Below are 70,416 nucleotides of genomic sequence, written 5' to 3' on the forward strand. Positions count from 1 at the left end.
CTCCAATTAGCTCTACAAGTCTTGAAGACTTGAAGAAAATTATGGGAGAGATATGTCTGCTTAGGACATTCTGCATTTTCATGAGCTCCATGGTGTATTTTGGTGCTCAGCCTATGAAGCTCAGGTACTGAGAGGAGAATGATGTAACCGCTTGAGAAGGTAAAGTCAAAGGGAAAAGTTGAAGTGACTTGGAGTATTAATGGGCCCCACTGAGGGCTGTTCCTAACAAAGCCTCCCCAGGGACTTGTTAGGGCACATAATTGGAGGCCATGATTGCAGGCAGGCAAAGCGCTGTGCTGAGAAAAGTCTTGGTTGGTTTCGGTGAAGCAGAAGGGCCAAGGCCTGACCCCAGCCACTGGGAGGGGAGATCCTGCACCCCCCCGTCTGGCTCAGGGCTCTTCTTGGGGTCTGTATGATGTGGTGGGCAGTGTGATGTCACGAGAAGAACTTCATTAGGACACCTCCCCACCCCTGCACAGGGTATCAAGGAAGCAGTGAGGCCCCATTGCAATGACTCTATCTCGTCTCCTCAGAAGCTCTAGCCAAAGGGACAAAAACGTCAGGGCTGTTGGGGCCTTCCCTTCTTGCCAGCACCCTCTGCCTTCTCCTCTGCAGCCTTTCCTATGCTGTTCCACACTTTGCCCTATTTCCTTGAAGTCTGCAGACACCCATCTCTGTCCACAACCTTGCTCTCATCCCGGCATTTCCATCATTTCACCAATGTCTAATCAACCCTCACCAGCTGTTCCTTGAAACACAAAGCTAGGGTCTGATCATAGATACTCACCAGCATCTCCCAAGCCCTGGGCCTGCTGCTGGCCTTGCAGCTTCTTGGCTAGACACAGCCAAGCCTTGTGCCTCCTGCTGTCCAGTCCTGGACTCAAGCAGAAGGGACAGGACAACCCCTCTGCGGGCCTTCTTTCTGTCTGGGTCGTCCTGGGGATGGAGGCAGAGGGGATCCCACAGGCAGCATGCCAAGCAGGGGCCTTCTGCTGGCCTGGCAGGGCCACTGGCAGATGTCAGCCCCAACGTGCACATCCCAGGGAGAAGCCAAGGCTGACCTGCCACCTCCAGACACAAGGGACCTCACAGTCCCTTTGCGTGACACGTTCCTGCTGCTGCCCTATCAGCTGCAGAGACAGAAGTGACCTCCCAGTCACTGCTACAGCCACATTCTTCCTGCTGGGGCAGGAGATCCTGAGGTAGATCTGAGCTCTCTCTAGACCTCTCGGTACCTGTTTTTTCTCTCTGGGGTAGACATTAAGCAAAGTTTTAGTGGGAGTGTTTGCTGATCTGCTTGTGGTGTCAGGTCTGCGTTTAAAGTATGGACAAGCTCTATGCTTTAGGTTTTTGTTTAGGTCTCCCAAAAAGTCTAGGTTTAAATAGAACATTTTAATGCTAGTTTTAAGGGAAGGCATTAGGATTAGCAAGAGAGAAAACTGATTCCTGTCAGAGTGTTGGAGTAGCATTTAGGTTTAGGGATTAAAATTCCTGGTTCAAGTAAGGTAAGGGCCATACGTGACTGTTTTAAGTCAGTGTTACCGCAGCATCAACATTATATGACCCCTCTTACCTCCATGAAATCATTAATTTCTGCTGGCCATGCTCTTCTTCCCACCCCAAAATCTCACATCTCTCTCGTCCAGGCTGCTCCTGACCTCCCCATATCTTATTGGGATCAGCTTTCTGATGACATTCTTGATCCCAGAGTATCTGTCTCACCTCTCTTGGCTACTCTAGTCTTGAGACAGAAGTGGCATTGTTGTCAGGAGGGAAAGGGCACAAAGGTCTTTAGGAACATCCTCCACAATGTGCCCATCGGCTCTGCACCTCCACAAAACTGCGCTTCCTACCTACAAGTTTTGTTTCCAGAATGGCTTCGATGGTCCAGGGTTCCTTTTTCCCAGGCCCTTACGCATGGTTTTGTTTCGGATGAGCAGGGATGGGATAAGAAAATCCAAGGCACGGATGGAACTGAGCTTATCAAGTGAAGCAAAGAATAACAGGAAGCGATTCTACAGATACATGGCTCAGAAAAGAAAGGCCAAGGAGAGTGTTCCCCCTCTGGTGGATGAGAAGGGTGAACTCGTAATGACAGACATGGAGAAGGCTGAGGGACTCAGCAACGTCTTTGCCTCAGTTTTCACTGCCAGTCAGGCTTCCAGGGTCTTTCATTTCCCTGAACCCAGAGATGGAGACTGGGGGGCAAAGTCCCACCTGCTGTAAGTGAAGAGCAGGTTTGGGAACACCTTGTGAAACTAAACACGTACAAGTCTATGGGGCCTTATGACATGCACCCCAGGTCCTGAGGGAACTGGCTGATGTAGTTGCCAAGCCTCTCTCCATCATATCTGAAGAGTCCTGGCAGTCGGGTGAAGTCTCTGGTGACTGGAAAAAAGGGAAACATCACTCCCCTTTTGATGAACGGTAGAAAAGAGGACCCAGGGAGCTACAGAATGGTGAACCTCACCTCTGTGTCTGGCAAACCATGGAAAAGATCCTCCTGGAATCAGTGTCAGGCACATGCAAGACAAAGAAGTGATCCGAGACACCCAGCATGGCTTCACCAAAAAGTAAATTGTGCCATATCGAATTGGTGGCTTTCTACAATGGAGTGACCACATCAGATGATAAAGGAAGATTGACCAATGTCATCTACTGAGACTTCTGTAAGACCTTTGACACGGTCCCACATGACATCCTGGTCTCCAAATTGGAGAGAGACGCATTTGATGAGTGCACCATTCAGTGGCTAAGGTCAAAACCGCAGAGTCGCAATCAATGGATCTATATCCAAGTGGAGGGTCGTGACAAGTGCTTTACCTCAGGGGTCTGTCCTGGGACCAGTACTGTTTAATGTCTTCATCAATGACATAGACAGCGACATTGAGTGCAGATGACACCAAGCTGAGTGGTGGATACTCTAGATACTATAGTGATATACTAGTGATACTATAGAAGGAAGGGATGGCATCCAAGGGGTCCTGGACAGGCTTGAGCACTGGGCCCATGTGATCCTTATGACGTTTAGGAAGTCCAAGTGCAAGGTGCTGCACCTGGGCCAGGGAAATCCCAGACATGGGGATAGGCTGGGAGAAGAACTCATTGAGAGCAGCCCTGCAGAGAAGGACTTGGGGGTTCTGCTGCATGAAATGCTCAACATGAGCCAGCAGGGAGCACATGCAGGCCAGAAGGCCAAGTGCATCCTGGGCTGCATCAAGAGAGGGGTGGCCAGCAGGTGGAGGCAGGTGATTGTCCCCCTCTGCTCTGCCCTTGTGAGGCCCCACTTGGAGTCCTGCATCCAGGTCTGGGGCCCCCAGCACAAGAAGGCTGTGGGCTGTTAGAGCGGGTCCAAAGGGAGGCCACAAAGATGATCAAGGGGCTGGAGCACCTCTCCTATGAAGAAAGGCTGAGAGAGCTGGGGCTGTTCAGCCTGGAGAAGAGAAGGCTCCGGGGTGATGTCATTGCAGATTTTCAATACTTAGAGTGGTCTTATAAAGTGGATGGAGAAGGACTCTTTACTCAGGTAGATAATGATAGGACAAGGGGAAGTGGTTTTAAATTAAAAGGGGAGATTCCTATTAGAGGTTAGAAAGAAAGTTTTCACTCAGAGGATAGTGGGGCACTGGAACAGGTTTTCCACAGAGGTATTGGATGCCCCATCCCTGCAGGTCTTCAAGAGCAAGGTAGATGAAGTCTTGAGCAACCACGATCTCTTGGGAGGTGTCACTGCCCATGGTAGGGGGATTGGAACTAGATGATCTTTGAGGTCCTTTCCAGCCCAGGCCATTCTGTGATTCCATGATTCTATGACCGGATGAAAATAATTTTATAACTTCTTATGTAAAAGGATAAAAATAACATTATTTCTATCAATATAAAATGTTGTTAAAATATTAATAAAAATAGACTTAACGAAATCATTCTCTCATTTTCCCAAATAACCAGGTAGTCCTGTTAGGATTATTTCTAATATTATATTTTGATAATAAGTATAATGACAAAAATGATATGATAATGATCACAATAATGAAGTCATTATTGATGATGAAGAAGCATGTATAGAAATATTTTCCTCACTGCATCTTTGAGCTCCTTGTTCCTCATGCTGTAGATGAGGGGGTTCAGTGCTGGAGGCACCACCGAGTACAGAAATGACAGCACCAGGTCCAGGGATGGGGAGGAGATGGAGGGGGGCTTCAGGTAGGCAAACATGCCAGTGCTAACAGTCATAGAGACCACGGCCAGGTGAGGGAGGCACATGGAAAAGGCTTTGTGCCGGCCCTGCTCAGAGGGCATCCTCAGCACTGCCCTGAAGATCTGCACATAGGACAGCACAATGAAAACAAAACAACCAACACCTATACAGAAGCTGACAGCAGTAAGCCCAACCTCCCTGAGGTAGGAATCTGAGCAGGAGAGCTTGAGGATCTGGGGGATCTCACAGAAGAACTGGTCCACAGCATTGCCTTGGCAGAGGGGCAGGGAAAATGTAGTGGCCATGTGCAGGACAGCATTGAGAAAGCCACTGCCCCAGGCAGCTGCTGCCATCTGGGCACAAGCTCTGCTGCCCACGAGGCTCCCGTAGTGCAGGGGCTTGCAGATGGCAACGTAGCGGTCATAGGACATGATGGTGAGAACATAAAATTCTGACAAAATCAAGACAAACAGAAAGACCTGTGCAGCACACCCTTGATAGGAGATGGCCCTGGTGTCCCAGAGGGCATTGGCCATGGCTTTGGGCAGAGTGGTGGAGATGGATCCCAGGTCGAGGAGGGCGAGGTTGAGGAGGAAGAAGTCCATGGGGGTGTGGAGGCGGTGGTCACAGGCTACGGCGGTGAGGATGAGGCCGTTGCCCAGGAGGGCAGCCAGGTAGATGCCCAGGAAGAGCCCGAAGTGCAGGAGCTGCAGCTCCCGCGTGTCTGTGAATGCCAGCAGGAGGAACTCGCTCACAGAGCTGCTGTTGGACATCTGCTGTTTAGAGGCATTGGGTTCTGCTCAAAGAATAGAAAGACATTCATAATGTACAACCGACTTAGCAGAGGACAACTCCTACCATTTCTCATTTAAACCTCCCCAAATGATTCTCCACATCCAGGCAGGCATATGGCAGGTCCCTTTCCTGAGTTGTACTTGGTCCTGCCTTAGGGTGTCCCTTGGAGCAGGAGACTTTGCTCTGGGCAATGAAAGAGACAGTCCTGTCCTACAGCCAGACATAAAGAGGAATTTGGTGTTATCTCAGCTTTACTTTACTCCTAATACCAAAGACTTTTGCCGCAGTTTGTCTCACATTCAAACCAACTGATGAGGAGTGCTGTTGGGATTTTTTATTTTTATTTTGTATTTTTTATTCTAGCTGCCCCAAGACACCTGAAGGCTGCTTCTAAGTCCGAGTTAAGGCCCGAAGTCCATCAGTCCTGCTATCAGCTGCCCTCTGCGGGCATTTCTTTGATCTACAAGACAGTTGCACTCAGAAGGACATCTCAAAAAAAACATGGACGCTGCTCAGAGCAGAGGAAACCAGGCTCCAAGTGCCCATCTCCAGACCCCTCACCCTGACCCCGTACTCCCCTTCCCCCAAGCACTCCGAGGGCTCACTCCATGGGCAGGTGAAACCCCCATCCCCAGGCAGCCTGGGAACAAGAGCAGCAGCAGCACGGCCAGGTGGAGAAGCCAGGAGGAATGGCAGCGTGCTGCTGCCAGGGGAGGCAAGGCCAGGGAGGGACAGATGGACACTCAGCACACCCTCCTGTGCTGCAGCTCTGCCTGCAGAGGAGGCAGCTCCTGCTGGGGACAGCGGGGGCTTGAGGGCAGAGGCTGTGCTGGTGGCAGAGGAGAGCAGGGGGTGTCCCAGGGAAGGCGCCTGCCCTGCAGGGGATGGCAGGGAGGTGCCTGAGCCCTCCCTCGCACAGCATTTCTGGCAGCAGCTCCCTCTCACCGCCTGCCCATGTCCCTGCTGCCTGCCCGTGTCCCTGCTGGGAGCCGCTTCTGTGTCCCCACATCTCCTCCCTGTCCATGCTCACAGACCCATCCCACAAGCTGTGTGCTCAGATTCACTCAGATTCCCCTCCACTGCAGGAATCTGAAAGTACAGAATTCAAAAAAAGCTCAGATAAACTGATGCTCAGTCTTCCTCTTGAAATGCCCCCTTATAAATGACATTCTCTACAGCATCTTCTACACTTTTCTGGAAAAACAGAGATACAACTATCCCGACAGATGCTGTCAGGCATCGGATTTGCCAGCTGTAGACCCCTCTGGCAACCCCACCTGCATGGCCCTGCTGCCAGAGACTCACGGTGCCAAGAGCCTGCAGATCTGTCCTGCCACACGCTGCCCTCTGTTGCTGCGCTCCTCACTGCCTCCAAGCCCTCTCTCCTTCTCTCCTCTCCCCGTGCCACCTGCGGTCAGAGCCCCCAGCCCTGCTGCGCTGTGCACAGGAGCTGCTCCTGGGCACAGCTGTCTCTCTGCACCAGGGCCCTCTTGCCACGAGCTCTCTCTGTCCCACAAGCCCGGCCCAGCTCAGCACCAGACGCCCAGCCCAAGGCATTGGAATCCCCCCTCTGGGGGCTTTGCTGAGGAGCCCACGAACCTCAGGCACTGAGAGACAATTGAAGCCATCTCTCAACAAGTCCAAGTCAGAGGCAAGTTTCCTGCCGTGTCCCCCTGAGGGCCAGCACTGACACAGCCTCCCTTGGAGCTCGTTAGAGCAGAGCATTGGAGGCAGGGAGGACAAGCAGACAAAGGCAATGTGAAGGTGGCACTGATATGTAGGAAAACTGGATGTGTTTCACCAAGCACAAGGGCCAGGCCTTGACCGCCAGCCCCTGGGAAGGGAGATCCTTTCTCTTCACACAGTGCTCAGGGCTCTTCGTGGGGCAGTAGGAGATGGGGATGTGCATGGCTAAGTGCAGGAGAATGGTACGAGCCCTGCCTGGTTCATGGGTGGGGGCGAGGATGCAATGAGGCCCTGGTGCTTTACCGATAAGCTGTCTCCTCCTAGGCCTCAGTGGCAGAGACAACAGCCAGAGCCATGGACACAAAGCCCTGGGTCCTGTTGGGACTCTCAGCCTTGTCACAGCCCTCTGTCCTGTCTACACCAGACTGTCCTAGGGACTCCCAGACCTGCACATCTTTTCCTGCTGGCTCTAAGCCCTTGTCCGTGTGGTGTCACACCGGATCTGAGCTGAGTCTGATACCTCAGATCTTCTTGGTGGCCATGCTCGTCGTAAGGCAGCTCTGTAGGAAGCTGGCCTGTTCCTGGGGAGCAGCAGCACTGCTCGTATGGCATCCCTCGTGGTGCCCAGGCCCTCCTCCTCCTGGGCACAGCTCACTCAGCAGGGTCCCCGTTTGCCCTGATGTGGGGGGTTCCTCTTCCTCCGGTGCAGGACTGGGCTCTTCTTCTTGTAAAGATCAAGTGGTTCATTTAGGCCAAATCCTGCAGTTTCTCAAGGTTCCCCTGGACAGATGCTCCATTCTGTCAGCTGTTAATGTCTGCAGGCAGATGGCTCACCCTGATTATGCCATCTCCCACAAGGTAACAGCAGCAGGAATTTGCAGGACAGTTTGGACAATACGGCAGCAACCAGTTGAATGGTATTACAGCACAGAATCATTTAAGGGTATGGGATAGAAGGCTGCCCAATTCCACTTTTTCTCTTCTTCCTTCTCATGCATGCTGTTATTTTGTCTGGAGCTGTGTCCTATATACAAACACTGCACCATACCAGCTAATAGGAAGAAAATTGAGTCTATCCCAGCCCCAACGAGGACAATATCCACCCCATATTCCACACCATCTGCATCGTGCTCAGCTCCAGTACTTTCTAATTAATCTCCAGCACCTTTTCTCTTTTGATATACACACAGAGATATCATGCCCTTGGTCTGTGGGTGTCCTGGTGTTGTCTAGAATCAAGTTAATTTTCCTCCTAGTAGCTGGTATGATGCTGTGTTTTGCATTTAGCATGAGAAGAATGATTATCACACACTGATGACTTAGTTGCTGCCCAGCAGTGGAGGGCTGGGGGTGCCTGAGGAGCTGGGGGGGACAGAAGCAGGACAGCTGACCCCAAGTGGCCAAAGGGATGTTCCATACCGCAGCCGTCATGCTGAACAATCAGTATGGGGTGGCTGGCCAGGGTAGGGGGTACCACTGCTGCGGGACAGGCAATCACCATCACGGTCATCATCATCATTCTTCGTATTATTTGTCTTCCCTTTCTGTCCCATTAAACTGTCTTTATCTCAACCCATGACTTTTTTTTTTTAGTTTATTTTATTTTTTCCCCCTCCTCATTCTGTCCTGCATTCGCTGGGGGTGTAGCAGGGTGTGTGTGTGAGGGAATGGCTGTGTGGTGCTGAGCTGCCTGCTGGGTTAAAACACGCTCTTTTTGGTGCCCGACATGGAGCACAAAGTTTGAGCCAATGACAGATCTCACCACAGCATGTTAAAAGTAAACCTTTATAAGCATGAGTTGATTTTAATGGTTGCTGATCACAAACTTGATTTTCTTTCTTTTTTTATTTTTTTTTTTAATCTCAGGTCTGTTGTGCTCAATTTCAGAACTGTGTTGTATAGCACATTACTTACTGTATGTCTCCCCTGTCATGCTCTTTATCTTTTCTGATGGCTGCTTCAAGTTTATTCTTTTCTTGTATCGTGTAACACTGGCTTATGATATGACTCAGAAACTATTAAGAATTACACTCTTGACCTTTTCTCCTCAGGAAACCAAGCCATGGGGGAGACAAGGGGAGGACACTTTTCCCCGCTGGTTCACTCTCCCTTTCTCCTTCACCTCCCCCTTCTCCTCCAGCCTAATTACAGTAGCTCTTCAAAGCTCTGAATATCCTTGGGATGGTCAAACCAGCATGTTCCTATTGTTATGTCTCCTGCATATTTTTCAGCTTTTGTTTATGTTTAAGCAACTACTTAATGCATGCCATCCAGAGATCTGTCCAGAGGCAGGAGAGTGAGGAGTGGCAGGGACTGTGGGAGGATCTGGGCAGGCACCTAGAGCAGGGGGCACCTCCAAAGCTTTGGAACTTCATCCCTGAGACAGTACAGAATCCTAAAAAACTGCGAAATGCTTGAAAAAGTTGTGTTATCACCCTGGCATTTCCAAAGAGACACATAGCACTGCAGTGTGCTGGGTCTCGGCCTATGCTTACAGAGCCACAATCAATGATCAATGCCACTCCAACCTCTGTGACAAGCCCTGCAGCCACTCCAACCCCTCTGACAGACCCTGCAGCCACTACAGCATCTGCAAAATGCTCTGCAGCAACTCCAGCTCCTTTTATGGGCCCTGTGTCTGGGCCAGAAAACCAATCTTTTGTCTGTATCAGTTGCTCGTATATGGAAGAAAAAAGCAGTGGATATGGAAGTCAGTTTTTCTTTATTTATTTTTATTTATTTAATTTTTTTTAAGAAAGGAAAGGAACTCCTACCCAGACAAGAAAGGAGGAGAAAGAAGATGAGGCAGGCTTCAGAAAAGCTGGGCCATCATGTGAGTAGGAGGACCAAGAGGAAGAGGTCCTAAGGGCATCAGTAATCACGCGATCCCTATCCCTGTGCTGCTCTGGTGCTGGGAAAAACGGGGCCCCTCCCTGGACTCAGAGGGCAGGAAAGGAGAGATGGTGGGTACACATTGTGTGTCACCCTGTGGTTTCACCTGTGTGACCATGGAGAGGACATGAGAAAGTGGGATGGAAAATCTGCCTCAACCCTAGAGGCACGGGTACGTGAGTGGCAAGGAAAAACAACCCCTAAAAGGGGTTCTTAGAGAACTGCTGCTCCACTTTCCAGCGGGCAGTCCTGCAGACACAGTAAGGAATACTATGAGCAGGACTAGAGGGGCCCTGCCTCCAGCCAGGGGGAGGAAGGGGACCATCGGCTGTATTGGACTGTGTGGATTCGATGGCCTTCCACATCAGGCCCCCAGAAGTCTCAGGCTCCAGTGGACACCACTGCACAGCGTACCCTAGTGCCATCAAGCTGTGGAGGGGTGAACCCATTTGTATGTCTGGAGTGACAGGGGGATGCCAACACTGACCTGTACTGGAGGCTGAAGTGAGTCTAAGTGGGAAGGAGTGGCAAAAGCACCCCACTGGGACTGGCCCCGGACTCTGTGCATCCTTGGAAGAGACTGCTTCAGGAGAGGAGAGATATTTCAGGGACCCAAAAGGGTATGGGTGGGCTTTTGGCACAGCTGCCTTGGAGACGGAGGACATGATGCTGTTGTCTGCCTTGCCTTGGTCTCTCACAGGACCCTTCTGTTGTGGGGTTGATGAGGGCTGAAGGACAGCTGGTGCCAATCACTGCCACAGCCGTGCACCTCAGTCAGTAGAGCACCAACCGAGTCCGCTGACAGAGGATCGTCGTGGCCTGAAGGAAGTCATGCAGTGCTGAGTGCTGCCATGCCGGACACGGTAGAGCTTCCATGCACACTGGGATCAAAGGCACCCAAGCGTTTTGCCACAACTGATATCACTAATGCATTTTTCTCCATCCGTTTGCCAGCAGATTGAAGGCCACAGCTTGCTTTCAACCTGGCATCGACTGCCCCAGGGCAGGAAACTCAGCCCTACCATTTGCCATGGACTGATCCAGAGTGCCCTGGAAGAGGAGGAAGCTCCTGAACACCTGCAGTACATCGATGGCATCGTTGTGTGGGGTGACAGAGCACAGGAAGTGTTTGAGAAAGGGAAGAAAATACTCCAAATTCCTCTGAAAGCTGATTTTGCACTGAAAGAAATGAAGGTGAAGGGACGTGCACAAGAGATCCTGCTGCAGGCTGGCCAGGGTCAGGGGGACCAATGCTCAGGGACAGGTTGAGCATCGGTGAGGGGCTTCTCAGGGATTGCATGGTGCATCACTTACTTTGTACATATTATTCTTATTAATGTTATTATTATTATTGTTATTATTACTATTTTAACTTCCTTTTCTCTCTTCTCAAATTTGAAATCATTCACTATTGTCTGGGCCCTTGTGCTAGTTGAAACAAATACACTGTCTACACATCAGGGTCACCTTCACATTGCCTTTGTCTCCTTGTCCTCACTGCCTCCAATGCTCTGCTCTAACGAGCTCCAAGGGAGGCTGTGTCAGTGCTGGCCCTCAGGGGGACACTGCAGGAAACTTGCCTCTGACTTGGACTTGTTGAGAGATGGCTTCAATTGTCTCCCAGTGCCTGAGGTTCCTGGGCGCTTCACCAGAACCCCCCCAGGGGGGATTCCAATGCCTTGGGCTGGGCGTCTGGTGCTGAGCTGGGCCGGGCTCGTGGGACAGAGAGAGCTCGTGGCAAGAGGGCCCTGGTGCAGAGAGACAGCTCTGCCCAGGAGCAGCTCCTGTGCACAGCGCAGCAGGGCTGGGGGCTCTGACCGCAGCTGGCACGGGGACAGGAGAGAAGGAGAGAGGGCTTGGAGGCAGTGAGGAGCGCAGCAACAGAGGGCAGCGTGTGGCAGGACAGATCTGCAGGCTCTTGGCCCCGAGAGGCTCTGGCAGCAGGGCCATGCAGGTGGGGTTGCCAGAGGGGTCTTTTGCAGCTGGCACATCCGATTCCTGATAGCATCTGTCGGGATAGTAGTCTCTCTGTTTCTCCAGCAAAGGGTAGAAGATGCTGTAGAGAATGGCATTTATATGAGGAAATTTCCAGAAGAAGACTGAGGCTTGGTTTATCTTTTGGGAAAGGCTTTTTTTTTTGGATTCTGTGCTTTCAGATTCCTGCAGTGGAGGGGAATCTGAGTGAATCAGAGCACACAGCTTGTGGGATAAGTCTGTGAGCATGGACAGGGAGGAGACGTGGGGACACAGAAGCGGCTCCCAGCAGGGACACGGGCAGGCAGCAGGGACATGGGCAGGCGGTGAGAGGGAGCTGCTGCCAGAAATGCTGTGCGAGGGAGGGCTCAGGCACCTCCCTGCCAGCCCCTGCAGGGCAGGCGCCTTCCCTGGGACACCCCCTGCTCTCCTCTGCCACCAGCACAGCCTCTGCCCTCAAGCCCCCGCTGTCCCCAGCAGGAGCTGCCTCCTCTGCAGCCAGAGCTGCAGCACAGGAGGGTGTGCTGAGTGTCCGTCTGTCCCTCCCTGGCCTTGCCTCCCCTGGCAGCAGCACGCTGCCATTCCTCCTGGCTTCTCCACCTGGCCGTGCTGCTGCTGCTCTTGTTCCCAGGCTGCCTGGGGATGGGGGTTTCACCTACCCATGGAGTGAGCCCTCGGGGTGCTTGGGGGAAGGGGAGTACGGGCACAGGGTGAGGGGTCTGGAGATGGGCACTTGGAGCCTGGCTTCTGCTCTCAGCAGTGTTCAAGCTCTTCTCAGGAGAACCTCCTTAGTGCAATTGTCCTGCAGTCAAAGAGATGCCAGCACAGAGCAGCTGAATCCAATGCAGGAAAGGGATCTGCCAACTACCTGTGTGCAATTGGGCAAGTGCTATGAGGGACTTAACTGTGAAATGGGAATGGTTTTCTCAGGTCACTCTGCCATATTATTAGTGTATTTCTGTTCCTTGGGCAGGACACCATGCCCGGAGGCAGGAAATGCCCAATAGCAGCTCTGTGAGCGAGTTCCTCCTGCTGGCATTCGCAGACACGCGGGAGCTGCAGCTCCTGCACTTCGCGCTCTTCCTGGGCATCTACCTGGCTGCCCTCCTGGGCAACGGCCTCATCCTCACCGCCGTAGCCTGCAACCACCGCCTCCACACCCCGATGTACTTCTTCCTCCTCAACCTCGCCCTCCTCGACCTGGGATCCATCTCCACCACTCTCCCCAAAGCCATGGCCAATGTCCTCTGGGACTCCAGGGCCATCTCCTATCAAGGGTGTGCTGCACAGATCTTCTTTTCTGTCTTCTTAGTTGGAGCGGAGTACTGGTTTCTCACCATTATGGCCTATGACCGCTACGTTGCCATCTGCAAGCCCTTGCACTACGGGAGCCTCGTGGGCAGCAGAGCTTGTGCCCAGATGGCAGCAGCTGCCTGGGGCAGTGGCTTTCTCAATGCTGTCCTGCACACGGCCACTACCTTTTCCCTGCCCCTCTGCCAAGGTAATGAGCTTGATCAGTTCTTCTGTGAAATCCCCCAGATCCTCAAGCTCTCCTGCTCAGATGCCTACCTCAGGGAAGTTGGGGCCCTTGTGTTTAGTGTTTCTTTATTATTTGGCTGTTTTGTTTTCATTGTGCTGTCCTATGTGCAGATCTTCAGGGCAGTGCTGAGGATCCCCTCTGAGCAGGGCCGGCACAAAGACTTTTCCATGTGCCTCCCTCACCTGGCCGTGGTCTCCATGTTTATCAGTACTGGCATGTTTGCCTACCTGAAGCCCCCCTCCATCTCCTCACCATCCCTGGACCTGGTGGTGGCAGTTCTGTACTCGGTGGTGCCTCCAGCACTGAACCCCCTCATCTACAGCATGAGGAACAAGGAGCTTAAGCAAGCGCTGTGGAAATAAATGACTAGATGTGTTTCAGAAGCAATAAATTTCCGTTCTACATCTGCAGATGACTAGTAATATCAATGACTAGAAGAACAACTAATATTATATATATAATTATTTTTGTGTGTTTGTTTATTTATGAGTGTTTTCATTACCGAACTTTCTTTGTTTCAATGTCTAAAGTTGCCCATTAAAATGATATGATTCTTCTCATTCAATCTCAGAGAGTCTGTATATGAGGAGCCAGGCCCTCTGTGAATTTAAATAAAAGAAAGGAGCCCGTTGTTCCACTTCCATTTCAGTATGTACGTGATGAATGCATATACTGAGACTCTATAAACGAGGAGCCTATCTCTCTGTGAACTTAAACAAAGTGAAGGAGCCTGCACTGCCTTCCTTGTGTGACGTCCTTCCTCTGAGAGCTGCTCTGGCTCTGCAGGGGCAGTGCCATGTGCAGGGCTGCAGAGGAAAAGAGTCCCATCCCAGCAGCACGGGCAGGGAGCACCAGCGCTTGGGGCATGCCGAGCTGCTCTCTTGCCACTGCCCCCCTCTGGTGCTGAGCCCTGCTGGTGGGGTCAGGCCCGGCTGCTCCTGTAGCTTGGTGCCAGTGCTGCTGTGGGGCTGTGCTGGGACTGCAGGCAGGGACAGGCAGTGGGCACGGCAGTGGCACAGCCGGCCTCCAGAGAAGCATTTCAGTACTCAGAAAGAATCTCCTCAGGGCACTGCTTGAAGGCTGACGACTTCTTAAAAAACTGTGGTCAAGAACATTTCCAAGGAATAGACAACAAAGAGGATATTTGCCTTTCGTGTTCCTCCACTAGATCCATGTGCTGAAATCAGGGTCACAGCACGGTCTTGTAGGGACTGAGGGCTCGGCAAGGACTCACCTGCTGTTGGTTGCACCTGGCAGGCAGCGAAAACCACAGAGCCGTTAGCTCACTGCCACCACGTGAATCGAAAACAGAAGAAGTACAAGAACTCATCAGTTGAGGTAAAGTCAGTCTAATAAGAAAACAAACAAACAACAACAAAAAAAGAAAAAAATTTAAAAAATAAAAAATATAAAAATAATAAAAACAATAATAAATAAAAATAAAAATAAAAATAAAAATAAAAATAAAAATAAAAATAAAAATAAAAATAAAAATAAAAATAAAAATAAAAAATAAAAATAAAAATAAAAAAAATAAAAAAGTGCTCCCTGTTTGTCAGCAATGCCATGTTTGCCTACCTGAAGCCCCCCTCCATCTCCTCACCATCCCTGGGCCTGGTGGTTTCATTTCTGTACTTGGCAGTACCTCCAGCAGTGAACCCCCTCATCTACAGCATGAGGAACCAGGACCTGAAAGACACAATGAAGAAAATGATTCTAGTGGTAATATTTACTTAGCAATCAATTGGCTATCTCCCTTTTCTAGTTTATCTCCAGTTAATTTTTGACCTTTAGGTACGTATTCTTTAAAATTATGTTTGCAGATAAATATTTGCTTTCATTCCTCTTTTCCAGATGACCAACCCTCTGTGTGACCCACACGCTTTCTCTGAATGTGTTTATTCCTAAATGACATCTGGCCTCTGTTGTGGCATCTTGTTAGTAAAATGAAGTTGCTTAGTGCTCAGGGCTCTTCTTCCCAAACTGGAGTGCAGAAGATGCTCAGGGAATGCCATGATCAAGGCCTCACTCTTGTGCTTGGGTGCCACCTGGACACAGGGGATGGAGGGCACGGGGTGCTGGGTGAGGGAGTCAGGGCTGGACTGAGTCGTCACTGGTGGAATCCCAGTGCCCCTGGAGGCCCTGACTGGTCAAGAAGCAGCTTCCTGGGACTGAAACGTGAGAGGGCTGGCGGCATCAGGGAGGTATCGGGAGCCACCAGGATATCCTAAGGGTTCTCCTGGGATGTTGTGTGCCTTGTGTTGGGTGGGCAGCGAGTGGGTCTTCACAGTAAAGCTAAGCAAAAAGATGCACGGGCTGATGGGAGCTCTGCAATGCCAGGATACACAGCGAGGCCACAGCACAAAGGTCTCAGAGGCCTTCAGTGAACAGTAGGAAAGGGCCAAGACTGGGTGACCAGGCAAGGTCCGGGGGCTGGGGAGAGGTGGGCAGGGGCTGGGCTGGGCTGGGCAGTGCCCGGCAGAGGGCACCAGCAGCGTCAGGGAGCGGTGGCAGCATGCAGGGGAGGGCTCCCAGCAGGGCTTGGTGCTGCAGAGCCAGGGCTGGGGAAGGGAGCCCCGAGCTGCAGGGGCAGGGGACACGAGGCCGCTCGGGGCCCTTGCTGGCCTGGGCAGAGCAGGAAGGGGGCCCAGGGCATTCGTCCCCTCACCGCAGCCTACCATGACCTGCACGGTGCTCACGCAGCGCCCAGGGCCAGGCTCTGCCCCGTGGTGCGCAGGGAGAGGGCAAAACCTCTCTGAAGAAGAGGCTGAAACTGAAAACACTGCCTTCGCTGCCCCGTGGTGTGACAGGGCCAGGGTGGGACAGCTTACCTTTATTTGATGTAGTTCTTGTATAATTTGCATTGGTGATGGCACAAAAAGAGAGCTCCTTCACCAGTGATGTACATCCTTCTTCACGTTAGGACACAACTCAACGTCCTTCACTCTGCTTTATCTCACAGATGAACTGGATTAGGTCTCCTTGATTACTCTGAGGCACAATGCAGTGCTTTTTGCCTTCTGACACTCCAGCACAATGCCTATGACATTCCCTTACTCTGCGCGTTGACCTGACGGGTCCTTTCACATTTTTCACTTTCAAAACCTCAGTTGTACAGGGACCATTATTAAAGTGGGGCAAGCTGATGGGTCCTGCCTCAGCCATTTGAAGCATGCTATACTTGAGTTTTGAAGCTTGAGCTTGCTAAAGATGACCCAGGAATCTAAACGGATGTTCATGTGTCTCGTAGGAAAAAGGGAAAGTATCATCGTTCCCAAAGGCCATTTCAAATCTAGGTCAATCCCAGGAACACACTGAACTAGGGTGTTGTCTTTGAAGGGGTTTCCTGTGCTGGGCTGGGCTGCAGTTGCAGGGACAAAGACCACTGCTGGCAGTGGAGGTGCCCTGGGAACTCCACCTGGCTCCACCTGATTTTCCCAAAGGGCTCTGGTCTCCTGCAGGTCTTTTCTGACATCTGCTGGTCCAGGGAAGTGCCTCAAACAAAATGGGGCCACAGGAGGTTTTCCGTGGTTGCTTGTGGTCGGATAGCAATATTCTGCCCGAATACCCAATAAATTCTTTAGTACTCAATTAATAAAGCAACTACTCATCAGCTCAAATGATTCAATCCCTTCCATTAAATGTCTCACGTGAATAATTTCTATCATGAAGAAATTTTCAGGATGTATATTCAGGACAGGAGAAGAAATCCTGGTGTTCGCCTGTACTTGCTTTGTCATCACTTTCTATCATGGTGTGCTCCCTCATCTTCCAGGCATGAAACCAATCTTGATTACACAGACCCTGCCGAATGTTCCCTTGCCAGCTGCCTGTCTGGACCCATGCACTTCCCATGGTTCTCCTGCTTTGCCCTCCCCTTACTCTTGGATCATTCAGACCGCTCTCACCAACCCAGTTGCTGCTTTGAGTTTCAGTGAGTTCCAGCTCGCCCATCTCTGAGCAGTCTGTCTACTGGTTTCCTTAGCAAGAAACTCATCATTTCTCATTGAATTACTATGGTATGGATTAATATTAATACTATGATTTTAAATTTCCTATTAATCAGTGTAAAATATATCGTGTACAGTCATTCTTATGGGAAGGATAACATAATTGGAGGCAACAAAATGAGGAACTTGAAGTGTTTTTTTTTTTTAAATTGCAGCATGATTTCCTGTTATTTGTTTTTAAATAGGAAAACCCCTGTTCTTCCTACCTAAGCAGGGCTTCAAAGGAGTAACCCTAGACCAATATCTATAGGGAAATGATGCTCCAAACTGAAATGCAACAAAAATCAGCCTTTACAATGAGGAAAGATTTCTATTAGATGCTCTTTGAAATCTTCCTCCTTAACTACGCCATGAAAGTTCTCCAGTTAGCTGCACAAGTCCTGAAGACTTGAAGAAAACTGTGGGAGAGATATGGCTGCTTAGGACTTTCTCTGTTTTAATGAGTTCCGTGGTGTATTTTAGTGCTGACACTACTAAGCTTGGGTAGTGAGAGGAGAATGATGCAACTGCTTGAGAAGGTAAAGTCAGGAGGAAAAGTTGAAGTGATTTGGAGTATTAATGGGCCCCACTGAAGGCTGTTCCTAACAAAGCCTCCCCAGGGACTTGTTAGGGCAGATAATTGGAGGCCATGATTGCAGAGAGGCAAAGCGCTGTGCTGAGAAAAGTCTTGGTTGGTTTTGGTGAAGCAGAAGGGCCAAGGCCTGACCCCAGCCCCTGAGAGGGGAGATCCTGCATCCCCCCGTCTGGCTCAGGGCTCTTCTTGGGGTCTGTATGATGTGGTGGGCAGTGTGATGCCACGAGAAGAACTTCATTAGGACACCTGTCCACCCCTGCACAGGGTATCAAGGAAGCAGTGAGGCCCCATTGCAATGACTATACTGTTATAAATTACTCTTTTAGCCAGAAAGAATTAGTTTATTGAGTAAGCGATCAGCAAGCAAAACAGCGCTGGGCGGCCAGGGAGTCCATGCTCCTCCAAACGGTGCGTGCCCCCCCCCCCCCCCTTCGCAGTACCCTTTTATCACCAGGTTCTTCCGGGGTTACGTAGCCCCCCTTCCTGGTACTGCGGCTGCGTCAACTGTTGCTAGCGGGTCATCTCCGGTCCCTCCGGTGGTCGCACGGATGAAGGCAGTAGTCTTCCCCTGCTTGGTATGTGGTGTTTTCCCCTCCTTAATTGGTCAGGTTGGTTTGTCTTAAGATAGGGCAGTGGGTTATCATTTTTCCAATTACATTGTTTACACAAAGTTCTCTCAATCTTCTGTCCGAGACAGCAACAGGCTGGGTGCCTCACAGTTCTTGCCGCCACCTGGGTGACTCCCTTTGTTCCTTCTTAATATAGCCATGGGAAATAATGAACAAACATGCTTTATACATCACAATCCCTCCTTTTTCTTTTTGTTAGTTATTTTGTTCATTAATTCCTGGTATGCCTGACTAGTAAGCATTAACATTTCAGCAGTTTCAGCATCCTCATCCGTAGTTATGGGTTCATATTTAGCACGGATATGCATCAAATGCGTTGCCTCTAAATGGCTTTTTACAATCGCGATTACTCGGTTAAAAACACATGGTCCAAAGGTTAGCCCTAACACTAATAACAACAAAGGTCCTGCTATTGTTGACAGCAAAGCTGTAAGCCAAGATGAATAATTAAACCAAGATTCGTACCAATTCTGCCTGGCTTCATTTTCTCGTTTCCTCTTTTCCAATCCTTCTCTGAGCTTCCTCATTGTATCCCTCACTACTCCAGTGTGGTCTGCATATACAGAGCATTCTTCTTTCAAGGCGGCACATAATCCACCTTGTTGCAGAAATATCAGATCTAGTCCTCTACGGTTTTGCAAAACAACTTCTGATAGTGACCGTACCGATTTTTCCAGGGCAGTAATCGACTGTTCAACTTGACTTAAGTCTTCACATATAGCCACACATAGGGAGGTGAACTCCTGGCTTTGTCTGACCAGAGAGACAACTCCAGTGCCCACCCCGGTACCTCCCAGAATTATCAACGTTGCCAATGTTACAGCCGTGATTGGTTCTCTTTTTGTTAGATGGTACTCTGCTACCGTGTGCCATGTATATACGTACTCCTCAGAATGGTATAGAATTCTTGGTACAATTATCACCTGTATACAGAAACCTTGAGATACATTAAAGAGTTCAATGTGCCATGTATATACGTACTCCTCAGAATGGTATAGAATTCTTGGTACAATTATCACCTGTATACAGAAACCTTGAGATACATTAAAGAGTTCAAGTGATAAACAAGGGGTAACACCCATCGATGAGCAGACCCATTGTTGTGGTTTAACCCGGCTGGCAGCTAAACACCACACAGCCGTTCGCTCACCCTCCCCCCTCCCTCTCTGGGATGGGGGAGAGAAACGGGAAAGTGAAGCCGGTGAGTTGAGATAAAGACAGTTTATTAAGACAGGAAAATAATAATAACAATAATAATAATAATAGTGATAATGGTAATAGTATTAACAATAATAATGTGTAAGAAAACAAGTGATGCACAATGCAATTTCTCACCACCCGCTGACCGATGCCCAGCCTATCCCCGAGCAGCCGGCCCCCCCCACCCCGGCCAGCCACCCCTATATATTGTTTAGCATGACGCCAGATGGTATGGAATACCCCTTTGGCCAGTTGGGGTCAGCTGTCCTGGGTCTGTCCCCTCCCAGCTCCTGCTGCACCCCCAGCCTGCTCGCTGGCAGGACAGAGCAAGAAGCCGAAAAGTCCTTGGCCTGGTGTAAACACTGCTCTGCAACAATTAAAACATCAGCATGTTATCAGCGCTCTTCTCATCCTAATCCAAAACATAGCACCCTACCAACTACTATGAGCTACTTAACTCTGTCCTAACTGGAACCAGGACAGATATCCACCCCTTATTCCATACCATTTATGTCATGCTCAGGTTACACTCTGTCCAATACATTCTAATTAATCACCATTTTCATCTATGATATATAGCAATCATGGTAGTGATGACATACAGTATTATATAATAATTAACATACTACAATTCAACTCATGGGCTATTCTCACCCAGTATCAAATCCCCTTGAGGTACACACCGGACCTCCCCATCCTTTTGCATTACCCACCAAGTGCATCCAGGTCCCTGAGCAAAAGCAATTCCACGAATGGGTTTGCCTTTTCCTGAGGCAGGAGTAGCCCAGACTGTTTTACCCAGCATGTTTCTTTTTTGCTAGTTGGTGGAGACATAGCTGTTATCTTGTTGATCACATCCATTGGGATTTGACGACGTCCATCTTGCCATTTTATTCCTAAAAACTGGATCTCTCGTGCAGGTCCTTTAACTTTATTCTGTTTTATGGCAAAACCGGCCTTCAGAAGGATTTGGACTATTTTCTTCCCTTTCTCGAAAACTTCTTCTGCAGTGTCACCCCACACAATGATGTCATCGATGTACTGCAGGTGTTCAGGAGCTTCCCCCTGCTCCAGCGCAGACTGGATCAGTCCATGGCAAATGGTAGGGCTGTGTTTCCACCCCTGGGGCAGCCGATTCCAAGTATATTGGACTCCCCTCCAAGTGAAAGCAAACTGTGGCCTGCACTGTGCTGCTAGAGGGATGGAGAAAAATGCATTAGCGATATCAATTGTGGCATACCACTTGGCTGCCTTTGATTCCAGTTCATACTGGAGTTCTAGCATGTCCGGCACTGCAGCACTCAGTGGTGGCGTGACTTCGTTCAGGCCACGATAGTCCACTGTTAGTCTCCACTCACCATTAGACTTTCGCACTGGCCATATGGGACTATTAAAAGGTGAATGAGTCTTGCTGATCACTCCTTGGCTCTCCAGTTGACGAATTAGCTTATGGATGGGACTCAGGGAGTCTCGGTTGGTGCGATATTGCCGCCGGTGCACAGTTGTGGTAGCGATCGGCACTTGCTGTTCTTCAACCCTCAGCAACCCCACAACAGAAGGGTCCTCTGAGAGACCAGGCAAGGTAGACAACTGTTTAATGTCCTCTGTCTCCAAAGCAGCTATGCCAAAAGCCCAGCGGAACCCTTTTGGGTCCTTGAAATATCCTCTTCTAAGATAGTCTATGCCAAGGATGCACGGAGCATCTGGGCCAGTCACAATACGGTGCTTTTGCCACTCATTACCGGTTAGACTCACTTCAGCCTCCAATACAGTTAACGGCTGGGATCCCCCCGTCACACCATAAATACAGATGGGCTCTGGCCCTTTATAGCTTGATGGCATTAGAGTACATTGTGCACCGGTGTCTACCAAAGCCTTATACTTCTGTGCGTCTGACGTGCCAGGCCATCGAATCCACACAGTCCAATAAACTCGATTGTCCCTTTCCTCCCCCTGGCTGGAGGCAGGGCCCCTCTAGTCCTGGTCAGAATCTTCATTTCTGTGTTTAAAGGACTGCCTGCTGGAAGTTGGAGCAGCAAACCTTTCAGAGAACTCCTTTTTCCCAATTGTTTTCTTTTGCAATTCACGTACCCGTGCCTCTAGGGTCGCAGTAGATTTTCCATCCCATTTTCTCATGTCCTCTCCATGGTCACGTAGGTAAAACCACAGGGTGGCGCGGTGTGTGTGCCCACCATATTGTCTTCCTTGCATAGATGAACGTTTACCCCTAATAGCTGAGACACTGGTTTGTACAGGTGGGGAGGAAAATAATCTCTCTTCAAGTTGGTGGATCTTTTCAGAAAGTTTCTCTAAAGCATTCTCTTTTAGCTGGTGGACACTGGTTCGTTCAGGTGGAGGGGAAGATAAATTCTCTTTAAGTTGGTGGACCTCTTCAGAGAGTTTCTCCACAGCTGAGACACAGGCCTTTAGGGAAGAGGAGAGATTTCCTTCGTACTGCCGGAGTAATTTAGCCACGTCATTCACTGTGGGATTCTCCTCCGTTTTCCAGGCTAGTATTGCCAATGAGTTGGCATATGATGATGGGGCACTCTGTACAAACTTCCGCCACATGGGTAGTGTACACCGGACTGCATCTGGATCTGCGGATGTTTGTTCGTCGTCTAGGTCCTTATAAATTACTTCCCGTACGGCTAATTCCCTCAGGTACTGAATTCCCTTCTCCATGGTGGTCCATTTGCTTGGTAAACATACAAGTTCTTCCTTGAAGGGATACCTTTCCTTCACAGCTGACAGGAGACGCCTCCAGAGGCTGCGAGATTGTGCCCCATCTCCAATTGCTTTGTCAATGCATGCGTCCCTAGCAAGGGATCCCAGCCGCCTGGCTTCCTTGCCCTCCAATTCCACATAATTGGCTCCCGTGTCCCAGCACCGGAGCAGCCAGGTGACAAGCTGCTCGCCTATACAGCGACCAAAATCTTTTCGCACATCTCGTAGCTCACGCTGGTATAGAGTCCGGGTAATTACTGTTGATTTTTTGACATCCTCATCCTCATCTTCAGTCTTCTGCACCTTTGATGGCCGGTGTAGAGTCCGGGTAGTTACTGTTGATTTTCCGACATCCTCATCCTCATCTTCAGTCTCCTGCACCTTTGATGGCTGGTATGGAGTCCGGGTAGTTACTGTTGATTTTTCGCCATCCTCATCCTCATCTTCAGTCTCCTGCACCTTTGATGGCCCAGCCTCGTCTTCACTACGCCCAGACTTAGCAGAAGACTGTCTGCGTTTTAAACGACCTGAGCCTCTATACCATTTTTTCACCTTGTCTACAGGGGCAACTTGCACTGCTACAGCTCGTTTCTCTGACCCAGACACAGGGTCTGCCACAGGGGTTGGAATACCCTCTGCGGGGTCAACTTGCACTGCTACAGCTCGTTTCTCTGACCCAGCCACAGGGTCTGCCACTGGGGTTGGAATACCCTCTGCGGGGTCAACTTGCACTGCTACAGCTCGTTTCTCTGACCCAGACACAGGAGTGGGAGCAGCTGCACGAGCTGGGGCAGCTGCAGGGGCTGGAGCCGGAGCGGCTGCAGGGGCTGGAGCCGGAGCGGCTGCCGGAGCCGGAGCTAGGTTGCTAGTAGCATCAATTGCAGCTCGATAGGCACAAGCCAGACCCCAGCACGCTACAGTGATTTGTGTCACTTTGGAACTGCCAGAGTCATGACACCTTTTTTTCAAGCATTCTGCCAGCTTTTTAGGATTTTGCAGTTGTTCAGGGGTGAATGTCCAAAACACTGGAGGTGACCACTGCTCTAGAAACCTGCCCATATCCTCCCACACTCCCTGCCACTCGCAACTATCCCGCCTCAAGACAGATCTCCGGATGAGATTCCTAAGTAGTTGTTTAACCCTCCACAAAATCTGAAGCGCATTCAGGAGACATAACAACAAGAGCAGGCTGGTCTGAGTATCCCAAGGATATTCAACATCTCGGAGAACCACCGTAACTAACTCGGGGGATAAGAGGGTGGTGGTGGTGAAGGAGAAAGGGAGAGTGAACAGGTAGGGAAACATGTCTTCCCCTGTCCCCTTCACAGATTGGCTCCCTAACGAAAACAGGCAATAGGTGTAATTGCTAATAGTTTCCGAGATATGGGTTCCAAAGTATAGAGTCGACGTCAGTGCTGAGTACAAATACCAGGTTAAAGTCGTGACCAGATATTTCATCATTTCATAAGCCATTGCTACACCGCACAGTACCATAACAATCTTAAACCAGGGTCCGGAAAGGATAAACAGTGCAACAGGGAGCACATACAGAAAGTAACGCACCATAAAACTCAATTTGGAATACAGGTACAGCAGACTGGAGATTAAGGCAATCAACATCGTGACTAGCAACTATTAAGCAGGTCCAATACTTATACCAATTTTAGTTTAACACACTCTGGTCAGATTTGTCGATATCTCAACCCTTCGGGCCCCACGTTGGGCGCCATAAGGACTGTTGTGGTTTAACCCGGCTGGCAGCTAAACACCACACAGCCGTTCGCTCACCCTCCCCCCTCCCTCTCTGGGATGGGGGAGAGAAACGGGAAAGTGAAGCTGGTGAGTTGAGATAAAGACAGTTTATTAAGACAGGAAAATAATAATAACAATAATAATAATAATAGTGATAATGGTAATAGTATTAACAATAATAATGTGTAAGAAAACAAGTGATGCACAATGCAATTGCTCACCACCCGCTGACCGATGCCCAGCCTATCCCCGAGCAGCCGGCCCCCCCCACCCCGGCCAGCCACCCCTATATATTGTTTAGCATGACGTCAGATGGTATGGAATACCCCTTTGGCCAGTTTGGGTCAGCAGTCCTGGGTCTGTCCCCTCCCAGCTCCTGCTGCACCCCCAGCCTGCTCGCTGGCAGGACAGAGCAAGAAGCCGAAAAGTCCTTGGCCTGGTGTAAACACTGCTCTGCAACAATTAAAACATCAGCATGTTATCAGCGCTCTTCTCATCCTAATCCAAAACATAGCACCCTACCAGCTACTATGAGCTACTTAACTCTGTCCTAACTGGAACCAGGACACCCATCTAGCGTTATTTGCGGGTATTAACCATTTTTCTTTACCTCCTGGTGTAATCTTCTTCATAATACTGCATAGATGGAGCTTCTCACTAGGGATCGTACCTACACACCTGCCATTCCCAGTTACTTCCGTCAATGTTATTCCCACATCCCTTCCCCAATTGCATTGTGGAGGGTTGGTTTTACTTGAATGGGTGGCCTTTCCCAGATCCCCAGCGGCGTTGTAATATGGAGGCCTTATATCAAGACATAACCAGCGAGGTCTAGGTACGTTTGGATTTGTTTGATTCAGTAAGTAATAACTAGCATTCATGATTCTCCACATGTTATTCTCAGTCATCTCTTCATTTTTAATTTCATATTTTTGACCCACTGATTTATTAATAACCTTTAGTGGTTTTGGGCTATTAGCAGTTTGTATTTCAAAAGCTTGTCTATGTTGAATCCTTAAAATACTCCCTGACAGTTCTTGGTTTGGTCCCACCCGTTGGGGGTTCTTAGCCTCTTCTTTCTTTATATACATTATCCCTCCCCTGTCAGCTCCAGATTCATAAAACCTGATTCCCCAACGTTGTCCCAGGGTCCATCTTTGATCCCCCGGTTGGGTTACATTGATGTATGTGAATTTGCAATCTGACCTGGAGTACTGTAGACCTCCGCCATGGAGGGTGGTGTAGTGCCGTAGTTCACCCTTATAATTACATCCTGGTGGCCCATATCCCACCTTCAAATATTTATCTGCTCCAGCTCCGGGATTCCAGTCTGTGGCGATAGTCTCACAACCCCAATAAGCACAAAAGTATTCATTTGGATAATTACAATACGGCTTTCCCAGGTTAGAACTTGGGCACATATAGAAGCTTAATTGACCAGAACACGTTTGCTATATTTTTGCCCCATGTCACAAGGTCACACAGTGAGACCTTAAAGCTAGAGCCTCCAGCAGTAGTTATCTGCTGCACAACATGGTGATCTTCCCATCTAATTAGGCTCCATGTAAAAGGTTTATGAGGGTGCGCAGACCTAGGAACAGTGAAAACAATCACACCTATTACTATGTATCGCAAAAAGTGGATAGGGCTCATTTTCCGGAGTTCTTTACCTGGTCACACAGTTCCCCACCGTTTCACTCTCTGCCTCGCTTGTCAGTTCGGTTGCGGCAAAGTACAAGGTGCAGGTTCTTCTCGGCAGCAGTAGTGTTCTTCAGGGGAGTTTCTCGGGTAGCCTCTACACACTCTGTCATCTTCTTAGCACAGAAGGACGCTTAACCCCGAGAGCTGAGACACTGGTTTGTACAGGTGGGGAGGAAGATCAGTTCTCTTTAAGTTGGTGGACCTCTTCCGAAAGTTTCTCCACAGCCGAGACGCAGGCCTGTAGGGAAGAGGACAGGCTTCCTTCCCACTGCTTTTGACTTGCCTATAGTGAGAACATTATTTTCTGTAGGAACAGAACATTCTCACAATTTCCACTTAGTGAAAGTAACACTAATGCCACCAGTATCTATCCAGATCTGTTTCTACTTACCACAAGACATCATCTGAGTTCACATTAAGGCACCTTTTTCACACAGGCTGTTGTTCCATCTTAACAAATACTTAAGAACATTCTTCAAAGTCAGGCTCACCTGTAAACACTTGAGCTTCTGAGTTTGTTTTTTTTTATTGTTATTTTATTTTATTTTTAAGGGCTGGAAAGGGAGCTCAGAACCCATGTAAGTAATTTCACTGAAAACAGACAAGGTGAAGGAAGTACTCAAACTCCTCAACATCAAACAACTGTAGAACCCAGGAACACTTACCTGCCAGCTTCTGAGCTTGAGTCACTTCCCAACTACTTCACAGTGAAGTCGTACCACCAGGGTTTTACTACACTGAGAAGGCACCACCAACATAGCTAGCTCCTAGAGTCACTAAAACTATTTCACAGAGATGGTAGAAAACATGAAGAAAAAGCAGCCTATGGGGAACACTGAGTCCATTGCACCACAATAGAAACACACCCTAAATAACACAAGCCTCCAACTCCCCTGGGGAGGCAATTCCCCACCACTCCTCATGCTTCCTATAGAGCAAAGGTCAAATGATCCACACCTGGCAGATTTCACTTAACAAGGGTGGAGCCAAGAGACCTTGTGGAATAGGCTCATCTTCCTGGCTTCAGTCTTTGAAGGTCAATCGCTCCTTATCACTAATAGAAATAGCCTGAGAAGGGGCTTAGTGGTTAGAGTTGACCTAATGAATTAACTACAAATGGTGCACAAGGGTCACATTTCTCTTAGTCATTCTGTGAGGAAAATTAGTACAGAGCCTGTTAAAATCAATCAATCAATCAATCAATTTATAAATAAATAGAAGAAATAAAAGGAAAAAGAAAATGACCTTAAAGGCAAAATTGTTATCACAGATTTCCTTCTGTCTAGTCATGGCAGATAAAGAATATAGCAATCAGAATTACTTTTCTTGACGTTAATGTTATTTAAATTTGCTTTTCTGAGATCTCTTCTTTCTGTAGGACTTTTCAAAATCTAGCCCCGTGACCTCTGACTACAGTATTTACTTTGACTGACTCTCATGTATAAATGCCAGGATCCGGATCCTCACTCACTATTCAGGTCAAGGGCTGGGCTGAAGGTTTGGGCTTTAATTTGGTTACATGCCTACATTGCTGTTTCCTGGCAGGTCATGGGAAGGAGATTGGCTGGCTTGGGGGAGCTTATGTACATGTGGCTTTTAGGCTGCAGCCAAAGTGTTCCTCTAGATCTGGAAGTCTGAAGAGGGTTGCAGTCTCCAAGCTCAGATACAACCACAGTTTAGTCTGGCGCAACTGATTTTTGTGTTCCTTACCCTAGCTGTTCCTTCACCTCCTCTTCAGAGACAAGGACACGCATCTCTTTCGTGCTCCTTCATTAGGAAACAAACCAGGAGAGATTAAAGCCTCTTTCTTCAAGTCAGTAAGATACTGGGCTCCAAAGATGGTGAAGGGCCTAGAAGGGAAGACGTATGAGGAGCGGCTGAGGTCACTTGGCCTGGTCAGCCTGGAGAAGAGGAGGCTGAGGGGAGACCTCATCGCAGTCTACAGCTTCCTCACGGTGGGGAGTGGAGGGGCAGGCGCCGATCTATTCTCTTTAGTCACCAGTGATAGGACCCATGGGAATGGTGTCAAGCTGAGGCAGGGGAGGTTTAGGCTACACATCAGGAAGAGGTTCTTCACCGAGAGGATGGTCGCCCACTGGATCAGGCTCCCCAGGGAACTAGTTACTGCACCAAGCCTCTCAGAGTTTAAGAAACATTTCGACTGTGCACTTAGTCCCATGGTCTGAATTTTGGGGTAGACCTGTGTGGTGCCAGGAGCTGGACTTGATGATCCTTATGCATCCCTTCCAACTCGGGATATTCTATGATACTGTGATTATTTTTTTGCGACTTATTCCCATTTTAACAGCACAGATGCAGCTAACTGCTTCTGGAAGACAACTGAAATAACTTCTTCAGTGCGTGCTTGAGCTCCTGGTTCCTTATGCTGTAGATGAGGGGGTTCACTGCTGGAGGTACCACTGAGTACAGAACTGACACCACCAGGTCCAGGTGTGCGGAGTAGATGGAGGGGGGCTTCAGGTGGGCAAATGTGGCAGTGCTGATAGAGAGGGAGACCAAGGCCAGGTGAGGGAGGCACGTGGAAAAGGCTTTGTGCCGGCCCTGCTCAGAGGGCATCCTCAGCACGGCCCTGAAGATCTGCACATAGGACAGCACAATGAAAACAAAGCAAAGAACACCTAAACAGAAGCTAAATGCAATGAACCCAACTTCCCTGAAGTAGTCTGAGTCTGAGCAGGAGAGCTTGAGGATCTGGGGGACTTCACAGAAGAACTGGTCCAAGGCATTACCATGGCACAGAGGTAGTGAAAATATATTAGCAGTGTGCAGCACAGCGTGCAGAAAGCCACTGCCCCAGGCAGCTGCTGCCATCTGGGCACAAGCTCTGCTGCCCAGGAGGCTCCCATAGTGCAGGGGCTTGCAGATGGCCATGTAGCGGTCGTAGGCCATGACTGTGAGAACATAAAATTCTGCTCCAATCAAGAAGACAAACAGAAAGATCTATGCAGCACACCCTTGATAGGAGATGGCCTTGGTGTCCCAGAGGGCATTGGCCATGGCTTTGGGGAGAGTGGTGGAGATGGATCCCAGGTCAAGGAGGGCGAGGTTGAGGAGGAAGAAGTACATGGGGGTGTGGAGGCGGTGGTCGCAGGCTACGGCGGTGAGGATGAGGCCGTTGCCCAGGAGGGCAGCCAGGTAGATGCCCAGGAAGAGCCTGAAGTGCAGGAGCTGCAGCTCCCGCGTGTCTGCGAATGCCAGCAGGAGGAACTCAGTGATGGAGCTGCTGTTGGACATCTGCTAATTCTGGTCATGAGGTCCTGTGCAAGGAGGACAAAGGCAGTGATAATGTACCACAGGCATATCAGAGGAAAACTCTCCATTTTCTCACTTAAAATCACCCAAAATTGCCCATTTCCAGGCAGATATTTTGAAGGTCTCTTTCATTGATTCTGCCTGAGAGTGTCTCTGGGAACAGGGGACTCATCTGTGGGCAATGGAAGAATCAGTCCTGCACTACAGCCAGAGGTAGTAGCATGGTAGTAACATGGTAGGAACATGGGGTAGTCTCAGATTAACTTTACTGCTGATATCAAAGAGATTTCTCCAGTTTTGCTCCCAGTTCACCCAACTGCAGAGCAGAGGTGTGGAGATTTAGTTATTTAATTGTTTTGTATTTTTCGTTCTCGCTGCCCCACCACACCTGAGGAGTGTTTCTAAGGCATAAATCCTGGGCGTTCTGCTGCACTCCAAGTAAAACCTTGTGGATCCTCAGAGGCAAAGAGAATGTCCCTTTAGTGCAGAGTGTCCCACAGAGACGACAGCCAGTCTGTCCATTAGTGCTGGTCTGAGCTGTGCTGGCATCTCTTTGAGCTACAGGACAATTGCACTAAGGAGGTTCTCCTGAGAAGAACCTGGGTACTGCTGAGAGCAGAAGAAGCCAGGCTCCAAGTGCCCATCTCCAGACCCCTCACCCTGTCCCCATACTCCCCTTCCCCCAAGCACCACGAGGGCTCACCCCATGGGCAGGTGAAACCCCCATCCCCAGGCAGCCTGGGAACAAGAGCAGCAGCAGCACGGCCAGGTGGAGAAGCCAGGAGGAATGGCAGTGTGCTGCTGCCAGGGGAGGCAAGGCCAGGGAGGGACAGACGGACACTCAGCACACCCTCCTGTGCTGCAGCTCTGCCTGCAGAGGAGGCAGCTCCTGCTGGGGACAGCGGGGGCTTGAGGGCAGAGGCTGTGCTGGTGGCAGAGGAGAGCAGGGGGTGTCCCAGGGAAGGCGCCTGCCCTGCAGGGGCTGGCAGGGAGGTGCCTGAGCCCTCCCTCGCACAGCATTTCTGGCAGCAGCTCCCTCTCACCGCCTACCCATGTCCCTGCTGGGAGCCGCTTCTGTGTCCCCACGTCTCCTCCCTGTCCATGCTCACAGACCCATCCCACAAGATGTGTACTCGGATTCACTCAGATTCCCCTCCACTGCAGGAATCTGAAAGCACAGAGTCCAAAAAATCTCTTCCCTTCAGATAAACCAAGCCTCTGTCTTCCCTTCGAAATTTCTTCTTATAAATGCCATTCTCTACAGCTTCTTCTACACTTTGCTGGAGAAAGAGAGAGACCCATCCCAACAGATGCTGTCAGGCATCGGATGTGCCAGCTGTAGAAGACCCCTCTGGCAACCCCACCTGCATGGCCCTGCAGCCAGAGACGTACCTTGTCAAGGGCTGTGCAGACTTCTCCTGCAGGCAGCTCTCAGCATCCTCCCACTGATAACTGCCTCCAAGCCCTCTCTCCTTCTCTCCTGTCCCCGTGCCAGCTGCGGTCAGAGCCCCCAGCCCTGCTGCGCTGTGCAGAGGAGCTGCTCCTGGGCAGAGCTGTCTCTCTGCACCAGGGCCCTCTTGCCACGAGCTCTCTCTGTCCCACGAGCCCGGCCCAGCTCAGCACCAGACGCCCAGACCAAGGCATTGGAATCCCCCCTCGGGGGGCTTTGCTGAGGAGCCCACGAACCTCAGGCACTGAGAGACAATTGCAGACATCTCTCAACAAGTCCAAGTCAGAGGCAAGTTTCCTGCCGTGTCCCCCTGAGGGCCAGCACTGACACAGCCTCCCTTGGAGCTCGTTAGAGCAGAGCATTGGAGGCGGTGAGGACAAGGAGACAAAGGCACTGTGAATGTGACCCTGATGTGTAGGAAAACTGGATGTGTTTCACCAAGCACAAGGGTCAGGCCTTGACCCCCAGCCCCTGGGAAGGGAGATCCTTTCCCTTCACACACTGCTCAGGGCTCTTCCTGGGGCAGGAGGAGATGGGGATGTGCATGGCCAAGTGCAGGAGAATGGTACGAGCCCTGCCTGGTTCATGGGTGGGGGCAAGGAGGCAATGAGGCCCTGGTGCTTTACCGATAAGTTGTCTCCTCCTAGGCCTCAGTGGCAGAGACAACACCAGAGCCATGGACACAAAGCCCTGGGTCCTGTTGGGACTCTCAGCCTTGCTACAGCCCTTTCTGCTCTACACAACAGGCTAACCTAGGCACTCTCAAAGCTGCACATCTTTCCCTGATGGCTGTAGACCCTTGTCCGTGTGGTATCTCACAGGATCTGAACTGAGTTTGATAACTAAGATCTTCCTGGTGGCCATGCTCCTCGTATGGCAGCTCTGTAGGAAGCTGGCCTGGTTCCTGGGGAACAGCACCACTGCTCGTATGGCATCCCTTGTGGTGCCCAGGCCCTCCTCCTCCTGGGCACTGTTCACTCACCAGGGTCCCAGTCTGCCCTGATATGTGGGGTTCCTCTTCCTCTGGTACAGGACTGGGGTCTTCTCTCTGTAACTGTCAAGAGGTTTCTGTAGGCAAAATCCTGCAGTTTCTCAAGGTTCCCCTGGACAGATGCTGCATTCTGTCAGCTGTTAATGTCTGCAGGCAGATAGCTCACGCTGATTATGCCATCTCTCACAAGGTAAGAGCAGCAGGAATTTGCAGGACAGTTTGGACAATACCGCAGTAACTAGTTGAATGGAATTGCAGCACAAACTCATTTAAGGGTATGGGATAGAAGGCTGCCAGATTCCACTTTTTCTCTTCTTCCTTCTCATGCATGCTGTTATTTTGTCTGGAACTGTGTCCCATGTACAAAACACTGCACCATACCAGCTAATAGGAAGAAAATTAATTCTATCCCAGCCACAACGAGGACAATATCCACCCCATATTCCACACCTGCACATCTGCATCGTGCTCAGCTCCAGTACTTTCTAATTAATCACAGTATCACAGTATCACAGATTTCTAGGTTGGAAGAGACCTCAAGATCATCGAGTCCAACCTCCGACCTAACACTAAGTACTCCACTAAACCATATCGCTAAGCTCTACATCTAAACGTCTTTTAAAGACCTCCAGGGATGGTGACTCCACCACCTCCCTGGGCAGCCCGTTCCAATGCTTAATAACCCTTTCGGTAAAGAAGTACTTCCTAACATCCAACCTAAAACTCCCCTGTCGCAACTTTCGCCCATTCCCCCTCGTCCTGTCACCAGGCACGTAGGAGAACAGACCAACCCCCACCTCTTTACAGCCTCCTTTAAGGTAACTGTAGAGAGTGATAAGGTCGCCCCTGAGCCTCCTGTTCTCCAGGCTGAACAAGCCCAGCTCCCTCAGCCGCTCCTCGTAAGACTTGTTCTCCAGACCCCTCACCAGCTTGGTCGCCCTTCTCTGGACTCGCTCGAGCACGTCCATGTCCTTCCTGTAGCGAGGGGCCCAAAACTGAACACAGTACTCAAGGTGCGGCCTCACCAGAGCCGAGTACAGGGGCACAATCACTTCCCTAGACCTGCTGGCCACACTGCTTCTTATACAGGCCAGGATGATGTTGGCCTTCTTGGCCACCTGGGCACACTGCTGGCTCATATTCAGCCGACTATCAACCAATACTCCCAGGTCCTTCTCGGCCAGGCAGCTTTCCAGCCACTCATCTCCCAGCCTGTAGCTCTGCTTGGGGTTGTTGCGCCCCAGGTGCAGGACCCGGCACTTGGCCTTGTTGAACTTCATACAGTTGACCTCAGCCCATCACTCCAGCCTATCCAGATCCTCCTGCAGAGCCTTCCTGCCCTCGAGCAGATCGACACACGCACTTAGCTTGGTGTCATCTGCAAACTTACTGAGGGTGCACTGGACGCCCTCATCCAGATCATCGATAAAGATATTAAAGAGGACCGGCCCCAGTACCGAGCCCTGGGGGACACCACTAGTGACCGGCCTCCAACCAGATTTGACTCCATTCACCACAACTCTCTGGGCCCGGCTATCCAGCCAGTTTCTAACCCAGCGAAGCGTACGCCAGTCCAAGCTACGAGCAGCCAGTTTCTTGAGGAGAATGTTGTGGGGAACTGTGTCAAAAGCCTTACTGAGGTCAAGGTAAACCACATCCACAGCCTTTCCCTCATCCACCAGCGCGTCACTTGGTCATAGAAGGAGATCAGGTTCGTCAAGCAGGACCTGCTTTCATAAACCCATGCTGACTGGGCCTGATCGCCTGCTTGCCCTGCAAGTGCCGCGTGATGACCCTCAAGATAATCTGCTCCATGAGCTTTCCTGGCACTGAGGTCAAACTGACAGGCCTATAGTTCCCCGGGTCTGCCCTGCGGCCCTTCTTATAGATGGGCGTCACATTGGCTAGCCGCCAGTCAACTGGGACCTCCCCTGATAGCCAGGACTGCCGACAAATGATGGAAAGCGGCTCGGCCAGCTCCTCCGCCAGTTCTTTCAGTACCCTTGGGTGCATCCCATTCGGCTCCACCACCTTTTCTCTTTTGATATACACACAGAGATATCATGCCCTTAGTCTGTGGGTGTCGTGGAGTTGGCTAGGATTGAGTTAATTTTCCTCCTAGTAGCTGGTATGATGCTGTGTTTTGGATTTAACATGAGAAGAATGATTATCACACACTGATGGCCTAGTTGTTGCCCAGCAGTGCATATCGCTAAACACCATGAGGTGGGTCTGCCTCCCCACCTGCCCAGCACAGCCCTCCCTCTGCACGACCCCTTGCTCTGCAGAGCAGCTCCTCTGGTTGTCATGTCAGAGATTCCAACTTTTGCCTGAAGTCATCCCTCAGGGCTGCTTGCAGCTTTCTACACAGAGGTGGCCACTGCCTCCCAGATGCCCAGGGGGCCATCTGAGGCCTGCATGATGGCCTGGGAAACATTACCCTGGATCCACAGAAGCCATTCCCAAACCAAAACACGTAAGCAGGAAGATCACTGTGGTGGTGGTGGAGAGCTGCTGGGCACCTTGTGCAGGGTGCTCCTACAGGGTGCTCCTTTGTGCCCTTTGCCCTCCTGACTACAACGCCACTTCTGTCTCAGGAATGGAGGAGCCAACAGAGGTGAGACAGAGATCATGAACTGTGAGATCACGAGTGCCATCAGATAGCTGCCCCTTAGAAGACAACTGATATGGGAGGTTCATGAGAAGCCTGGCCAGGAGAGGTGTGTGATTTCAGGATGGAACAGGGGCTTGACAAGAAGAAATTAACAATTTTGAAGAGGAAAGAGGGTTCACGTAATGTTCATTCTGCTGTAACACTGACTTAAACAGTCACATAAAGCCCTGCCCCTATTTTAACTAGTAACCTTAATCCCTAAACCTAAATGCTGCTCCACACCCTGACAGGAATTCACTACTCTAATGCCTGACCTCAAAGAATCCCGTGAAGCCAAAACTCAGCCCCTTACCTTTACACTTGCTCTCTTGCTCAGCCTGATCCCTTCCCTTTACACTAGCATTAAAATGCTCTTTTTAATCCTAGAGAAATTCTTACCAGTGCTAAAGCAAACCCTAAAGCGCAAAGTTTACCATAGCCTAACCACAGACCTGACACCCCAAGCAGAACACCAAACCCTCCCACTAAACAGTTGCTTAATCTCTCACCCAAAGCCCCTGTTCCTGTGCATTAACCTCCTCACCTTAAACCCTCTCCTAAACCTTAACTCTGACATCATGAAAGCCATCAGAAAGCTGATCCCAATGAGATGACTGATATGGGGAGGTCAGGAGAAGCATGGACAGGAGAGAAGTGAGATGTGGGGGAGGGAATAGGGGCTTGGCCAGCAGAAATTAAGGAATTTCTAGAGGTAAGAGGGTTCAGGTTATGCTGATGCTGCTGTAACAGTGACTTAAAACAGTCACATGAGGCCCTTCCCCAGTTTCAATCAGTAACCTTAATTCATAAATCGAACTGCTACCCCACACCCTGACATAAATCCACTCCTCTTATGCCTAACCTCAAAGTATGCACTGAAGCCAAAACTCAGCCCATAGCCTCTTTCCCTTACATTTATTCTCTTGCTTACCTTGATCCCTGCCCTTAACACTAGCTTGTAATTGCTCTATTTAACCCTAGACTTCAAGGGTTAAACAAGAATCAAAAACCTAAACAAAACCCTAAACCACAAAGCCTGCCCATCCCCTAAGCACAGACATGACACCCCAAGCAGAACATCAAACCTGCCCACAAAACCTTTGCTTAATCTCTAACCCAGAATGGTGAGCCCTGGTCCCTAATCCCAAACGTAAACACTGACCAAAGCCCTCGTTCCTGTGCATTAACCTCCGAACCTTCAGACCCTCTCCTAAAGCTTAACTTTGGGTGCTTGGCCCCTTGGGGCACGGCAGGAACTGCGAGGTCGCTGTGCAGTCACATGGCATTCAGAGGGGCCATGGATCTGATCAGCTTGTGGGCCACAAGGAGGAGATGGGTGGGAATGCTCTGCTGAGCTCAGCTCTGCCTCAGGATCTCCTGCCCCAGCAGGACGAATGTGACTGGGGCAGTGACTGGGAGGTCACTTCTGTCTCTGCAGCTGATAGGGCAGCAGCAGGAACGTGTCACGCAAAGGGACTGTGAGGTCCCTTGTGTCTGGAGGTGGCAGGTCAGCCTTGGCTTCTCCCTGGGATGTGCACTTTGGGGCTGACATCTGCCAGTGGCCCTGCGAGGCCAGCAGAAGGCCCCTGCTTGGCATGCTGCCTGTGGGATCCCCTCTGCCTCCATCCCCAGGAGGACCCAGACACAAAGAAGGCCCGCAGAGGGCTTGTCCTGTCCCTTCTGCTTGAGTCCACGACTGGGCAGCAGGAGGCCCAAGACTTGGCTGTGTCTAGCCAAGAAGCTGCAAGGCCAGCAGCAGGCCCAGGCCTTGGGAGATGCTGCTGAGGTGACTTTTGTCTGCTTGGCTGACAGGCCGCAAGGAGCCTGATGGGTTGGGATGCCTACTTCAGGAGTGGTTGCCACCCTGATGGAGCTTTCTTTGGTAGTAGGGAAGAGCAGGAGAGAAAAAACTGCCACAAAGTGCACCTTAGAAGGGTGGCACTGGCCACAACGAGGAAGAAATGGCCCTCAAAGGGTCGTGTAGTGGTGACAGAGGTCACTGAAAGAGAGTTTATGATCAGACCCAGGCTTTGAGTTCATCAAGGAACAGCTGATGAGGGTTGACGAGACATGGGTGAGATTATGGAAATGCCGGGATGAGAGCAAGGTGCTGGACAGAGATGGGTGTCTGCAGGCTTCAAGGAATTAGGGCAAAGAGTGGGACAGCATAGGAAAGCCTACAGAGGAGAAGGCAGAGGGTGCTGGCAAGAATGGAAGGCCCCAACAGCCCTGATGTTTTTGTCCCTTTAGCTAGAGCTTCTGAGGAGATGAGATAGAGTCATTGCAATGGGGCCTCTTTGCTTCCTTGATACCCTGTGCAGGGGTGGGGAGGTGTCCTAATGAAGTTCTTCTCATGGTGTTATAAATTACTCTTTTAGCCAGAAAGAATTAGTTTATTGAGTAAGCGATCAGCAAGCAAAACAGTGCTGGGCGGCCTTGGAGTCCAAACGGCCCGCATCCCCCCCCACTTTTCACAGTCCTTATATCACCGAGTTCTTCCTTGGTTACATAGCCCCCCTTCCTGCTAGTGCGGCTGCGTCGACTGTTGCTAGGGGGTCATCTCTGGTCCCTCTGGTGGTCGCACAGATAAAGGCCGTAGTCTTCCTCCGCTTGGTACGTGATGTTTTCCCTCCGTAGCCGGTCATGCTGTTTTGTCTTCAGATAGGACAGGTGGGTTATCAAATTTTGCAGTTATAGTATTTACACAAAGTTCTCTCAACTATCCGCCCCAGACAGCAACAGGCAGGGAGCCTCAAGGTCCTTACAGCCACCTGGAGACTCCCTTTGTTCCTACTTGATATAGCCATGGGAAATAATGAACAAACATGCCTCATACACCACAATCGCTCCTTTTTCTTTTAGTTAGTTATTTTGTTCATTAATTCCTGGTATGCCTGTCTGCTGAGCATTAGAGATTCAGCATCCTCACTCGTGGTCATGGATTCGCATTTGGCACTAATATGCATCAAATGTGCTGCCTCCAAACGGTTTTTTACAATCGCAATTACACGATTAAGAATACATGGTCCAAAAGTTAGACTCAATATTAGTAACAACAAAGGTCCCGCTATTGTCGACAGTAAAGTTGTAAGCCAGGGTGAATAATTAAACCAAGATTCGTACCAATTCTCTTTAACCTCATTTTTTTGCTTTCTTTTCTCTAATCCTTCTCTGAGCTTCATCATTGTATCCCTCACTACTCCAGTGTGGTCTGCATATACACAGCATTCTTCTTTCAAGGCTGCACATAATCCACCATGTTGTAAATACACCAGATCCAATCCTCTACGATTTTGTAAAACAACTTCTGATAGTGACCGTACCGATTTTTCCAGGGCAGTAATCGACTGTTCAATTCGAGTTAAGTCCTCATCTACGGTCACACATAGGGAGGTAAACTCCTGACTCTGTCTGACCAGAGAGGCAACTCCAGTGCCCACCCCGGTGCCTCCCAAAATTATTAACGTTGCCAATGTTATAGCTGTGATTGGTTCTCTTCTTGTTAAGTGGTTCTCTGTTACTATGTGCTGTGTATATACATACTCTTCAGAATGGTATAGGATTCTTGGTACAATTATCACTTGTATACAGAAATCTTGGGATACATTAAAGAGTTCAAGTGATGAACAAGGAGTAACACCTATCGATGAGCAGACCCATCTAGCATTGTTTGCGGGTATTAACCACCTTTCTCTACTTCCTGGTGTAACCTTCTCTATAATATTGCATAGATGGAGCTTCTCCCTAGGGATTGTACCTACACATCTTCCATTCCCAGTTACTTCCGTCAATGTTATTCCTACATCTTTTCCCCAATTGCATTGTGGAGGGTTGGGGTGACGTGAACGGGTGGCTTCTCCCAGATCCCCAATGGCGTCATAATATGGAGGCCTTATATCAAGGCATAACCAACAAGGTTTAGGGATGTTGGGATTTGTTTGATTTAGTAAGAAATAACTAGCATCCATGATTTTCCACATGCTATTTTCAGTCATCCCTTCATTTTTGTCATATTTTTGGCCCATTGATTTGTTAATGACCTCTAGTAGCTTAGGGCTATTTGTAGTTTGCATTTCAGAGGCTTGTGTCAAAACATTTTCTGATAGTTCTTGGTTTGGCCCCACCTGTTGGGGGTTCTTAATTTCTTCTTTCCTTATATGTAGTATCCCTCCCCTATCAGCTCCGGATTCATGCAACCTAATTCCCCAACGTAGTCCTAGGGTCCACCTTTGGTCTTCCGGATGGGTTACATTGATGTATATGAACCTGCAATTACAGTTACATCCTGGTGGCCCGTACCCCACCTTCAAATACTTGTCTGCTCCAGCTCCAGGAGTCCAGTCTGGGGCAATAGTTTCACAACCCCAATAGGCACAAAAGTATTCATGTGGATCGTTACAATGCGGTCTTCCCGGGTTAAAGCTTGGGCACATATAGAAGCTCAGTTGACCAGAGCATATGTTTGCATTTTTGCCCCATGTCACAAGGTCACACAGAGCGACTTTAAAACTAGGGCCCCCGGCGGTGATTATTTGCTGTACCAGACGGTGATCTCCCCATCTGATTAGGCTCCAAATAAAAGGTTTATGAGGGTATGCAGACCCAGGAACAGTACAAATACATACACTTATTACTATGTATCACAAAAAGTGGATGGAGATAGGGCCCATCTCTAGGGTTTTTACCTGGTCACGCAGATCCCCACCGTTTCACTCTCTGCCTCGCTTGTCAGTTCAGTTGCGGCGAACTACAAGGTGTGGGTTCTTCTCGGCAGCAGTAGTGTTCTTCAGGGGAGTTTCTCGGTCAGTGACCTTGTACCTGTTACCAATCACACAGAGCCTCCCTCCTCCCCCTTTTTACGATACATAGACAGTGACAGTATATACTTATTGAGTCCGTTTCAGAGTGAGCTTTAAGTCATCTGGGCCTGCAACCGCTTCCCATTTGCTTGTCTGGATTAGTCCCTTCACACGACTGGCATGCGTCCACCCCTTCTCAGCCGTCCGGATAGCCGTCTCTGTAGTGAGTAAAACAACATAAGGGCCTTCCCACCGTGGTGTTAAAGATGTTTCTTTCCATGTCTTAATTAGAACCCTATCTCCAGGCTGTATTCTATGGATTGCTGTATCTAACGGGGGACGCTGTGCTACCAACCCTTTCGCTCGTAATTCCCTCCGTCTATTCATGAGCTGTATTAAATAAGGTGTTAATTGTGTGTCCTGTATCTGGGGATGATCAGCTGGTATCTCTAGATCAAAAGGCATACCGTATAGCATTTCAAAAGGTGAGATTCCAACATCGGCTCGAGGCTGTGTTCGAATATTCAATAGTGCAAGCGGTAAACATTTCACCCAGGAGGTTTTTGTCTCCATCATAAGCTTCGTTAGTTGCTTTTTAATTTCCCCATTCATTCGTTCTACCTTTCCAGAGCTCTGAGGGTGCCACGGTGTATGATATTCCCAACTCGTCCCCAGGGCTCTCATAGCCTCTTTGGACACCTTTGATATAAAGTGCGGGCCGCGGTCAGAATCAATTTTTTCTACAATCCCATACCTCGGGATAATGTTTTCTAACAGTATTTTTACCACAGCTTGGGCCGTTGTCCTCGTTGTTGGGAAAGCCTCGACAAAATGAGTGAGATGGTCTACAATTACTAATAAATATTTGTACCTTCCCACTTTTGGAAGTTCTGTGAAATCCAATTGAATTCTGGCAAAAGGTCGGTGTGCTAATTCCCGAACCCCTAATACTCTTTCCCTCATTTGTCGGGCATTCACTCTCTTACAAACAAGACAATCATGCACAATTCGTTTTGCTACATTGTATATTCCAATACACATATATTTTGTAGCGAATTGGTCCACTAGTGCTTGAGCTCCCCAGTGGGTGTTCTCATGAAACCTCTGTAGCACTCGCAGAGCTGCAGACTTAGGAAGCATTTCCCTTCCATCAGGCAATATCCATTTACCCCCATCTATTTCTTTTATGCCCATTTGAGCCATTTTATCCTTTTCTGGCTGTGTAAAACACAGTAATGTATATATAGGTCCGTGTAAATAACAATAACAATGTGACTTTTTCCCCTCCTCCTTTTCCCAGGACAAGCAACTGCATTGTATAGCATCAAAGCAGAAATCCTTCCAACAGGTATCACATGGAAATTCTTTTGAGTTTTTGCCACAGTCTGGGCAATTTTCCCTCGTTCTTGTGGTTCTCATACTCGTTAATGATGCTCTTTTTGCCTCCTGATCTGCCAGGTTATTACCCCTAACCTGAGGGGTGAGGCCCCTTTGATGTCCTTTTATATGTACTACAGGAATTTCCTTAGGTTCTCTAATAGCTTGTAGGACCTGGGCAATTAATTCCTGATGTATTAAAACCTTTCCTTGTGAATTGATGAGCCCTCTTTCTTCCCATATTTTACCAAATGTATGTATTACCCCATAAGCATATTTGGAATATTGTGCCACTTTTGTTCTTTAACAACTTTAGGGCTCGCAAGATGGCATATAGTTCACAAGCTTGGGCCGACCAGCTAGGGCTCAGGGGTCCGGATTCTACTCTCTCAAATGTTTTCCCATTTACTAGCGCATACCCTGATTTTCGTTTCCCCTCAACTATTCTTGAGGAACCGTCCACACATATTTGCTCACCACCAGGTAATTCCACTTCTTCTAAATCAGGTCTTAATTTCATTTGCTCTTCTATATTTCGGAAGCAGTTATGACTTAAGGACCCATCTGGTTCTCCATAAAGAAATTGAGCAGGGTTCTGCAGTGAGGTTGTTTCCAGTGTTAATTTCGGAGACGAGATTAATATTCCTTCATATTTCAATAACCTGGCATCAGTGATCCATTTTTCTGCCTTTTGTTGCAGTACTCCACGTATATTATGTGGAGATATTACTTTAATTTCCCCTCCAAAGGTGATTTTTTGTGCTTCCACTACCAGTAAGGCGGCAGCCACCACTACTTGCAAACAATTTGGCCACCCTCGGCTAACTGGGTCTAATAATTTAGACAAATAGGCCACAGGTTTTTTACTCCCTGCCCATTCTTGGGCTAGCACTCCGTATGCTGTGCCGTCTGCGCTGTTCACAAACAAAAGAACGGCCTCTTTAAATCTGGCAAACTTAACACTGGAGGGCGTGCTAGTTCTTCGTTTAGCTTATTTAGTCACTCCTCGTCTTCCTTGGTCCATTTCAGCAACCCGTCCTTAGTAAGTTTTTCATAGAGAAATTTTACCTTTCCACTATAATCCTCCATCCATTGTCTACAACAGCCTATTAGTCCCAACAGTTGCCGCACCTGCCTTTTAGTTTGTGGGGGTGTTAATGCTAATATTCCACTGATTCTGTCAGGGTCTAGCTTCTTAGTGCCGTTACTTAACTGGTGCCCCAGGTACTTTACTTCTTGTTCTACGAATTGCCATTTTGATTTTGTAACCTTTAATCCCTGTGAGCAAAGAAAATTTAACAGCCTTATGCTCGCTTGTCTAACAGCAGTTTCATCCTTTCCTGCTAGTAATAAATCACCCACGTATTGCACTAAGGTTACCCCTGGTATTCTGTCATAACCCTGCAGAATCCTTTCTAATGCTTGTCCAAACAAATTGGGGGATTTGGAAAACACCTGGGGAAGTACTCTCCACCGTAATTGTTGTCTCCGGTGGGTATCTGGATCCTCCCATTCGAAAGCGAAATAATCTCTGCTCTTTTCTTCCAGGGGACATGCCCAGAATGCATCTTTCAAATCTATCACACTATACCATCGATCCTCCGGGTGCAAATGACCTAGCAGGGTATGGGGGTTAGCTACCACGGGAAATCTGGTTACTGTTCTTTTATTAATTTCTCTTAAATCGTGAACCAACCGGTATTTACCATCCTTTTTCTTTATTGGCAAAATTGGGGTATTAAAGGGGGACATACAGGGTTCAAATAACCCTTGTTGTAGCAATCGTTCGATCTCAGGCTTTAACCCTCGCCTGCCTTCCTCAGACAGGGGGTATTGTTTAATTCGTATTGGCACACTTGGGTTGGTTATAGTCACTTTAAAAGGTGCAATATCCAGTTTTCCCACACTGTCAGGAGTATACCAAACTTCTGGATTTATATCTTGCTCATCCTCTACTCTCAGAGGACATAATTTGACTTTCAATTCCTTATCTACTACTTCTAGACTTATACCTAATTCTACTATTAAATCCCTACCTAACAAATTATAATCTGCCTCAGGTACCAAAAGCAAAGACCCTATCCCCAATTTCGAATTAGATTCAATCAGCACTTCTTTTATAATGGGGACCCCAAACGGTTCCCCTTTAGCCCCAATCACCTGTACCTTCTCAGTCGATATATTACACCCCGGAGGCAGAACTTGGACTGTAGATCTTTCAGCCCTTGTATCTATGAGAAACTCCACCTCCTTCCGCTGGGGACCTACTTTTAATTTTATCAAGGGCTCAGTGGTATTCCGGGTCCCCAGCAAATAGAGCCCCTGACACCCCTAATCTTCCTTAAACATTTTCTCGTCAGCCAACCTCTGTCGACATTCCCTTTTCATGTGACCCTTTTTATTACAGTAAAAGCAAGTCACATCTCTGAGAGTAATTGACCTGTCCCCCCCCCCCCTTGCTTCCGATAAGCCACTCCAGACCCTTGTTTATGCTCAAACATCCTCTGTCCTTCTCTGACCGCTGCCACCATCATTCGCACTTGTTTTTTCTCCTTCTCATTCTCTCTCCTGACAAACACTTTCTGTGCTTCTCTTAACAACTCGTCCAGACCCCGAGCCTGCCAATCTTCTATCTTCTCTAATTTCTTCCTGATATCCGGCCAAGATTTTGCTACGAATTGAGTTTTCAATAGGGCCTCCCCCACAGGAGTCCCCAGATCCACCCCCGAATATAGCTGCAGGCTTTTACGCAGCCTCTCTAGCCACTCCGTCGGGGTTTCATCTTTTTTTTTGCTGTTCGCTAAAAGCCCTATTAATGTTGTGACCTCTCAGAACTGACTCCCTAATCCCTTGTATAATAATGATTCTTAGATCCTGCATATGACCACGGTGTACGGGGTCCTGATTATTCCAATTAGGTCTCTGCAGTGGCCATTTAATATCTGCAGCTGGACCTTGCTGATGCTGTTGATCCCAGATTCGCATCCCCGCTCTCCTAATCATTCCTCTCTCTTCTGAGGTAAATAAAATCCCTAATATAGACTGTATCTCTTCCCAAGTGTACACATTGGGTCCCAGAAACTGATCAACACGCTCTGCTACTCTGAGGGGGTCCTCCAACAAACTTCCCATCTCTTTCTTAAAATCGCGGACATCCCCTGAATTAAGGGGGACCGCCACATACCCCATTTCGGGTTGCGGGCCTCCCATAGATATTTCTCTCAACGGATACAGCCCCCCCACGCTCTCAGATTTCTGAGATTTCTGTTTCCATTTTCTAATTCGACTCCTAGTTACCGGCCCCTGATCGACATCACTGTCTGACTCCCCTGAAGACTGCGGGTTCGAAGGCCCGGGGGGGGCTGGGGGGGCTGTGGGCAGGACATAGGGAGGTGGTGATACCGGGACCTCCAATTCCCGATTCTTTTTCTTACGTTTCTCCTCCCCTTTCTCTTTTAACGAATACAAATTAACACAATCCCCCGAGCCCAGCCAGAAATTCACATATTCGCTTTCTTCTAAACAAAAAGGTTCTTTGGCATTCACGTAAACATTTAAAGCTTGACACACCCCGTCGTCAGACGACCCATACAAGGGCCAATAGAGACTGTCGCCTTGAATCTGCTGACCTGCCCAAACTTCAATACAATAATGAATCATTTTTACTTTGTCCTTTCCCCGCCTAGAAGGGGAATCATTCCAGTTCTTAATCAGTAACCCCAGTGGACTATCCGGGGGTATAGGTGGCAACCTAACCCCTCCCATGGGACCAGAAAGCTTACTCTTTTTCTGTCCCATCTTCCGGAGCGCCTTCACACACACACACAGCCGCTTCCCCCTGGTCATGGCCCAGTCCCTCGCGGGATGTGGGAACCGCACTACTGAGGGGTCCGCACTCACTTCGTCCGCAATTGGATGTCTCACACAGACGCGCTCCGGGAACACCAACCCCAACCGAACGGAACACGAGTCTGTACTTACCCACCCCGTGGGTCGTCGTTCGGCCTTCGTGCACAAAGATTACCTAGGGGTTTGCCGGCTTTATTTGCTTAATGCCCGAAATTTAGGGTTCGTCGGTAGAGGGCCCAAACGGGAAGAGTCCTGGCGAAGGCTGCCGAAATCGGCGGGGCACCCCCCTCGACAGGCTTCCTGATTGACGTACCTCTATCCGAGTCACGGCACCAAATTTGTTATAAATTACTCTTTTAGCCAGAAGGAATTAGTTTATTGAGTAAGCGATCAGCAAGCAAAACAGCGCTGGGCGGCCTGGGAGTCCATGCTCCTCCAAACGGCGCGCCCCCCCCCCCCTTTCACAGTCCCCTTTTATCATCGAGTTCTTCCGGGGTTACGTAGCCCCCCTTCCTGCTACTGCGGCCGCGTCGACTGTTGCTAGGGGGTCGTCTCTGGTCCCTCTGGTGGTCGCACGGATGAAGGCCGTAGTCTTCCTCCGCTTGGTACGTGATGTTTTCCCTCCGTAGCCGGTCATGCTGTTTTGTCTTAAGATAGGACAGGTGGGTCATCCAGATTTGCAGTTATAGTATTTACACAAAGTTGTCTCAACTATCCGCCCCAGACAGCAACAGGCAGGGAGCCTCAAGGTCCTTACAGCCACCTGGCGGCTCCCTTTGTTCTTTCTTAATATAGCCATGGGAAATAATGAACAAACATGCCTCAGACACCACAACTGCCACCCTTCCAAGGTGTACTTTGTGGCACTTTTTCCCCTCCTGCTCTTTCCTACTACCAAAGAAAGCTCCATCAGGGTGGAAACCACTCCTGAAGCAGGCATCCCAACCCATCAGGCTCCTTGCGGCCTGTCAGCCAAGCACACAGAAGTCACCTCAGCAGCATCTTCCAAGGCCTGGGCCTGCTGCTGGCCTTGCAGCTTCTTGGCTAGACACAGCCAAGCTTTGTGCCTCCTGCTGTCCAGTCCTGGCCTCAAGCAGAAGGGACAGGACAAGCCCTCTGCGGGCCTTCTTTCTGTCTGGGTCGTCCTGGGGATGGAGGCAGAGGGGATCCCACAGGCAGCATGCCAAGCAGGGGCCTTCTGCTGGCCTAGCAGGGCCACTGGCAGATGGCAGCCCCAAAGTGCACATCCCAGGGAGAAGCCAAGGCTGACCTGCCTCCTCCAGACACAAGGGACCTCACAGTCCCTTTGCGTGACACGTTCCTGCTGCTGCCCTATCAGCTGCAGAGACAGAAGTGACCTCCCAGTCACTGCCCCAGTCCCATTCCTCCTGCTGGGGCAGGAGATCCTGAGGCAGAGCTGAGCTCAGCAGAGCATTCCCACCCATCTCCTCCTTGTGGCCCACAAGCTGATCAGATCCATGGCCCCTCACATCCATCTCTGAATGCCATGGGACTGCAGAGCAACCTCATGGTTCCTGCCCTGCCCCAAGGGAACAAGAACCTTACGTTAAAGGTTAGGAGAGGGGTTGAAGGTGAGGAGGTTAATGCACAGGAGGACAGGGTTTGGATGTTAGTTGTTCATGTATGGCATTTGGGACTACGGTGAAACTTTCTGGGTGAGAGCTTAAGCAAAGTTTTAGTGGGAGGGTTTGGTGTTGTGCTTATGGTGTCAGGTCTATGGTTAGGGTATGTGCAAGCTCTTTGCTTTAGCCTTTTGTTTAGGTCTCTAGGAATACTAGAGTTAAATAGAACATTTTAATGCTTGTGTTAAGGATGAGCAAGAGAGATAAGGTAATGGAAAGGGGTTATGGACTAATTTTGGCTCAAGGGATATTGTGGTCAATAATTAGAGCAGTGGATTCCTGTCAGGGTGTGGAGTGGCATTTATATTTAGGTATTAATGTTATAGGTTAAAATAGGATCAGGGCTGCTTTAAGTCAGCTTTACTGCAGGATCAACATTACCTGAGCATTCTTACCTCTCCAAAATCATTAGCTTCTGCTGGCCAAGCTCCTCTTCTCTCACCCAAATCTCACATCTCTCCTGGCCAGCCTTCTCCTCACTTCCCCATATCAGTCATCTTCTCAGGGGCAGCTTTCTGATGGCTTTCATGAACTCAGAGTATCTGTCTCACCTCTGTTGGCTACTCTGCTCCTGAGAAAGAAGCAGCTCCTAAGCCAGCATGGAGAAGGACACAAAGGCTGTAGGAGCACCCTGCACAAAGTGCCCAGCAGCTCTGCACCACCCTATAATTCTGCTTCCTGCCTCCAGCTTTTGGATCTAGAATGGCTCCTATGGATCCAGGGTAACTTCCCCAGGCCCTCATGCATGCTTCACTTTGCTCCTGGCATCTTGGAGGCAGTGGCCACTTCTTTGTAGAGACTTGAAAGCAGTCCTGAAGGATGACTTTAGGCAAAAACCAAAACTTCTGACATGACGACCCCTGTCCAAGACCTCTTCCTCTACGGGGCCTACCCAATACTTTGGAAGAGAGGATCTCACAAACTGTGTGCAAAGCAGGTGCCTTCTGCTGGCCTATCATGGACCCTGGAAGATGTGAGCCTAAAGGCACTGATCCCAGCCAGGAGCCAAGGGGGGACCTGTCGGCTGCTTCAGAAAGAGCTCAACTCACAATCCGCTTTAGAGACATTGACTTAGGAACAGATAAGGAATTTCTGAGGCAACACTTACCTCATAATACCACACCTACAAAACACCCCCTTTTTGGCCCAGGACCTGCCCAGGTAGAATTGATCTGGTTGTGACCTTTCAAGCCCGTGGCACTGCTGCTGGGCTCCCAGACCTTCTGATGCATGGGAGCCAGTTCCGTGCCGGTCCTGGGAGGTGCTAGGGCAGGAGGGACCTTGCAGGCAATGTTCCAGCCCCGTGCCTGTTGGCGGTCTCTCAGCTCCTTGCACACAGCAAACATCACGCTCACATCCAGAAGCCATGTGCCTGAAGCTGGCCTAGAAGATACTCAGGGGAAGCGCCCTCCCAGCCCCAGCCCCAACCCCAGCTGGCTGTGCTGCTCTGCAGAGTGAGGGGGCTGTGGTGCCCGGGGCACGGGGGTACTCTGCAGGGCCGTGCTGGGCAGCCTGGGAGGTAGACCCAGCTCATGGGGTCACTGCTGTTGGCCCAGGGCTGCAAGGAATCGCTCACCAGACTCCTTTGCTGGGGCTGCTGCGTGCCCTGGGGCTGCAGAGCTCTCCTCTGCCTGCTCACAGCAGATTGAGCACTTGAGCTCTGGTCAGTCCACATGGGACAGGCTCACGCTCTGCAGGCTCCATTCACTGCTGTCTCCCAGGCTCACGCTGCCCCTGCAAATATCCCCAAATGCTTTGCGCACACTACTCTTGCCTGCAGGTCCCGCGTAGCTCGCCAACCTTCCCCTCTTCCCCTGCAGTAGTGGCATCTCACTGGAGGATGTTTGTGCATCCCCCTCAGCACATGGTCCCCTCAGATTTGACTTTTCCTTTACCAGACTGTTCTTTGGATGGTCACTCATTTTATGAAGTTTTCTATTCACTACCCACTGAGCTCCTTGTCCCTGGAGATCCCCTGACATCTCCTGCCAGCTCCAGATTCCTCTCCAGGCTGGAATCTGCCATCAGCCCCACTGCGGGAGGCACAGTCCCGTGCTGCTAAGTCCAAGACCAGTTGTTGTCTGCTTGGGGAAGTGCCACCACAAACTGAGCGCTTGGTCCATCACTTTGTTCCTTCAGAGACCACCCTGGGACTTTCAGCCAGTGTCCTTCGCTCCATGACGAAGCCCAGGAAACAGAAGAGCAGGGAGCAACCCCTTGGCTCTATTCCTGATAGCACATTTGGAAAAGGTGCCCAGGCTTCTGGGTTTGCCCTGAGCAGCCCCTCTTGTTACTGTGGTGCTAGCAGGGAGGCCAGCTGTGACCCAGGGCTGCACAGTGCCTGCTGCTGCCTGCAGCCAGAGGGATCTCACTGCAGAGACAACAGGACTGTCACCAAGGTACATGAGACCTCAAGACTAACACAGATACAAGAGCACAAGAAAACAATGTGGAACCAAAAAGAGAGCAGCAGTGAAAAAGCCACGTCCTGCTGCTGGCCATGGCCATGGCTCCAGGGAAGCAGCAGCCCCGACCCGAAGGCAGCAGAGAGGCAGAGCCCAGCGGGCAGTGAGGGGCAGCCGCGAGGGCCAGCGGGGCTGCTCCTCCCTGTGACAGCTGGGCTCTGGGCCCTGAGCCCCTCCTGCGTGCTGGGGCTGCTCCCCCAGCTCCAGAAAAGATGGGAAGGGATGGAAGCTGAGACCAATGCATTTCTGCTCAACTCTTTTTTGTCTTTAGCTAAATGGGAAGCCCACTTCCATAAGTGCATGAGATACTTGGTTCAAAACTAAAATACAATGATAAACACATAGGATAGTAAGTAGATCATTACTGAATGAAAATCACAAGGTTCAGAAAATAGTATAAAAGTGAAGTAAGACTGTTCCAACATACTAAGAAAAAAGAAAAAAAAAATAGTGTCCCGTTAGGACTTTGCGCCGATTATTAATGATGAAGAAATGTATCCAAAGAGTTGCCTCAATGCATTCTTGAGCTCCTTGTTTCTCATGCTGTAGATGAGGGGGTTCATGGCAGCAGGAACCACCGAGTACAGAACTGCCACAACCAGGTCCAGGGATGGGGAGGAGATGGAGGGGGGCTTCAGGTAGGCAAACATGCCAGTACTGATAAATAGGGAGACCACGGCCAGGTGAGGGAGGCACGTGGAAAAGGCTTTGTGCTGGCCCTGCTTAGAGGGGATCTTCAGGACGGCCCTGAAAATCTGCGCATAGGACAGCACAATGAAAACAAAGCAACCAAATGCTAAACACACACTAACTACAATAAGCCCAACCTCCCTGAGAAATGACACTGAGCAGGAGAGCTTGAGGATTTGAGGAAGCTCACAGAAGAACTGATCAAGATCATTTCCTTGGCAGAGGGGCAGGGAAAATGTAGTGGCCGTGTGCAGGATAGCAGTGAGAAAGCCACTGCCCCAGGCAGCTGCTGCCATCTGGGCACAAGCTCTGCTGCCCACGAGGCTTCCGTAGTGCAGGGGCTTGCAGATGGCAACGTAGCGGTCGTAGGACATGACTGTGAGAACATAAAATTCTGCTCCAATCAAAAAGGCAAAGAAAAAGACCTGTGCAGCACACCCTTGATAGGAGATGGCCCTGGTGTCCCAGAGGGCATTGGCCATGGCTTTGGGCAGAGTGGTGGAGATGCAGCCCAGGTCGAGGAGGGCGAGGTTGAGGAGGAAGAAGTACATGGGGGTGTGGAGGCGGTGGTCGCAGGCTACGGCGGTGAGGATGAGGCCGTTGCCCAGGAGGGCAGCCAGGTAGATGCCCAGGAAGAGCGCGAAGTGCAGGAGCTGCAGCTCGCGCGTGTCTGCGAATGCCAGGAGGAGGAACTCGCTCACAGAGCTGCGGTTGGGCATTTCCTGCCCTTCATCAAGGGCACTGCAAAGAAGAAAAAATACTGACTGTTAGGGGAAATTTCCCTGAGCAATACTCATTTCTTTTCTCATTAAAGCTTTCACATTGTCTTTCTTTCAGGGTTACCTTTGTGTCTCTCCCTGGTTGTAGCCCTGCTTTGTGCTTGCTGAGTGTCCTGTACTGAGCAGCCACCTCTGCCCATCAGCCCCCAATGCGCCACCTCTGCTCGACTGCGGTGGTAAATGTTGTTGCTGTGGCGGCACACCTCAGCCAGAGGTCACGTCCAGGAGGGCTGCTCTGTCCATCCCCTGGTGCGCAGCTGCTGGCTGCTTGCAGCACTCAGGTGTGGCATGGCTGCACTCAGAGGCTGTGCTAAAAAATTACATCTCCTTGTCTGCAGGTCCTAAAGAACAGCACAGAAAAACCCTGGTGCAGTCTGTAAGTAGAGAGAAGGGAGGGGATATTCTGAGGTTCGTCAGTAGCCTGCTTAGGTCTCAGTTCAATGCAGTGGAAGCTCAGTCACCTGTGCAAATCCAACCACTCAACACACAGCCTGCCCCAGAATCAGAGCAGGAAAAACAGGCAGAGACTGCAGAAAGTGCCTTCTCTTTGCAGGCAGCCCCTGCCCTCCCCTTCCTCTGCCCAAGCTGCCCTGCAGCAATTTCTCCTTCACACTGCACAAGCCACGAGAGACATCCTGGCAGCTCCTGGCCAGGCAGAGATGTCCCGGACCCAGGAGCCCCTTCCAGGAACCTCCCCTGCACTGTCCTGCAGCCAGAGACTTACCATGGGCAGGGCTGTGAAGGTTTCTCCTGCACTGAGCTCTCCTCTGCCCACCCCCTCCAGGCTGCCTGGAATCCCTTTCTGCCTGGGTGCCTGTGGTCAGAGCCCCCAGCCCTGCTGCGCTGTGCACAGGAGCTGCTCCTGGGCAGAGCTGTCTCTCTGCACCAGGGCCCTCTTGCCACGAGCTCTCTCTGTCCCACGAGCCCGGCCCAGCTCAGCACCAGACGCCCAGCCCAAGGCATTGGAATCCCCCCTCGGGGGGCTTTGGGGAGGAGCCCACGAACCTCAGGCACTGAGAGACAATTGCAGACATCTCTCAACAAGTCCAAGTCAGAGGCAAGTTTCCTGCAGTGTCCCCCTGAGGGCCAGCACTGACACAGCCTCCCTTGGAGCTCGTTAGAGCAGAGCATTGGAGGCAATGAGGACAAGGAGACAAAGGCAGTGTGAAGGTGGCACTGGTGTGTAGGAGAACTGGATGTGTGTCACCAAGCACAAGGGCCAGGCCTTGACCCCAGCCCCTGGGAAGGGAGAACCTTTCCCTTCACACTGCTCAGGGCCCTTTGTGGGGCAGGAGGAGATGGGGATGTGCATGGGCAAGTGCAGGAGAATGGTACGAGCCCTGCCTGGTTCATGGGTGGGGGCGAGGAGGCAATGAGGCCCTGGTGCTTTACCGATAAGCTGTCTCCTCCTAGGCCTCAGTGGCAGAGACAACAGCCAGAGCCATGGGCACAAAACCCTGGGTCCTGTTGGGACTCTCAGCCTTGTCACAGCCCTTGCTCCTCTCCACACAAGGCTGTCCTATGGACTCCCAGACCTGTACTTCTTTCCCTGCTGGCTGTAGACTCTTATCTGTGCGGTGTCACACCAGATCTGAGCTGAGTCTGATAACTCAGATCTTCTTGGTGGCCATGCTCCTCGTAAGGCAGCTCTGTAGGAAGGTGGCCTGGTTCCTGGTGAGCAGCACCACTGCTCGTATGGCATCCCTCGTGGTGCCCAGGCCCTCCTCCTCCTGGGCATTGCTCACTCAGCAGGGTCCCAGTCTGCCCTGATGTGTGGGGTTCCTCTTCGTCTGCTGCAGGACTGGGCTCTTCTCCTTGCAAATGTCAAGAGGTTTCTGCAGGAGAAATCCTTCATTTGTTCATTGTTCCTCCAGGCTGATGCTCCATTCTCTCAGCTGTTAATGAGCTGTTAATCAGCAGGCAGATGGCTCACCCTGATTGTTATGCTGTCTATTACAAGATAACTTCATCAACAATTGCAGGAGAATTTGGACAACACAGGATTTAGTGGAATAAAACTGGAGCATACTATCACGGAATTATAGGGGATTGAATTCCACTGGATTCTAACTTTTCTCTGCTTCCTTCTCATGTGTGCTGTCATTTTGTTTGGAACCGCATTCTAAATGTTGTGAGGCTGTGCAGGGACAAAATTAGAAGGTCAAAAAACCAACTGGAGCCCAACCTATCTATTAAGGATAATTAAAAAATAATAATTATTATTTTTTTTAATTCATAAAATAAAAAAAATAAAAGGAGTAATGAGAATCTTCATCCTCCATTGGTTGTGGGGGGAAACATAGGTAAAGGTGATGAGTAAAATGCTGAGGTTTTTATTGCTTCCTTTGCCTCATTCTCCAGCAGCAAGAACAGTTGTTCCCCTGGTACTCAGACTCCTGAACTGGTAGATAGGGATAGCGAGTGGCATGAAGCCCTCATAATCTATGAGGAAAAGTTTTGAGACCTGCTACTCCACTTAGACGTACGCAAGTCTATGGGGCCAGGTGGGATCCACGTGTTGGTACTGAGGGAGCTGGCAGAAGTGCTCACCAGGACACTTTCCATCATTTATCAGCAGACCTGGCTATCAGGCAAGGTCCCAGTTGACTGGCGACTAGCCAATGTGACGGCCATCTACAAGAAGGGGCAGAAGGAGGATCTGGGGAACTACAGGCCTGTCAGTCTGACCTCGGTGCTGGGGAAGCTCATGGAGACGATTATCTTGAGTACCACACCGTAACACTTCCAGGACCACCAGGTGACCAGGCCCAGTCAGCATGAGTTTACCAAAGCCAGGTCCTGCTTGACAAATGTGATCTCCTTCTAAGTCAAGGTGATGTGCTCAGTGGAGAAGAGAAAGGCTTTGGATGTGGTCTACCCAGACCTCAGTAAGGCTTTTGAAACTGCTTCCCCCAGCATTCTCCTGGGGAAACTGGCTGCTCAAGGCCAGGAGGGATGTATGCTTTCTTGGGTTAAAAATTGGCTGTATCTTCTTTTTCAATAATTTCATCAGTGATCTGGATGAAGGGATCGAGTGCACCCTCAGTAAGTTTGCAGACGACACCAAGTTAGATGCAAGTGTAGATCGACTCAAGGGTAGGAGGGCTCTGCAGAGGGATCTGGATAGGCTGCACCCATGGGCTGAGGTCAACTGTATGAAGTTCAACAAGGCCAAGTGCCGGGTCCTGTACTTGGGGCACAACAGCCCAGAATAATTCTGGGAGAAGGGTGTCTGGACAGCTGCCCAGGGGAAAAGGATCTGGGGATATTGGTGGATAGTCGGCTGAATATGAGCCAGCAGGGTGCTCAGGTGGCCAAGCAGGCCAACAGCATCCGGGCTTGTACCAGGTATGGTGTGGTCAGCAGGAATAGGGAAGTGATTGTCCCTCTCTACTCGGCCCTGGTGAGGCCACACCTTGAGTACTGCATTCAGCTCTGGGGCCCCCAGCACAAGAAGGACATGGATCTATTAGAATGAATCCAGGGGAGGGCCATGAGGATGATCAAGGGGCTGGAGCACCTCTCCTATGAAGACAGGCTGAGGGAGTTGGGGTTGTTCAGCCTGGAGAAGAGAAGGCTCCGGGGAGACCTTACAGCGGCCTTCCAGTACCTAAAGGGGACAACAGGAAAGCTGGGGAGGGACTCTTCATGAAAGAGAGCAGCGATAGGACTAGGGGTAATGGTTTAAACTGAAAGTGGGTAGATTCAGATTAGACATTAGAAAGAAGTTCTTTACTCAGAGGGTGAGAGGAACAGGCTGCCCAGAGAAGTTGTGGATGCCCCATCCCTGGAGGTGTTCAAGGCCAGGTTGGATGGGGCCTTCAGCAACCTGGTCTAGTGGAAGGTGTCTCTGTTCATGGCAGGGGAGTTGGAATGATGTGATCTTTAAGGTCCTTTCATACCCAAACTGTTCTGTAATTCTGTAAATATGAAACACAGCACCGTACCAGCTACTAGGAAGAAAAATTAAGTCTTTTGCAGCAAAAACTAGGACAATATTCACCGCTTATTCCATACCATGTCTGTCATGCTCAGGTCCAACACTTTCCAATTAATCACCACCACCCGTCTTTTCTGTCTTTTGATATGCACACAAAAAGATCATCTCCTTAGCCTATTTGTGTCTATAGTAATAATCATAATAATATATTCTATTATTAATATGTTGTTGTTGTTGTTATTATTGTTATTATTATTTCCTTTGTGTCCTATTAATCTGCTTTTATATCAACCCATAATTTTTTTTTTTTCTTTTTTCCTTTCCTCCCAGTTCTCTCCTCCATCCCAGTGGATGAATAGCTTTGTAGTGCTGAGCTGCCTGCCGGGTCAAACCACAGCAAGTTTTCTTGGTGCCTAGCGTGGAGCACAAAGGCTGAGATGACAGATCTGACCAGAGCGTTTTAAAAGTAAGTTGTTCTAAGCATTGGATCAGTTTAACAGTTATGATCACAATGTCGATCTTTTTGATCTGGGGTCTGTTGTGCTTGTTTTCAGAATTGTGTTGCATAGCGCATTGCTAAGAGTCTGCCTTCCATGTCATGCTGTTCATCAATTCTGGGGACAGGTTTAAGGTTAATCTTTTGCTGTATTGGATAACTCTGACTTAGGATAGGATAAAATTATTGCCACCTCTGTACCTACGGAACCATCTCTTCATCTCTTAGCAACTCTTAATAATTACACTCTTTTACACTTTTTGCCTTTTCTCCTCAGGGAGTAAATCTATGTGGGGTGGGGCAGGAGGTGGGGGGGTGGAACTGGTATGGACAGTGGGGGAGGCCTTTCCCCAGTTCTTCACTCTCCTTTTCTCCTTCACCTCCCCCTTCTCCTACAGGCTAATTACAATAGCTCCTCAAAGCTTTGAATATCCTTGGGATGGTCAAACTAGCATGTTCCTATTGTTACATTTCCTGCATGTGTTCCATCTTTTGTTTATGTTTAAGCAACTACTTAAGCATGCCATCCAGAGGTGTGCATGGAGACAGGAGAGTGAGGAGTGGCAGGGAGTGTGGGAGGATCTGGGCACGCACCTAGAGCAGGGGGCACCTCCAAAGCTTTGGAATTTCATCCCTGATAAAGTGCAGAATCCTAAAAAACTGTGAAATGCTTGAAAAAGTGGTGTTATCACCCTGGCATTTCCAAAGCGACACATACCACTGCAGTGTGCTGGGTCTCGGCCTATGCCTACAGAGCCACAATCAATGCCACTCCAACCTCTGTGACAAGCCCTGCAGCCACTCCAACCCCTCTGACAGACCCTGCAGCCACTACAGCATCTGCAAAATGCCCTGCAGCAACTCCAGCTCTTTTTATGAACCCTGTGTCTGCGACAGAAAACCAATCTTTGTCTGTATCAGTTGCTCCTATACGCAAGAAAAAACAATGGATATGGAAGTCAGTTTTTTACTAAGTTTGTTGGTTTGTTTTTAAGAAAGGAAAGAAACTCCTACCCAGACTAGAAAGGAGGAGAAAGAAGATGAGGCAGGCTTCAGAAAAGCTGGGCCATCATGTGAGTAGGAGGATGAAGAGGAAGAGGTCCTAAGAGCATCAGTAATCACGCGATCCCTATCCCTATGCTGCTCTGGTTCTGGGAGAAACGGGGCCCCTCCCTGGAGTCAGAGGGCAGGAAAGGAGAGATGGTGGGTACACACGATGTGTCACCCTGTGGTTTTACCTGTGTGACCGTGGAGAGGGCATGAGAAAGTGGGATGGAAAATCTGCCTCAACCCTAGAGGCACGGGTACATGAGTGGCAAGGAACAACAATCCCTAAAAGGGGTTCTTAGAGAACTGCTGCTCCACTTTCCAGCGGGCAGTCCTGCAGACACAGTAAGGAATACTATGAGCAGGACTAGAGGGGCCCTGCCTCCAGCCAGGGGGAGGAAGGGGACCATCGGCTGTATTGGACTGTGAGGATTCGATGGCCTTGCACATCAGACCCCAGAAGTCTCAGGCTCCAGTGGACACCACTGCACAGCGTACCCTAGTGCCATCAGGCTGTGGAGGGGTGAACCCATTTGTGTGTCTGGAGTGACAGGGGGATGCCAACGCTGACCTGTACTGGAGGCTGAAGTGAGTCTAAGTGGGAAGGAGTGGCAAAAGCACCCCACTGGGACTGGCCCCGGACTCTGTGCATCCTTGGAAGAGACTGCTTCAGGAGAGGAGAGATATTTCAGGGACCCAAAAGGGTATGGGTGGGCTTTTGGCACAGCTGCCTTGGAGACGGAGGACATGATGCTGTTGTCTGCCTTGCCTTGGTCTCTCACAGGACCCTTCTGTTGTGGGGTTGATGAGGGCTGAAGGACAGCTGGTGCCAATCACTGCCACAGCCGTGCACCTCAGTCAGTAGAGCACCAACCGAGTCCGCTGACAGAGGATTGTCGTGGCCTGAAGGAAGTCATACAGTGCTGAGTGCTGCCATGCCGGACACGCTAGAGCTTCCATGCACACTGGGATCAAAGGCACCCAAGCGTTTTGCCACAACTGATATTGCTAATGTATTTTTCTTCATCCGTTTGCCAGCAGATTGAAGGCCACAGCTTGCTTTTAACCTGGCATCGACTGCCCCAGGGCAGGAAACTCAGCCCTACCATTTGCCATGGACTGATCCAGAGTGGCCTGGAAGAGGAGGAAGCTCCTGAACACCTGCAGTACATCGATGGCATCGTTGTGTGGGGTGACACAGCAGAGGAAGTGTTTGAGAAAGGGAAGAAAATACTCCAAATTCCTCTGAAAGCTGATTTTGCACTAAAAGAACTGAAGGTGAGGGACGTGCACAAGAGATCCTGCTGCAGGCTGGCCAGGGTCAGGGGGACCGATGCTCAGGGACAGGTTGAGCATCGGTGAGGGGCTTCTCAGGAATTGCATGGTGCATCACTTGCTCTGTACATATTATTGTTATTCTTGTTATTGTTATTATTGTTATTATTAGTCTTTTCACTTCCTTATCTGTCTTTTCAAATTTTAAATCATTCATTATTTTCTGGGCCCTTGTGCTAGTTGAAACAAGTACACTTTGTCTACACATCAGTGCCACTTTCACACTGCCTTTGTCTCCCTGTCCTCACTGCCTCCAATGCTCTGCTCTAACGAGCTCCAAGGGAGGCTGTGTCAGTGCTGGCCCTCAGGGGGACACTGCAGGAAACTTGCCTCTGACTTGGACTTGTTGAGAGATGTCTTCAATTGTCTCTCAGTGCCTGAGGTTCGTGGGCTCCTCATCAAAGCCCCCCGAGGGGGGATTCCAATGCCTTGGGCTGGGCGTCTGGTGCTGAGCTGGGCCGGGCTCGTGGGACAGAGAGAGCTCGTGGCAAGAGGGCCGTGGTGCAGAGAGACAGCTCTGCCCAGGAGCAGCTCCTGTGCACAGCGCAGCAGGGCTGGGGGCTCTGACCGCAGGCACCCAGGCAGAAAGGGATTCCAGGCAGCCTGCAGGGTGCGAGCAGAGGAGAGCTCAGTGCAGGAGAAACCTTCACAGCCCTGCCCATGGTAAGTCTCTGGCTGCAGGACAGTGCAGGGGAGGTTCCTGGAAGGGGCTCCTGGGTCCGGGACGTCTCTGCCTGGCCAGGAGCTACCAGGATGTCTCTCGTGGCTTGTGTGATACGGAGGAGAAGGTGCTGCAGGGCAACCTTGGGCAGAGGAAGGGGAGGGCAGGGGCTGCCTGCCAAGAGAAGGCACTGTCTGCAGTCCATGCCTGCATTTTCCTGCTCTAATTCTTGTGCAGGCTCTGTGTTAACAGAGTTGTAGTTGATTGCACAGATGATGGAGTTTTCTACTTCATTTAACCGAGACCTAAACATGTTAGTGAGGAATCTGAGAACATCCCTTCCCTTCTCCCTGCTTACAGACTGCACCAGGGCTTTTCTGAGCTGGTCTTTAGGACCTGCAGACAGGGAGATGTCCCCAGAGCTGTCCCCATCCCCAGGAGGTGTCTGCAGGGCAGAGCTGGGCACACAGCGGGTGGGATGGGTTCTGTGAGCATGGATGGGAGGACACGTGGGGACAGAGAAAGAGCTGGTGGCAGGGACAGCTGCAGGCAGCAGGGACATGGGCAGGTGGTGAGAGGGAGCTGCTCCCTCCCTGCCATCCCCTGCAGTGCAGGCACCTTCCTTGCAGCAGCCCCTGGTCTCCTCTTCCCCTCACAGCTTCTGTCATGGCATGTATAATCTGGGGGGCTGAGAATATGGGGTGTGTGAACCCTAAATCTCTGTGGAAGTAGACACATTTGCTGCAGGCCCCCTCCACCTTCCTCCACGGAAGCAGGCACAGAATCACAGAATCATAGAATATCCCAAGTTGGAAGAGACCCACAAGGATCATCGAGTCCAGCTCCTGGCTCCACGGAGGTCTTACCCCAAATTCCTACCATACGACAAGGAGCACATTCCCAACGCTTCTTGCACTCCAGAGCTCTTTTCCCTCTGCTGGCTGTGCCAGGCAGATGGCACAGGGGTGTGAGGACGACAGGCTCTACCTCACCGACACCGCAGCCTCGCCACCGCGTTGGGTCCGCCCTGCCTGCCCATGCCTGCTTCTCTCCCTTGCCCAGCGTGGCAGCTGCTGGTGCCTGACTCTGACAGGGAGTGCTGTGCACGGAGGGTGACGCAGGAGGAGATGCTCCCTGCTCTCTCCGGCCAGACATGCACGATCCACCTGCTGCTTTTGTCTCCTAGGTATTGAACAGGGAAGATGCACATGGAGTCACTCAGCCAAACACCCCTCACTCAACCGAGGGAGCCCCTTCCCAGGAACCTTCCCTCTTGGGACCTCCAATGGAGCAGAGCAGGCTCATTGGGAGCTGCTGGGCAGAGGAGGCTGCAGTGTACAGGACACTCAGCAAGCACAGAGCAGGGCTCCAGACAGGGAGAGAGACAGAGGTCCTCTTGGAAACGGGGAATGTAAGGCTTCATTTGGGAATTAGCTGAATCTTGCTCACAGACTTTACTCTTAACACTCTCTCTCTCTCTCTCTTTTTTTGTTTTTCTTTTTTCTCATTTGTCTGTGTCCGTGACCGAAGCCAGTAAATGCCCAACAGCAGCTCTGTGAGCGAGTTCCTCCTGCTGGCATTTGCAGACACGCGGGAGCTGCAGCTCCTGCACTTCGGGCTCTTCCTGGGCATCTACCTGGCTGCCCTCCTGGGCAACAGCCTCATCCTCACCGCCGTCGCCTGCGACCACCGCCTCCACACCCCCATGTACTTCTTCCTCCTCAACCTCGCCCTCCTCGACCTGGGCTGCATCTCCACCACTCTGCCCAAAGCCATGGCCAATGCCCTCTGGGACTCCAGGGCCATCTCCTATCAGGGATGTGCTGCACAGGTCTTCTTTTTTGTTTTCTTGCTTGGAGCAGAGTATTCCCTTCTCACCATCATGGCCTACGACCGCTACATTGCCATCTGCAAGCCCCTGCACTACGGGAGCCTCGTGGGCAGCAGAGCTTGTGCCCAGATGGCAGCAGCTGCCTGGGGCAGTGGCTTTCTCTATTCTGTCCTGCACACAGCCAGTACATTTTCATTGCCCCTCTGCCAAGGCAATGCTGTGGACCAGTTCTTCTGTGAAATCCCCCAGATTCTCAAGCTCTCTTGCTCAGAGTCATGCCTCAGGGAGGTTGTCCTTCTTGCAGTTAGTCTCTGTTTAGCATTTGCATGTTTTGTTTTCATTTCATTTTCTTATGTGCGTATCTTCAGGGCAGTGCTGAGGATGCCCTCTTCTCAGGGCCGGCACAAAGCCTTTTCCACGTGCCTCCCGCACCTGGCCATTGTCTCTCTGACTCTCAGTACAGCCATGGTTGCCTACCTGAAGCCCTCCTCCAACTTTTCCTCATTCTTTGACCTGGTGGTATCGTTTCTGTACTCGGTGGTGCCTCCAGCAGTGAACCCCTTCATCTACAGCATGAGGAACCAAGAGCTCAAGAATGCCTTGTGGAAACTCTTTGGATACATGCTTCTTCAGCATCAGTAATCTGCCTAAAATACTAACAGGACCCACAGGTTATCTGAAAAAAAAAATATCTCTTGATACAATAGCTTGATATTCTTTTATTTGTATTGTTATTATTTCCTAGAACTTGAGATTTTGATTTAATTCTATTTTTGCCATCCTGTCTATTAATTGTTTTATTTACTTTCACCCAGTCATCTTATATTCTTACAGAACAAGGCTTCCGGTGTGGAAAAGTCAATAAAGAAGCCATGAGGACTTTGCTGGTCTCAGCTGCCATCTCTTCACACCTTCTCTGGAGCTGGGGAAGCAGTGCCTGCCTGCTGGAGGGGCTCAGGGCCAAGAGCCCAGCTGCCACATGGAGGAGCAGTCCCGGGGGCCAGGTAGCAGCACAGAGCTCTTTGCCCAGAGTGAGTCACACGGTGCGAGCTCCCTTGGCTGACAGAGTGGACAGCCTGAATAGCACGGTCTCCTCTGAATGGCCACCTTTGCTCTATTATACTATTTTCTGAAACCTTTTTTTTGTTTTAATTATTTTTATTTTTTTGGTGGTTTTACCCTGCTAGGTACCTGAACTCCACCAGAACTGCTCTATCACTCCCCCCCCCCCCCCCCCCCCCAGTGCCCCCCAATCAGAAGAGGAGGGGAAGAAGAAAAGAAAAAACAGTTCATGGGTTGAGATATGGATAATTTAATTCAAGGAAGAATAATTGTTAAGGTACAGTTATTATTAAGGGAAAATTAATAATTTAACTACAGGGGAAAACAAAACAAAACAAAACAAAAAACAACAACAACAACAACAAAAAAAAGCAAAGGCCATATGGAAGCACAGAAAGAAAGGAAATAAATTACTCTCTACTTGCCACCAACAAGCGATGCTTGACTACGTCCCTGAAGGAAGGCTTCAATACGTGTAGCCATTGTTCAGGAGCACAGACGTTTTCATAACGAGCCCACCCTTCCCGCCTCTTTCCCTTTTTCCACCTTTTATTGCTGAGTGTGACATCACATGGTATGGAATATCCCTTTGGCTGGTTTAGGTCAGCTGCCCTGGTGATGTCCCCTCCTCGCTGTTTGCCCACCCCCAGGCACTGAGAGACAATTGAAGCCATCTCTCAAGAAGTCCAAGTCAGAGGCAAGTTTCCTGCAGTGTCCCCCTGAGGGCCAGCACTGACACAGCCTCCCTTGGAGCTCGTTAGAGCAGAGCATTGGAGGCAGTGAGGACAAGGAGACAAAGGCAATGTGAAGGTGGCACTGATGTGTAGGAAAACTGGCTGTGTTTCACCAAGCACAAGGGTCAGGCCTTGACCCCCAGCCCCTGGGGAGGGAGATCCTTTCCCTTCTCACACTGCTCAGGGCTCTTCGTGGGGCAGGAGGAGGTGGGGATGTGCATGGCCAAGTGCAGGAGAATGGTACGAGCCCTGCCTGGTTCATGGGTGGGGGCGAGGAGGCAATGAGGCCCTGGTGCTTTACCGATAAGCTGTCTCCTCCTAGGCCTCAGTGGTAGAGACAACAGCCAGAGCCACGGACACAAAGCCCTGGGTCCTCTTTGGACTCTCAGCCTTGTCAGAGGCCTCTGTCCTCTGCACACCAGGCTATCTGAGGGACAGATTCTTGTCAAAGACAAAAAAAAATAAAAATATAAATTGTTTATATAAATATTTCAATAAGGTAGTATTAAGGAGAATCATCATCTTTTAATGGATGTGGGTGGAAACTTGGTGACAAGAGATGAGGAAAAGGCAGAGGCACTTAATGCCTTCTTTGCCTCAGGCTCTAGCAGCAAAACCAGTTGTTCTCCTGGACATTTCTTCCTCCTCGTGGCCGGTGCCAACCTTCCATAGTGCACTTTGTTACAGTTTTTTCTCTCCTGCTCGTTCCTACTTCCAAAGAAAGCTCCATCAGGGTGGAAACCACTCCTGAAGCAGGCATCCCAACCCATCAGGCTCCTTGCGGCCTGTCAGCCAAGCAGACAGAAGTCACCTCACCAGCATCTCCCAAGGCCTGGGCCTGCTGCTGGCCTTGCAGCTTCTTGGCTAGACACAGCCAAGCCTTGGGCCTCCTGCTGTCCAGTCCTGGCCTCAAGCAGAAGGGACAGGACAAGCCCTCTGCGGGCCTTCTTTGTGTCTGGGTCCTCCTGGGGATGGAGGCAGAGGGGATCCCACAGGCAGCATGCCAAGCAGGGGCCTTCTGCTGGCCTAGCAGGGCCACTGGCAGATGTCAGCCCCAAAGTGCCCATCCCAGGGAGAAGCCAAGGCTGACCTACCACCTCCAGACACAAGGGACCTCACAGTCGCTTTCCGTGACACGTTCCTGCTGCTGCCCTATCAGCTGCAGAGACAGAAGTGACCTCCCAGTCACTGCCCCAGTCACATTCATCCTGCTGGGGCAGGAGATCCTGAGGCTGAGCTGACCTCTCTCTAGTCTCCTAGCGACTAGATTTTACCTTTCTCAGTTAGAGATTAAGCAAAGTTTTAGTGGGAGTGCTTGGTGTTCTGCTTGTGGAGTCAGGTCTCTGGTTAGGGTATGGGCATGCACTATGGTTAAGGGTTTTGTTTAGGTTTGTCAAAAAGTCTGGGTTTAAATAGAGCGTTTTAATGTTAGTGTTAAGGGCAGTGATTAGGGTGAGCAAGAGAGTAAAGGTAAGGGAAAGGGGCTATGGGCTGAGTTTTCCTAAAAGTAATACTTTTAGTTCTGCATTACAGTAGTGGATTCCTGTCAGGTGGTGGACTAATGTTTATGTGGAGGGATTATTGTTAGTGTTGAAAGTAGTGTAATGGACACAGAAGACTGTTTGAAGTCAGTGTTACAGCAGCATCAACATTACATGAACCCTCTAACCTCTAGAAAGTAAGCTTCCGAGCTCCTCTACCCTTCCTCTTCCCTCCCCCAAATCTCACATCTCTCCTGGCCAGGATACTCCTGACCTCCCCATAGCAGTCATCTAGCTGGGATCAGCTTTCTGATGGCTTTCATTTTACCAGAGTACCTGTCTCACCTCTGTTGGCTACTCTAGTCTTGAGACAGAAGAGGCATTGCAGTCAGGAGGGAAAAGGGCACAAATGTCTCCAGGATCATCCTGCACAATGTGCCCATCAGTTCTGCACCTCCACAAAACTGCGCTTCCTACCTACAAGTTTTGTTTCCAGAATGGCTTCTATGGTCCAGGGTTCCTTTTCCCAGGCCCTCACGCATGGTTTTGTTTCAGATGTTCAGGGATGGGATAAGGAAAGCCAAGGCATAGATGGAACAGAGCTTATCAAGTGAAGCAAAGAATAACAGGAAGAGATTCTGCAGATACATTGCTCAGAAAAGAAAGGCCAAGGAGAGTGTACCCCCTCTGATGGATGAGAAGGGTGAACTGGTAATGACAAACATCTACTTGGAATTGTGTTGTCACAGGCGTGGTTTAACCCGGCTGGCAGCTAAACACCACACAGCCGTTCACTCACCCTTCCCCCTCCCTCTCTGGGATGGGGGAGAGAAACGGGAAAGTGAAGCTGGTGAGTTGAGATAAAGACAGTTTATTAAGACAGGATTATAATAATAACAATAATAATAATAATAGTGATAATGACAATATTATTAACAATAATAATGTGTAAGAAACAAGTGATGCACAACGCAATTTCTCACCACCCGCTGACCGATGCCCAGCCTATCCCCGAGCAGCCGGCCCCCCACCCCGGCCAGCCACCCCTATATATTGTTTAGCATGATGCCAGATGGTATGGAATACCCCTGTGGCCAGTTGGGGTCAGCTGTCCTGGGTCTGTCCCCTCCCAGCTCCTGCTGCACCCCCAGCCTGCTCGCTGACAGGACAGAGCGAGAAGCTGAAAAGTCCTTGGCCTGGTGTAAACACTGCTCTGCAACAATTAAAACATCAGCATGTTATCAGCGCTCTTCTCATCCTAATACAAAACAGAGCACCCTACCAGCTACTAGGGGGAAAATTAACTCTGTCCTAACTGGAACCAGGACAATGCTGTGGACCAGTTCTTCTATGAGATCCCCCAGATCCTCAAGCTCTCCTGCTCAGACGCCTACCTCAGGGAAGTTGGGGCACTTGTGTTTAGTGTTTCTTTAGTCTTTAGTTGTTTTGTTTTCATTGTGTTGTCCTATGTGCAGATTTTCAGGGCCGTGCTGAGGATGCCCTCTGAGCAGGGCCGGCACAAATCCTTTTCCACGTGCCTCCCTCACCTGGCAGTGGTCTCTATGACTGTTAGCACTGGCTTGTTTGCCTACCTGAAGCCTCCCTCCGTCACCTCCCAATCGCTGAACCTGGTGGTGGCAGTTCTGTACTCGGTGGTGCCTCCAGCAGTGAACCCCCTCATCTACAGCATGAGGAACCTGGAGCTGAAAGATGCAGTGAGGAAAATATTTCTATACATGCTTCTTCATCATAAATAATGACTTCATTATTGTCATTATTAACATATAATTTTTGTCATTATACTTATTATCAAAATGTAATATTAGAAATTATCCTAACAGGACTAGCTGTTTTTATTTTTTTGTGAAAATGATAGTGTTTTCTTTAAGTATATTTTTATTAATATTTTAACAAAATTTTATATTGATAGAAATAATGTTATTTTTGTCCTCCTGCATAACAAGTTTTAAAATTATTTTTAACCAGTCATAGGATCATGGAATCACAGAATGGCCTGGGCTGGAAAGGACCTCAAAGATCATCTAGTTCCAACCCCCCTACCAAAGGCAGTGACACCTCCCAGGAGATCATGGTTGCTCAGGACTTCATCTAACTTGCTCTTGAAGACCTGCAGGGATGGGGCATCCAATACCTCTGTGGAAAACCTGTTCCAGTGCCTCACTATCCTCTGAGTGAAAAATTTCCTTCTAACCTCTAATAGAAATCTCCCCTTTTAATTTAAAACCATTTCCCCTTGTCCTGCCATGATCTACCTGAGTAAAGAGTCCTTCTCCATCCCTTTTATAAGGCCCCTTTAAGTATTGAAAATCTGCAATGACGTCACCCCGGAGCCTTCTCACCTGGTAGGCTGAACAGCCCCAGCTCTCTCAGCCTTTCTTCATAGGAGAGGTGCTCCAGCCCCTTGATCATCTTCGTGGCCTCCCTCTGGACCCACTCTAACAGCCCACACCCTTCTTGTGCTGGGGGCTCCAGACCTGGACGCAGGACTCCAAGTGGGGTCTCACAAGGGCAGAGCAGAGGGGGACAATCACCTGCCTCCACCTGCTGGCACTCCTCTCTTGATGCAGCCCAGGATGCACTTGGCCTTCTGGGCTGTATGTGCTCACTGCTGGCTCATGTTGAGCATTTCATGCAGCAGAACCCCCAAGTCCTTCTCTGCAGGGCTGCTCTCAATGAGTTCTTCTCCCAGCCTATCCCCATGTCTGGGATTTCCCTGGCCCAGGTGCAGCACCTTGCACTTGGACTTCCTAAACATCGTTAGGATCACATGGGCCCTTTTCTCAAGCCTGTCCAGGACCCCTTGGATGGTACCCCTTCCTTCTATAGTATCAACTCCACCACTCAGCTTGGTGTCATCTGCACTCAATGCCGCTGTCTATGTCGTTGATGAAGATATCAAACAGTACTGGTCCCAGGATTGACCCCTGACGTAAAGCACTTGTCACGACTCTCCACTTCGATTTAGATCCATTGATCGCCACTCTGTGGTTCTGACCTTATCCACTGAATGGTGCGCCCACCAAATGCGTCTCTCTGACTTGGAGACCAGTATGTCATGTGGGACTGTGTCAAAGGTCTTACAGAAGTCCAAGTAGATGACATCGGTCGGTCTTCCCTTGTCATCTGACATGGTCACTCCATTGTAGCCACCAGATCGGTCTGGCACGATTTACCCTTTGGTGAAGCCATGCTGGCTGTCTCAGATCACTTCTTTGTCTTGCATGTGCCTTGACATTGATTCCAGGAGGATCTTTTCCATGATCTTGCCAGGCACAGAGGTGAGCTTCACCATTCTGTAGTTCCCTGGGTCCTCCTTTCTACCCTTAATCAAAAAGGGAGTGATGTTTCCCTTTTCCCAGTCACCAGGGACTTCACCCGACTGCCAGGATTCTTCAAATATGATGGAGAAAGGCTTGGCAACTACATCAGCCAGTTCCCTCAGGACCTGGGGTGCATGTCATAAGGCCCCATAGACTTGTACGTGTTTAGTTTCATCAGGTGATCTTGAACCTGCTCTTCACTTACAGCAGGTGGGACTTTGCTCCGCAACCTCCATCTCTGGGTTCAGGGGAATGAAAGACTTGGGAAGCCTGACTGGCAGTGAAGACTGAGGAGAAGACATCGCTGAGTCCCTCAGCCTTCTCCATGTCTGTCATTACCAGTTCACCCTTCTCATCCATCAGAGGGGGTACAATATCCTTGGCCTTTCTTTTCTGAGCCATGTATCTATAGAATCTCTTCCTTTTATTCTTTGCATCCCCTCCCAAGCTCAGTTCCATCCGTGCCTTGGCTTTTCTTATCCCATCCCTGTACATCCGAAACAAAACCATGCCTGAGGGCCTGGGAAAAGGAACCCAGGGCCATAGAAGCCATTCTGGAAACAAAACTTGTAGGTAGGAAACGCAGTTTTGTGGAGGTGCAGAGCTGATGGGCACGTTGTGGAGGATGATCCTAAAGACCTTTGTGCCCTTTTCCATCCTGACAACAACGCCACCTCCTTCTCAAAAACAAAGTAACCAACAGAGGTGAGACAGATACTCTGGGATCAAGAATGTCATCCGAAAGCTGATCCCAGTAAGATATGGGGAGGTCAGGAGCAGCCTGGACAAGAGAGATGTGAGATTTTGGGGTGGGAAGAAGAGCTTGGCCAGCAGAAACGTATGATTTCATAGAAGTAAGAGGGTTCATGTAATGTAGATGCTGAGGTAACACTGACTTAAAACAGTCATGTATGGCCCTTACCTTACTTGAACCAGGAATTTTAATCCCTCAACCTAAATGCTACTCCAACACTCTGACAGGAATCCACTTTCTCTCTTGCTAACCCTAATGCCTTCCCTTAACACTAACATTAAAATGGTCTCTTTAAACCTAGACTTCTTGGTAGACCTAAAAAACCCTAAACTATAGAGCTTGTCCATAAGTTAACGACACTACATACCTTAACCTGACACCACAAGCAGATCAGCAAACACTCCCACTAAAACTTTGCTTAATCTCTAACCCAGAAAGTGAAAAACAGGTACCGAGAAGTCTAGAGAGAGGTCAGCTCTGCCTCAGGATCTCCTGAGGAGCTCCTCCGCCAGTTCTCTCAGTACCCTCGGGTGGATCCCATCTGGCCCCATCGATTTGCGTACATCCAACTGCTGTAGCAGGTTGCAAACCATTTCCTTGTGGATAGTGAGGGCCACACCTTCCCCCCATCCACTTCCACCAGCTCAGGGTACTGGGTATCCAGAGAACAACTGGTTTTGCCACTAAAGACTGAGACTTGCCTTTATTCTTATGCTCACCCTAATCCCTGCCCTGAACACTGGCATTAAAATCCTCTATTAAACCTAGACTTCTAGGCAGATGTAGAACAAAAAACTGTTCCACAAAGCTTGCCCATAACCTAACCACAGACCTGACACCCTAAGCTGAACAACACATTTGCTAAATTTCTAACCCAGAAAGGTGAGCCCTAGTCCCAAAAAGACAAGAGAGGTCAGCTCTGCCTCAGGATCTCCTGCCCCAGCAGGAGGAATGTGACTGGGGCAGTGACTGGGAGGTCACTTCTGTCTCTGCAGCTGATAGGGCAGCAGCAGGAACGTGTCACGGAAAGCGACTGTGAGGTCCCTTGTGTCTGGAGGTGGCAGGTCAGCCTTGGCTTCTCCCTGGGATGGGCACTTTGGGGCTGACATCTGCCAGTGGCCCTGCTAGGCCAGCAGAAGGCCCCTGCTTGGCATGCTGCCTGTGGGATCCCCTCTGCCTCCATCCCCAGGAGGACCCAGACAGAAAGAAGGCCCGCAGAGGGGTTGTCCTGTCCCTTCTGCTTGACGCCAGGACTGGACAGAGGGAGGCCCAAGGCTTGGCTGTGTCTAGCCAAGAAGCTGCAAGGCCAGCAGCAGGCCCAGGCCTTGGAAGATGCTGCTGAGGTGACTTCTGTCTGCTTGGCTGATAGGCCGCAAGGAGCCTGATGGGTTGGGATGCCTGCTTCAGGAGTGGTTTCCACCCTGATGGAGCTTTCTTTGGTAGTAGGAAAGAGCAGGAGAGAAAAATCTGCCACAGGGTGCAGCTTGGAAGGGTGGCACTAGCCACAAGGAGGAAGAAATATCCCTCAAAGGGTCGTGCTGTGGTGACAGAGGTCACTGAAAGAGAGTCTATGATCAGACCCAGGCTTTGTGTTCATCAAGGAACAGCTGATGAGGGTTGACGAGACATGGGTGCGATTATGGAAATGCTGGGATGAGAGCAAGGTGGTGGACAGAGATGGGTGTCTGCAGACTTCAAGGAAATAGGGCAAAGAGTGGAACAACATAGGAAAGCCTGCAGAGGAGAAGGCAGAGGGTGCTGGCAAGAATGGAATGCCCCAACAGCCCTGAAGTTTTTGTCCCTTTGGCTAGAGCTTCTGAGGAGACGAGAGTCATTGCAATGGGGCCTCACTGCTTCCTTGATACCCTGTGCAGGGGTGGGGAGGTGTCCTAATGAAGTTCTTGTCGTGGCATCACACTGCCCACCACATCATACAGACCCCAAGAAGAGCCCTGAGCCAGACGTGGGGGTGCAGGATCTCCCCTCCCAGTGGCTGGGGTCAGGCCTTGGCCCTTCTGCTTCACCAAAACCAACCAAGACTTTTCTCAGCACAGCGCTTTGCCTGTCTGGAATCATGGCCTCCAATTATCTGCCCTAACAAGTCCCTGGGGAGGCTTTGTTAGGAACAGCCCTCAGTGGGGCCCATTAATACTCCAAGTCACTTCAACTTTTCCTCCTGACTTTACTTTCTCAAGCGGTTACATCATTCTCCTCTCAGTACCCAAGTTTCACTGACTCAGCACCAAAATACACCGTGGAACTCATTAAAATGCAGAACGTCCTAAGCAGACATATCTCTCCCATAATTTTCTTCATGTCTTCAAGACTTGTGCAGCTAATTGGAGAGCTTTCATGGTGTAGTTAAGGAGGAAGATTTCAAAGAGCATCTAATAGAAAACCTTTCCTCATTTTAAAGGCTGAATTTTGTTGCATTTCACTTTGGAGCATCATTTTCCTAGAGATATTGGTCTAGGGTTACTCCTTTGGAGCCCTGCTTAGGAAGAGGAGGGCTTTTCCTATTTAAAAACAAACAGCAGGAAATCATGCTGCAATTTGAAAAAAAAAAAAAAAAAACAAGAAAAAAAAAAACAAAGTTCAAGTTCCTCCTTTTGTTTCCTTCAGTGATGTTATCCTTCCCATAAGAATGACTGTACAGGATATATTTTATACTGATTAATAGGAAATTTAAAATCATAGTGTTAATATTAATCCATATCATACTAATACAATGAGAAATGATGAGTTTCTTGCTAAGGAAACCATTAGACAGACTGCTGAGAGATGGGCGAGCTGGAGCTCACTGAAATTCAAAGCAGCAACTGGGTTGGTGAGAGCAGTCTGAATGATCCAAGAGTAAGGGGAGGGCAAAGCAGGAGAACCCCTGGGGAGTGCATAGGTCCAGAGAGGCAGCTGGAAAGGGGACATCCAGCGGCGTCTGTGTAATGAAGTTGGTTTTTTACCTGTAAAATGAGGGAGCGCACCATGATAGACAAAGCAATAACAATGCAAGTACAGGTGAACACCAGTATTTCTTCTCCTCTGCTGAATATAGGTCATGGAAGTTAGCATTTCTTTATGATAGAAATTACCATTCACGTGAGACATTTAACGGAAGGAGTTGAATCATTTGGGCTGAGGAGTAGTTGCTTTATTAATTGAGTACTAAAGAAATAACTGGGTATTCGGGCAGAACTTTGCTGTCTGACAATAAGCATAACCAGGGAAAACCTCCTGTGGCCCCGTTGTGTTTGAGGCACTTCCCTGGACCAGCAGATGTCAGAAAAGACCTGCAGGAGACCGGAGCCCTTCGGAAAAATCAGGTGGAGCCAGGTGGAGTTCCCAGGGCACCTCCACTGCCAGCAGTGGTCTTTGTCCCTGTAACTGCAGCCCAGCCCAGCACAGGAAACCTCTTCAAAGACAAACCCCTTCTTCTGTGGGTTCCTGGCACTGACCTAGATTTGAAATGGCCATTGGAATCCCATGATATTGTTATTCCTACTTAACCCATGATACCCCTTATTCCTACGAGACACTTGAACATCCATTTACCTTCCTGGGTCATGTTTAGCAAACTGGCTGAAAAACTCCAGTATAGCATGTTTCAAATGGCTGAGCCAGAACCCATCAGCTTGTTCCACTTTGGAAACTGTCCCTGTCTACCTAAGGTTTTGAAAGTGAAAAATGTGAAATGACCTGTCAGGTCAATGCACAGAGTAAGGGAAAGTCACACATATTGTGCTGGAGTGTCAGAAGGCAAAAAGCACTGCACTGTGCCTCAGAGTAATCAAGGAGACCTAATCCAGTTCATCTGTGAGATAAAGCAGAGTGAAGGATGTTGAGTTGTGGCCTAACATGAGGAAGGATGTACATCACTGGTGAAGGAGCTGTCTTTTTGTGCCATCACCAATGCAAATTACACAAGAACTACGTCAAATAAAGGTAACCTGTCCCACCCTGGCCCTGTCACACCACGGGGTAGCGGAGGCACTATTTTCAGTTTCAGCCTCTTTTTCAGAGAGGCTTTGCCCTCTCCCTGCGCACCACGGCGCACAGCCTGGTTGTGGACACTCCGTGAGCGCCTTGCAGG

At 49.8% G+C, this 70,416-nt stretch overlaps 3 protein-coding genes and 1 pseudogene across 4 annotated transcripts; 2 read left to right on the forward strand and 2 right to left on the reverse strand.

Annotated features, from left to right (window-relative positions):
• Positions 1-4,038: 4,038 nt before the first annotated feature.
• On the reverse strand, positions 4,039-5,064 carry LOC310890567 (olfactory receptor 14C36-like; the record flags this gene model as incomplete). The annotated part of the gene is made up of 1 exon (XM_083852889.1): positions 4,039-5,064. The coding sequence occupies exon 1, from the start codon at positions 4,969-4,971 to the stop codon at positions 4,039-4,041; it is 933 nt and encodes a 310-aa protein (XP_083709015.1). The 5' UTR covers positions 4,972-5,064.
• Positions 5,065-12,237: 7,173 nt separating this feature from the next.
• LOC310890672 (olfactory receptor 14C36-like) lies at positions 12,238-13,447 on the forward strand (the record flags this gene model as incomplete). Its single annotated transcript, XM_083852983.1, has 1 exon — positions 12,238-13,447. Exon 1 carries the CDS (start codon positions 12,542-12,544, stop codon positions 13,445-13,447), a length of 906 nt encoding a protein of 301 aa, XP_083709109.1. The 5' UTR covers positions 12,238-12,541.
• A 10,886-nt stretch (positions 13,448-24,333) lies between these two features.
• On the reverse strand, positions 24,334-29,682 carry LOC310890599 (olfactory receptor 14C36-like; annotated as a pseudogene). Its single transcript, XR_014589257.1, has 2 exons — positions 26,344-29,682; positions 24,334-25,961 (listed from the first exon to the last, which is right to left on the reverse strand). The product of XR_014589257.1 is annotated as an olfactory receptor 14C36-like (transcript).
• Positions 29,683-57,612: 27,930 nt separating this feature from the next.
• LOC310890668 (olfactory receptor 14C36-like) lies at positions 57,613-64,133 on the forward strand. Its single transcript, XM_083852979.1, has 2 exons — positions 57,613-59,228; positions 63,621-64,133. Exons 1-2 carry the CDS (start codon positions 58,664-58,666, stop codon positions 63,989-63,991), a joined length of 936 nt encoding a protein of 311 aa, XP_083709105.1. The 5' UTR covers positions 57,613-58,663; the 3' UTR covers positions 63,992-64,133.
• The last annotated feature ends 6,283 nt before the right edge of the window (positions 64,134-70,416 follow it).

This window comes from Anser anser (genome assembly GCF_964211835.1).
Source record: "Anser anser genome assembly, contig: HAP1_SCAFFOLD_32, whole genome shotgun sequence".
Lineage (NCBI taxonomy): Eukaryota > Metazoa > Chordata > Aves > Anseriformes > Anatidae > Anser > Anser anser.

Excerpts from the sequence above, each read along its gene's own strand:
- LOC310890668 (XM_083852979.1), top strand. The coding sequence starts at position 58,664 with ATGCCCAACAGCAGCTCTGTGAGCGAGTTCCTCCTGCTGGCATTTGCA. Across the intron at positions 59,229-63,620 it reads TCTCAAGCTCTCTTGCTCAG|ACGCCTACCTCAGGGAAGTT; the intron begins AGTCATGCCTCA and ends TCTCCTGCTCAG.